The 66,775-nt window shown below is 62.4% G+C and overlaps 4 protein-coding genes across 16 annotated transcripts in view; all 4 read right to left on the reverse strand.

The window, feature by feature from the left end:
- The window catches only part of PIAS3 (protein inhibitor of activated STAT 3), a 10,107-nt gene extending 1,314 nt beyond the window's left edge, over positions 1-8,793 (reverse strand). The window contains exons 1-15 of one of the 3 annotated variants that reach the window (XM_084500626.1): positions 8,723-8,793; positions 7,350-7,409; positions 5,459-5,936; positions 5,106-5,190; positions 4,700-4,750; positions 4,004-4,094; positions 3,545-3,679; positions 3,177-3,282; positions 2,743-2,816; positions 2,163-2,323; positions 1,644-1,780; positions 1,298-1,469; positions 942-1,075; positions 542-579; positions 1-435 (exon numbers count right to left, since the gene is read on the reverse strand). The exon at positions 1-435 is cut by the window's left edge and continues 1,314 nt beyond it. In XM_084500626.1, the coding sequence (XP_084356752.1) occupies positions 169-435; positions 542-579; positions 942-1,075; positions 1,298-1,469; positions 1,644-1,780; positions 2,163-2,323; positions 2,743-2,816; positions 3,177-3,282; positions 3,545-3,679; positions 4,004-4,094; positions 4,700-4,750; positions 5,106-5,190; positions 5,459-5,933 (1,926 nt within the window). In that variant the 5' untranslated portion in view covers positions 5,934-5,936; positions 7,350-7,409; positions 8,723-8,793 and the 3' untranslated portion in view covers positions 1-168. Of the gene's footprint in view, positions 436-541; positions 580-941; positions 1,076-1,297; positions 1,470-1,643; positions 1,781-2,162; positions 2,324-2,742; positions 2,817-3,176; positions 3,283-3,544; positions 3,680-4,003; positions 4,095-4,699; positions 4,751-5,105; positions 5,191-5,458; positions 5,937-7,349; positions 7,616-8,722 lie in introns of those variants that run through there. The other 2 variants (XM_084500625.1, XM_084500627.1) reach the window with 2 other exon arrangements.
- Positions 8,794-14,911: 6,118 nt separating this feature from the next.
- On the reverse strand, positions 14,912-39,564 carry ARHGEF2 (Rho/Rac guanine nucleotide exchange factor 2). 7 transcript variants are annotated; one of them, XM_084500491.1, is made up of 27 exons: positions 39,461-39,564; positions 36,664-36,994; positions 36,293-36,458; positions 35,783-35,888; positions 35,655-35,694; positions 34,821-34,935; positions 23,547-23,697; positions 22,788-22,855; positions 22,635-22,698; positions 22,228-22,357; positions 22,034-22,143; positions 21,802-21,948; positions 21,034-21,284; positions 20,802-20,927; positions 20,406-20,523; positions 20,044-20,301; positions 19,353-19,429; positions 19,063-19,232; positions 18,758-18,825; positions 18,167-18,358; positions 17,941-18,036; positions 17,757-17,824; positions 17,621-17,662; positions 17,462-17,512; positions 16,879-17,331; positions 15,909-16,056; positions 14,912-15,667 (listed from the first exon to the last, which is right to left on the reverse strand). In XM_084500491.1, the coding sequence occupies exons 2-27, from the start codon at positions 36,966-36,968 to the stop codon at positions 15,582-15,584; spliced, it is 3,606 nt and encodes a 1,201-aa protein (XP_084356617.1). In that variant the 5' UTR covers positions 36,969-36,994; positions 39,461-39,564; the 3' UTR covers positions 14,912-15,581. The 7 variants fall into 7 exon arrangements, with proteins under 7 accessions (XP_084356617.1, XP_084356616.1, XP_084356618.1 ...); XM_084500490.1 differs by having other exon boundaries at positions 15,909-16,098; positions 39,461-39,563; XM_084500492.1 differs by lacking the exon at positions 15,909-16,056 and having other exon boundaries at positions 39,461-39,563.
- A 4,525-nt stretch (positions 39,565-44,089) lies between these two features.
- LOC311425047 (uncharacterized protein) lies at positions 44,090-46,734 on the reverse strand (the record flags this gene model as incomplete). The annotated part of the gene is made up of 2 exons (XM_084500527.1): positions 44,090-45,628; positions 45,940-46,734. 2 exons carry the CDS (start codon positions 46,732-46,734, stop codon positions 44,105-44,107), a joined length of 2,319 nt encoding a protein of 772 aa, XP_084356653.1. The 3' UTR covers positions 44,090-44,104.
- Positions 46,735-47,915: 1,181 nt separating this feature from the next.
- On the reverse strand, positions 47,916-59,710 carry LOC311425110 (Fc receptor-like protein 3). 5 transcript variants are annotated; one of them, XM_084500629.1, is made up of 10 exons: positions 59,660-59,710; positions 53,523-59,159; positions 52,689-53,384; positions 52,422-52,533; positions 52,122-52,142; positions 51,500-51,757; positions 50,605-50,874; positions 49,944-50,228; positions 49,019-49,288; positions 47,916-48,264 (listed from the first exon to the last, which is right to left on the reverse strand). In XM_084500629.1, the coding sequence occupies exons 3-10, from the start codon at positions 52,728-52,730 to the stop codon at positions 48,131-48,133; spliced, it is 1,392 nt and encodes a 463-aa protein (XP_084356755.1). In that variant the 5' UTR covers positions 52,731-53,384; positions 53,523-59,159; positions 59,660-59,710; the 3' UTR covers positions 47,916-48,130. The 5 variants fall into 5 exon arrangements, with proteins under 5 accessions (XP_084356755.1, XP_084356756.1, XP_084356757.1 ...); XM_084500630.1 differs by lacking the exon at positions 59,660-59,710 and having other exon boundaries at positions 52,422-52,515; positions 52,601-53,384; positions 53,523-59,615; XM_084500631.1 differs by lacking the exon at positions 59,660-59,710 and having other exon boundaries at positions 51,500-52,254; positions 52,422-53,384; positions 53,523-59,615.
- Positions 59,711-66,775: the final 7,065 nt, after the last annotated feature.

The raw sequence follows: 66,775 nt of genomic DNA on the forward strand, positions 1-66,775 counted from the left end.
CAGCGTCTTAAGGAGTGCACGCAGCCACCCCCGCGGCCCCGGGCACGCTGGCAGCCCCCAGCACGAGAGCCTTGGGGGCACCGGGGAGGAACCGCAGCGAGGTGGGGTCCGTGCCAGCCCCCAAAGCAGCTCCTGGAAGCCTGCCCTCGCCTCTCCCAGGACCCTCGCTCAGTCCAGGGAGATGATGTCCGGCCGGCAGCCCGGCAGCGTGGTGCTGCTGCTCACGGTGCCCCCGTGGCCCTCGCGCAGCGCGCCGGCGGAGACGATGCTGCTGATGCGGCCGGCGGCCGGGCTGACGGCACCGCCGTGCGGCGTCCCCATCACGGGGCCCAAGGGGTTGACGTTGAGGAAGTGGCCGGAGGCGCCCCGGTACTGGAAGAAGTGGCTGAGAGCGTCCTGCTCGTCCAGGGAGGTGATGACGGAGGGGCTGTAGTGCTGCCGAGGGACGGGGGGGGGGAAAAAAAGTCAGGAGGGAGAAGAAGGCAAGGGGGGAAAAGAAAATAAAAAAAAAAAGGGAAAAGGAACCAAAAAAAAAACTGACCTGATTTTCACTTTGAAGGAAGGAAAACAAATCCAGACCTAGAGGAATAAAAAAGGGGGGAATAAATCTCCTGGTGGTGAACAAAACTCTGGCACGAGGGGGAGATGAATGGTGCCAAAAACGGGACGGCAGCAGATGGGTTCGGGCTGCTCCCAGCACCAGGAACCAGCACCAGCTCTGCTCCTCCAACCCCGATATCTGGCAAATTGGCAACCTGGTGAATTGGAATGGCTACCAGGACGGCCCCGTGGCCACCAGGACGGCTGTGGGGCCACATGGACGGCCAAGGGGCCACCAGGACGGCCAAGGGGCCACCAGGATTGCCGTGTGGCCACCATGTTTGCCATGTGGCCACCAGAACCCTCGTGCACGTGCAGGAGCAGCCCGTGGGCCCCGTTACCTTGCAGCTCCGCCGGCGCCGGGTAGGACGCGCGGTACTCGTGGCCGGGGAGGCCGGGCAGGTAGTCGCTGCCGAGCGCGGCCGCGGGGGGGCTGCGGAGCACGGAGGACGGCCGGGGGTCGACGCCGAGCACCCTGCGAGAGAACGAGGAGGTGAGGAGCCCCCCCAGAAGGAGGCCGAGGGCCCCCCGGGGCGCTTTGCCCAGGGAAATAAAAACCCGGCCTCGACGGTGCCTCCAGGACAACCTCTGGGGGGGCACAGGAGGGATGAGCAGGGCTCAGGGCTGCAGGGGGGGGTCCCGGTGGGGTAAAGGGGTCCCAGTGGGGCAGGGTTGGGGTCTGCGGGTGCTGCCTCACCCCTTGGGGCCGGGTGCTGCCGGCAGAGCCCCCCCGGAGGCCGGGCGCTGCTTCTTGGCGGGCGGCTCCTCCTCATCGGACGAGCTGTCCAGGGTGAGGTCGATCACCTCCACCTTCCTCCTGCCTTCGGGGGGGTTTTTGCCCTCGGGGCTCACCGTGTACACGGAGGCGGCTGCGGAGGCAAAGGGCTGAGGCTCAGAAGCGGAGGCCAGCGGCATCCTCACCTCCAGGGCCAGCTCCCTGCAGCGTTTTTGGCACCCCAGGGAGGAGCTGAGGTCCCCAAAGGCTCCCTGAAACCGTGGCTTTGGCAAAAATGAGGTGTCCAAGACGGGCTCGGCGGCCGTACCCTCGATCCCGCTGAAGGCAGCCGGCTGGCACAGCTCCTGGCTCTCCTTCCTGGGCCTCATGGGGCACCAGGAGCCGTCCTCCATGAACTGGATCTCGTCGCAGTCCGTGCAGGAGTTGAGGATTTCCATGAACAACCTGTGATGGGGTGGGGGGGGAAAAAAGAGGGTGAGCTGGGGAGGGCAGAAAGCAGCAGGACCCAGGCGTAAATACGGGGACACGCGGGGCTGGGACGCCCCCCGAGCTGGTGGTCGAAGAGGTGAGACAAATAACGACTGCTCCAAAACCCAGCCCACGGCCCGGGCCCTGCTCCAGCAGCTCCCCCCCCCCTGGGTGTGGAGGCCAAGATTTGGACAAAAGCTCCTTGTTCTTCGGGAAAACCTCTCCAGGTTGGCCCCGGAGCAGTGCGGGGGGGGTGGCAATCAGGATTTTCGGTCGCTCAGGGCTGCAGCCCACGCAGGTGAGCAGCTCTGGGGGGGGAGCAGGAGCTGTGACCCCCCCCCCAACCCCCTTGGCTCACCCGTCGATGATCAGGTTGTCGTAGGGGGCCTTCTTGTCGCACACGGGGCAGGTCCAGGTGGGTTTCTTCTCGTTCATCTGCAGGTACAGCGCCGCGTCGAAGCACTGCAGGTGGGTGCAGGTGGTGGCCCGGCAGGGCACCACCAGCCTCATCTTGCCCAGCTGGAGGGGGGGGGCAGAAGGAGAAAAAATCAGCGAGGTTTTGGCCACGCGGGACCCCCTCCTCACGGCCCCAAGGGTCCTGCCCCCTCTCCTGTCCCCTGCACGGCTGAGAGGTTGAATTAAACATCAGGGGAGAGCTAACACGCAGGGGAAATGAGGCTTTCCGGGGGGGTTTTGGCCATTTCACCCCCCCCCAGCTCACTTCTCCCTCCAATAAATGCAGGAGTCAAGGTGAACGACAAGGTTTGGGCAGCAGGCGGTGTGGTTAGCCTGGCGGTTTGGGCCGATTCTGGCAATTTTAGGGCACGGAGAGACAGCTCTGCTGCCGGGGGGGGCTCAGGGCTGCCTTTCCCACTGGAGGGGGGGCCGCAGCAGCACAAATCGTGGTCTGATAGAGGGGGGGGGACACCGGGACGTACCGGGCACATGAGGGAGACGCGCAGGCTGGTGGTGGCGATCTCGCTGTCGGGGTCGGCCGTCAGCTTTTCCTTGACTGAAAGGAGAGGGGGGGGAAAAAAAAAAAAAAAAGAGCTCTGCTGTCAGCACCTGCCTCCTTTTACACACAAATACACAGGATTTTAACTCAAACCCTGACCCTCGTTAGGCAAAATTGCAGGGTTGACAGCTGGTAACGCCCGCGGCACGGAGACGGGACCTGCCCCATGGGATTCTGTGCGCCCCCCGGCACCGCTCCCATGCTCCTCATGGGGAGGCAAACGTGTACCAGGAGCCCCCCAACGGGCACCAGGAGCCCCCCCTGCCCTGCCCCATGGGCTCCAGAAGCCCCCCCTGCTCTGCCCCACAAGCACCGGGACCCCAACCCTTCCCCAGGGCCCCCCCCCAGGGCACTTACTGAGGGCTCGCGAGTGGTCGGGGTTGCGGATGCCCTTGGCGCGCAGCTTCTGCAGCAGGGTCACCGAGGTCAGCTGCTTCACCAGGTACACCGACAGCGAGTAGTGCTGCAGGAGAGGTGCCACGGCTCAGCTGGACACGTAGGACCCCCCCCCGGAGCCGGCTGTCCCCCTAAATATAGCCCCACGTCCCCCCCCTCCCCAGCGCCAGCACCCCACGGGGAACGTCCACGGCATGCGGCGCGGAGGCAGCGTTGCCACTGCCTGGCCAGGGAAGCGGGGGGGGTGGTGTTTGTCGTTATTTCATTTTAATTTCGTCATTTTGGGGTTCATTTCCTCGCCCTGCCCTCCCCGGGGGCTGCTCACCCACCCGGCCGAACTCCGCGGACCAGTTGACCACGATGGTGTTGGGGACGGTGGCCGAGAGCCGCGCCAGGGGCGTGATGTTGACGGGGCGGCTCGGGCGCTTGGGCTCGGCGCCGTTCTTCGTGGGCGGGAGGTAACCCTGCGGGGAGGGAAAGGATTCCTACAGCGAGGGAAAAAGCCCCTCCCGGGGGAGTGTGGGGGGGTCAGACCCCATAGGAGAACCCCCAGCCCCGTGTCCCCACGGTACGTCGCGCCCCTGGATGCTTCGCGCCGCATCCCAGAGCATCTTGACCCCAAATTTGACCCCAAATCCTCCCCGGGACCCCCGAGCTCAGGTCCCTGAGCGCTGTCACGACCCCGGTATCAAACCCCAACAGCCCCCAACGCCCCCCCCGGGCATCACAGCGAGGGACGGGCAGGATTCAGCCCGCGGGACGCCAACGGGAGACGGGGATTTACTCACGGGCAGGGGGCAGAGCTTGCCGTTGACCTTGACGAACAAATTGGGAGGGAAATAATCCTCCTGGGGACAGCTGGTCTCGCACAGGCAGAACCTGCGGGGCAGGGGGGAGAAAGAGAGGGGAATTTGGGGGAGGGGGAGGCATTTTGGGGAGGCGTTTTGGGGAGGGAGAAGCGTTTTGGGGAGGGGGAGCGGAGCTCTGCCAGGGGGTGAGCGTCGGGTGCGAGCCTCCCCAGCCCCGCTCATTTTTTCCCCTTTTCCCTTTTTTATTTCCCTGCCTGCTCTCCTCACATCTTTAAGAGCAGTTTCTGGGCTGGGGAGTGAAAAAAGTTCACGTTTTCAGCTTTTTTGTGGCCTCTCATTCTGCGTTTTGCAACGGGTCGAAAAAACAGAGAGGGGAGCGGAGGGGGCCGTGCACGAGGGCGCAAAGCTCGGAGCGAAACCCAGCCCGGCTGCACCCAAATTACACAAAAATGACCACGGGCAGGGGCACGGGACAGCAGGAGGGACGAGGACGGGCGCCCTCGGCCTCGTGGGGCTCAGCACCCCCGGATTTGGGGCTCAGAACCCCCGGATTTGGGGCTCCCCAGGTTTGGTGCCCGCCGCGCCGAGCGCCCCAGGCCCCGCAGCGCAAACACCAGCTCGGGGAGCGAGCTGAGGGCACTCGTTAGGGGGACGCGGGCTTAATTAGGGCCTTACCTTAATTGCACCTGCACCGTGTAATCACATTTGGCACCCGGCAGGAGGTCTCTGCAAGGAGGAAGGCGCTCAGCCCGCCAGGGAGCCACAGCCCCAGGCGCCCAGCACCCCACCGCTGCCAGGCAGTGACCCCAGGACCATTTTTTTTCACCCCCCCTAGACCATTTTTCACCCCCCAGAACCATTTTTTTCACCCCCAGGACCATTTTTCACCCCATTTTCCCATTAATCCCCCCCCACAGCCTGTCGGAGCCAGCACCGTGCCTCCCACCTGCCCGACACCCACCCCAGTCCCCCGGTGCCGGAGCCAAAAGGTGGGCACAGCGCGGGACCTGCCCCCTCAGGGACCCCCCCCAGATTCCCCTGCCCCCCCAGGGACCCCCCCAGATTCCCCTGCCCCCCTCACCGTGAGGACAGGATCTGCTGGACCTGCTGCGGGGTGAGCGCGAAGGTGAAGTGCGCCTCCTCGAAGCGCTGGCTGCTCGTGGACGCTGTGGGGAGGGAGGGGGGAAAAAAACGATGGCACTCGGCACCACAACCCCCCCCCGGGGGACAACACCTCGTCATTTTGGGCCAACATCACCCAAATTCTGCCCCTTCAGCCCCAGCACCCTGCCCTATCTCCGATAAACCACCCCCCGGGGGGGCACCAGGAGGGCACAAACCCCCTCGCAGCCACCCTGCACCGCTGCCAAAGGGCTCGGGTGGGTTGGGGGGGGGTAAAACATTCCCAAAACCTCTCCCCCCCCCGGCACCTACCGAGCGTGGTGGGCTTGATCAGCTCGTCGTAGACGTCGTAGAAGGGCAGCCTCCTCATGGTGACGTCGGGGTGCACGGGGTGGGCCGGGGGGGCCAGGTGCTGAGCGTCCCCCTCGCGTTTGGGTCCCAGGGGGGGCAGCGGGGGCAGCAGGGCCGGCGGCAGCGGCGCCGCGGCGGCGGCACCGCCGCGCTCGTAGGGCAGGGGGCAAGCGGCGGCGGCGTTGGGAGGCAAAGCGGGGGCCGCGGGGAGCTGCCCGGGGGGGATTTGAAGGCCGGGGAGGTCGGAGGGGGCCAGGGCTTTCCTGGGGAAGCGGCGGCGATACAGCTCCTTGATCTTCATCTGCACGGCCGGGCTGCAGCCGGAGCGCAGCAGCTGCAGCGCCTTGGCCAGCAGCTCGTGCTTCCTCCCGCTCTTGTTCCTCCCGGCGAAGCCCAGGAGGACTTGGAGCTCCGACACCCTAAAGCTCAGAACCATGTGCTGCAAAAAGACCCAAAAACGGGGGGGCCCCCGTCACCGCCGTGCCCGGCCCCGAGTCGTGGCCAGACCGGCTGGGAGGCAGCAGAGGTGGAAATAGGATTTTTTTGGGGTGCTGAGCGCCACGGCCCCGTACCCTGAGGTCGTTTGGGGTGGACCCCTCCTCCAAATGTTGCTTTTAGGGCCAATTCCGCGCTCAGAGCTCGAGGTTTTGTCCCCCTCCAGCCCCGGCACAGCCTCGGAGGCCACCACGGGCTGGTGGATGGAGGCTGAGCCCGGTGGCACCGCACCGCCGGCACCCACCGCGCCGGCAGGACGCGCGCCCAGACCCCACTAATGCCCACGGGGGGGGCTCAGCTCCTGCTGCCCACAGGGCTCCGGCGACCCCCTGAGGTGTGTGGGGTCCCCGGGGGCACCCAGAGCCGGGGGGGTCGCCTCAGCCCCGATACGAGACGCGTGGGACGGGGACCGGGGGCTGCTGTGGGGCCGATTCAGGAACCGACCCGAGCAGAGCCCAACGAGCTCCAAGGTCCCCCTGTGGGTTCCACGGCTCCCGGACCCGCGTCGGGGTCATTAGAGCACGGGGTCGTTACGGCACTAATTACTTCCAGCCCGCCAGGAGGGGTTCAGGACGGCCACACGGAGAGATCGCGGCGCCCCCCAAATGATAGTGGGGATAAAAAAGCAGGATTTGGGGCTGCCGGAGGCACCCCACGGATGCAGGGCGCGCCGTGCGCCCCCGAAACGGAGCAGCCGAGGAAGAGGGACACCGAGGTCCCACGGGACCGGCCTGTCACCAGCGGGGGACCGCAGCAGGACACCGGTGGCACTGGGTGGCCTCGGAAGAAAGGCGGGGGTCCAAGCCAAGCCGCAGGCTTTTTAAGGAGAAACGAGCCGATTTTTGGCTGGCTCGGCTCGCTCGCAAAACGAGACCCAGATGGGGAACGGCTCGAAGCAGAGCCGGGCCAGGAGGGGGCTCTACGGGGTGGCCGAGGAGCCGAGACGCGGAGTGAGAGCCCCAAAAACACCCAGGAAGGGAGGAAAAACGCAAAAACGGTGCCCGGCCCCGCTTCTGGGGGCATCAAAGGGCAAAAGGGGCTGCCCCCAACCGGCCAGCCCCGTCCCCAAAATGTAGGGACGCCGGTACTTTGGCTGGGGGGGGGTGCTCGCTGCTGACCCCACAAAGCCACGCGGGGTTTTAGGGGAAGGGAGGAAAACCGAGCCACGCAACGGCCCCAAAATTCGGGCAGGGCGCCGAGCGAAAAGACTGCGCCCCCGCTGCTGCTGCCAAAAAAGGACCCTACAGCCCCGACCCCGCAGCGCGGCCTGCGGGAAAACGGCTCAAAAGCCGGCGAGGACCAAAAAAAAAAATGTAATTAAAAAAATTTTTAAAAAATCAGCTTTGGAATTAGTTACCGGGGGCAATTTTTCCTATTCCACGGCCGGGTGGGCGGGGGCGGTTACACGCGCTGAGTCCTAAAAACGAGAAGAAGAAAGTGGCGGGGGCTGGAACCCGGCCGGTGCCGGCGCTGCGGGGTCCCGCGCCGTGCCCGTGGCACCGCTGCTCCTGCTGGCCCCATAGAAATAAATCCCCCCCCCGAAATGGGGTCGGGAGGGGGGGGTGTTGGGGGGCTCAGCACCGCCACCTCCTCGCTCCTCGCCGCCGTCGCCGCGTGCCCGAGCCCCCCAGGGTGCCCCCGCGGAGGGGCTGCGAGGATCCCGCTGCTCCGGGACGGGACCCCCAGCCCCGTCCCCAGCTCCCCCCCCACAGCCCTAAAAAAAACCCTAAGCTGCCCCACGCCTGCTGGCGCTGTCTTGCCCCCCCCTGCACCGCCCCGAGCCCCCCAGCCCCACAGATCCCCCTCGGTACCCTACAGTCACCATCCCCTCGCTGACGGCCCCATAGCCCCCTCTGCTGCCCCACAGCCCCTGCCAGAGCCCCCCACAACCCCACAGCTCCTCTCTGCCTGTCCCCGTCCCTTCAACCCCACACAGCCCCTGGCTGCCTGACCCCATTCCCTTAGCCCCACACGTCCCTACACCCCACAAGTCCCCCCACAGCCTGACCCCACTCCCTCACTGCCTGACCCTATCCCCACAGCCCCCTGCTGCCTGTTCCCAGCCCCATGGACCCCACAGCCCCACACGTCCTGACCCCATACCCCCAGCCCCACAACCCCACAGCCCCTCGCTGCCTGTCCCCAGCCCTACACATCCCTACAGCCCCACATGGCCCCACACTGCCTGACCCTATTCCCTCACTGCCTGACCCCATACTCCCAACCCCACAGCCCCTCTCTGCCTGACCCCAACCCCACACGTCCCTACAGCCCCACACAGCCCCTCGCTGCCTGCCCCCAGCCCCACAGACCCCTCGGCCCCACACATCCCCCCCCCTGCCTGACCCTATTCCCTCACTGCCTGACCCCATACCCCAGCCCCACAACCCCTCGCTGCCTGTCCCCAGCCCCACACGTCCCCCCACTCCCTGACCTTACCCCCCCAGCCCCACACACCCCCTCACTACCCATCCCCAGCCCCACACCCCCCCACAACCCCCCACATCCCCCTGCCTGACCCCATAACCCCCACCCCAACCCCTCTCCACCCGTCCCCGTCCCTCCACCCTCACCCCCCCCTCACTGCCTAACCCCGCACCCCCAGCCCTATAACCCCCCAACCCCATAACCCCCCAACCCCTCTCTGCTCGCCCCCAGCCCCTCGGCCCCACACGCCCCCCCTGGGCCTGACCCCAGCCCCATATCCCCGCGTCCCCCCCCCCCCCGCACCTTCAGCTCCGCCGCCTCCGCCATCTTGGGACATGGCGGCCGCGGCCGGGCCCAGGGAGCGGGGGCAAATTCCGAGCCCGGCCGCGGCCGCAACGGGGCGGGGGGGGGGAAAAAATAGGGTTGGGGGGGGGAATAATGGGGTTTGGGGGGGGGAAATGGGGTTTGGGGGGGGGTAATGGGGTTGGGGTTCTGTGGGGGGGGTGCTATGGGGTGGGGGGTTCTATGGGGTGGGGTTTTGGGGGGGTACTAAGGGGGGGTTTCTAAGTGGGGGGCGCTTTTGGGGGGTGTTTTTTTGGGGGGTTTCTGTAGGGAGGGGTTCTGTGGGGTGGGGTTGCTGTGGGGGTGGGCTCCTATGGGGCTGGGATTTTATAGGGTGGGGCTTCTATGGGGTCGGGTTTCAAGGGGGGGGCTTCTATTGGGGTGGGCTTCTATGGGGGGGGGGCTTTTATGGGGCCGGGTTTCTAGGGGGGGGCTTCTGTGGGGCCAGGTTTCTTGGGGGGGGGGGACTTCTATGGGGGTGGGCTCCTATGGGGCCGGGATTCTATAGGGTGGACTTCTATTGGGGTGGGCTTCTATTGGGGCGGGTTTCTATGGGGCCAGGTTTCTACGGGGCTGGGTTTCTAGGGGGGGGCTTCTATGGGGTGGGCTTCTGTAGGCTGGGCTCCTACGGGGCCAGGGCTCGGGGGGGGGCTTCTATGGGGACAGGTTTCTATGGGGTGGGCTTCTATGGGGGGGCTTCTATGGGGACCAGGTTTCTATGAGGACCGGGCCTCTGTAGGGGCCAGGCTTCTCTGGGGCCGGGTTTTGTAGGGCCGGGACACTGTGGGGCCAGGTTTCTATGGGGCCGGGACACCATGGACCTGACCTCAGTGGGGCCAGGACTATGGGGCCGTGCAGTGTGACCGGTGTTTGTAGGACCACCCTCTGTGGGGTCGCAGCAGCCACCCCGACCCCTCCGCCGCTGTCAGACCCCACAGGGTTCCCCCCCCCATATGTCCCCGTCCCCCCCAAAAGGACGAGGCTCTGTGGGGTCGCGCTGTGGGGCCGCCAGCTCCGTTTTAATGCCGGGCCACGTCCTGGCCCCGCTCCTCCGCCCGCAGGATGCGCAGCAGCCGCCCGTGCACCGCCTCGTCCATGAAGCCCTGCGGGAGGGCCAAAAACCCCTAAAACCTCCCCAAAACCCCCTTCCTTTTTTTTTTTTTTTTTTATTTTTTTTTCCGCCTGCCCCAATTCCGCAGGAATTCCACCCAAAACCTGAGCTCGTGGGCTCCTACCTGGGCTGCGTTGAGCAGGTGGCTGCGGTACACGGCCACCACGTCCCGGTGGGCTTTCTGCTGCACCTGGGGGGCACGGGGACGGGGTGGGCACGGGGACGGGCTGGTTGGGGTCCCCATGGGGTCCCTGTGGGGTTGGGGGGGACGTGGGGACACTTTTGGGGTCCCGGCCCCACCTGGAGCTGCAGCCGCAGCCGGGCGCCCTCGCTGCGCGCCGCCAGCACCGCCGCCGCCAGCGCCTCTGCCTCCACCAGGAGCTGCTTGGTCTGGGGCACGGGGACATTTGGGGGACATTTGGGGGACATGGGGGGGACAAGGGGACAGGGACATGGCCACGGGGACATGGGGATGTGGACACGGCGCTGTGATGCCCGGTAACAGGGGTGGCTCGGTCCCCCCAAGGGTCCCGGCCACGAGGGAGAGTGGGGATGGGGATAGGGATGGGGACAGGGATGGGATGGGAATGGGATGGGAATAGGATGGGATGGGAATAGGACAATGATGGGGATAGGAATGGGGCAGTGATGGGGACAGGAATAGGATGGGATGGGAATGGGATAGGGGCAGCAATGGGATGGTGATGGGGACAGGGATGGGGACAGGAATGGGATTGGGATGGGGCAGTGATGGGGACAGGAAAGGGATGGGATGGGAATGGGATGGGGAGAGGAACAGGATGGTGATGGGGACAGTGATGGGAATGGGACAGCAATGGGGACAGCACGGGGATGGTGATAGGGACGGGAACGGGACCATGACGGGGACAGCAACGGGAGTGAGGGGCTGATGGGGACAGTGCTGGGAAGGGGCCAACGACAGCACAGGGCCAGCGGGAGCAACGGGTGCAGGGACGGGGAGAGGCCAGGGAAGGGCCAGGACCGGGACCGGGGCCGGGGAGGGGGCAGCAGCCCGGCCTCACCTTGGCCTCCCTGTCCCGCAGGGCGGCGCGGAGCCTCCCCAGGGTCCTGTGCAGCCCCCGCACCTTCTCCCGCAGCTCCCTGGCCTCCAGCTCCCGCTCGGCCTCCTTGGCCTCCGCCTCCTCCTTGGCCCTGCGCTCGGCGGCGGCGGCGGCCTCCCAGCGCCCGGCCTCGGCCCTGGCCTCCTCCAGCCTCTCCTGCAGCTCCCGCGTCCCCCCGGGAGCCTCCGGTCCCCCCGGTGGTCCCCCCGGTTCCCCCAGTGGGGGTCCTGGCGCGGGGCTGAGCCCCCCCAACCCTTCTCCCCCCGTCCCCTCTCCGATGTCCCCGTCCTCCTCGCCGGGGCGGCCTCCCCTCCCCGCGGCCTCCTCGGCCTCCATCTCGGCCACCAGCTGCAGGGCCTCGTGCTGGGACCTCGCCAGGGCCTCCAGCCGCCGCCGCAGCTCCCGCGGGACGCGGGCGTCGGGGAGGGGGCCGCCGGCCTCGTCCTCCCCCACCACCCCCTTCCCCAGGCGGTCCCGCAGCCCCTCCAGCTCCCTCCGCTGCCCCTCCAGCCTCCGCCGCAGCCTTGCTGCCTCCTCCCGCTTGGCCTCCAGCGCCCGGCACAGGGCTCCCACCCGGCTGCCCCCTTCCTCCGCCACCCCCGGGTGGGGGTCCCGGTCCCGCAGGGCCCGCAGCTCGTCCCGCAGCCTCCCCCTCTCGAGGCGCAGCAGGGCCAGCTCGCCCGCCAGCCTCCCGTTGCGCTCCTTCAGCTCCTGCACCTCCGCGCCCCGTCCCGCACCCTCCTGGGGGGCGAGGGTCCCCCCCGGCCCCGTGGGCTCTTCCTCAGCCTTCCTCCTCCTCCTCCTCCTCGCCAGCTCGTGCTCGGCCGGTGGGGTGAGGCAGGAGCCTTCCTCATCATCCTCATCCTCATCCTCCTGGGTGCGCTCCTGCTGCAGCGCCGTCACCCCCTGGGTGCCACGCTCTCCCCGCTGCTCCTCTTCCTCCTCTTCCTCCTTTTTATCTTCCTCCTCCTCCTTCTTCTCCTCTTCCTCGCTGCTCTCTCCACAGCCCAGGGGGCCCTGCAGGACAAGGCAGCGGGGTGCAGCCCCCCGCCACACCGCGGTCCCCCAGGGACCCCCACCCCGAGCCCCCTACCTGCAGCTCGGGGTCCCCAGCGCCACCAGATCCGTTCTCTGCGGGCAGAAGGAGAAGAAAAAAAACCCTCTTTTCCCCCTTTTTCTCATAAAAACCACCGAGTGAGGCCGTGGGGGTGCTGCGGGGTGGGGGGCTCACCTCGGTGCACGTGGCCCCCATGGTGCAGGAGCTGCGCGGCCGCCTCCGTGCCGCCGTGCTCGTGGGCCAGGTCCAGGGCTGTCCTGCGGGACGGGGATGGGGACGGGGACAACGGGGTGGCACTGGGGACACGGTGGCACGAGGACACGCGTCCCCTCCCCGTGCCCCCCGGGGCCGCTCACTTCTTGTCCCCGTCGGCGAGGTCGGGGTTGGCACCACTCTGCAGGAGCTGGGCGCAGACGGCGGCGTGGTTCCCCCGTGCCGCCAGCATCAGGGGTGTCTGGCCGTGCTGGGGGGGGGCACAGAGCTTCTGTCAGCCCCTGCCACCCCCCCCAGGTCCTCGTAACCCCCCCACAGGTCCCCGTAACCCCCCCCAGGTCCCTGTCACCCCCCCAGGTCCCCACTCACAGCGTCGGCGACGTCCAGGGGGGCCCCATAGGCGCAGAGCAGCAGCACGCTGGAGGCACAGCCCGAGGAGGCTGCAGAGGGGGGAGCATCAGCACAGGGTCGGCTCCCCCTGGGGGGGGGGCGAGGTGTGAAGCCCCCCACCCGTCCCAGCCCATGGTGGGCCCCCCCCCGGCACTCACCGGCCCAGTGCAGGGGGGTGCGGCGCTGCCCGTCCACGTGGCGCGTGTTGGCACCGTACTGCGGGGGACGGGGGCACGGGAAGGGGGCTGGGGGTCCTGCCCTGCGCCCCCGGCCCCGTTCCCAGCCTTGTCCCCATCCCTCTTGTCCCCATCGTCAGCCCCATTTCTGTCCTGTCCTCGTTCTTATCCCACTTCTCACCCCAATCCCTGTCCCTATGCACATCCCGATCCTACTCCCTGTCCCTGTCCCTGTCCTTGTCCACGTCCTCATCCTCATCCTCATCTTCATCCTCATCCCACTCTCGGGCTCATGTTTATTCCCATCCCATCCCATCCCATCCCCATCCTCACCCCATCCCCATTCCCCACCTCCCTCTCCAGCCCCATTCCTGTCCCCATCCCATCCCTGTCCCTGTCCCCATCCCGTCCCCGTCCCCGTGGGGCCGGTACCTGCAGCAGGACCTTGACGCACTGGGGCTGGCAGCCGATGGTGGCCAGGTGCAGCGCGGTGCTGCCTGCAAGAGCGGCTGGCACCGGGGGCCACGGGGACACCGGGGGGGGGGGACAACACCCCCCCAGCTCCAAACAGGGGCACCCCACACCCCTTGGACCCCGGGGACCCCACACCCCTGGGACCCCGGGGCGCACCCCAACCCCATGGGTCATGCGCTCCCGGCCACCCCGAGGGGACCCCGGGGCCGGACACCAACCGTGTCCCCCCCAAACCGGGGTGCAGTGTGGGGGGGTCCCCACGGTGCCCCCCGCTCACCGTCATCGTTCTGCGCATCGGGGGGGGCCCCGTGGGCCAGCAGCAGCGTCAGGCACTCGGTCAGCCCCTCGGCGGCGGCCAGGTGGAGGCTGCAGGGAGGGGGGTGCGAGGGGCGGCTGCCACCCTGACCCCCTCCTCATCCCCTCCGTGCCCCCCACCCCCCCCCAGGACTGCAGGGTTTTTTTTTGGGGGGGGGGGTCCGTACGTACGCGGATTGCCCGGCGGCGTTGAGCTTGGCGGGCCGGGCGGCTCTGCGGGATGCCAGGGCCCCCACCCTGCCCACGTCGCCCCTCTCCACCGCCTCCAGCAGCTTCTGGTCCCGCTTGCTCCAGCACTGAGCCTGGGCGGGGGGGTGGGGGGACAGCTTTTGGGTTGGGGGGGACCCCCCCACCACGCTCTGACCCCAAAGGTTCAGCTGGGCCCGGCCCCAATTTTGGGGTGCCCCCGCGTCCCCATCCCTTTGCGCAAAACCTTGAGGCTGACCCCGTATTTTGGGGAGGGGGCGCAGGGCCCTGCCTCAGTTTCCCTTCTCGTTCCGCAGCAGCCACCCTGCACCCCCCAAAAAAAAAAGGATGGGGGGGACACCCTAGGGACACGGGGACACCACGGGGACCCCGGTGGCACCCGGGGAGCCGGGCGGTGGCGGGCGAGCGTGTCCCTGCCTGCCCCAGCCCGCCCGGTTTGCCGGGGTGCAGCCGTGCCAGGCGCTGTGGGTGGGCACTGGGACCAGCACCGGGACTGGGACCAGCACCGGGACCGGCACTGGGACCAGTTTGGCACCGAGCATTAAGGTCCAGCCCCCAGGCTGTTGCCATCAGGACCAGGTTTGGGGCCAAGATTTAGGGTGCGACGGGGACCCGTAGTGGGGTGACCCCTCCGTGCGCCGCTGGCAGGGGACCCCTGAACCCCCCCCCGCGCCCCATGGGAGCCCCCCCAGCTCCCCCAAGGCACCCCAGTAACGGGACCCCGACCCCCCCACCTCCTGCTGGGCACCTGGGGGGGGTCCCCAACCCCAGGACACCCCCGGTGCCCCCCAACTCACTGCCGCGGGCGAGCTGGAGCAGGAGAAGACGCGCTTCATGGGGGCTGCACCCCAAAACGGGGGGGGGGGGGTCCCAAAACCGAGGCCGCCGTCCCGCAGCGAGGCCGGGAGGTGCTGGGTGCGGCGTGTGGGTGCACTGGGTGCACTGGGTGCACTGGGCGTGGTGTGGGTGCGTTGGGTGCGTTGGACGCGTTGGGTGCGCACCCTCCGGGCTCAGCCCCCACCGCCTCCCCGCACCCATTTGGGTTTTATTTTGGGGTAGGGGGGCACCGCTGCTCCCCCCCACCCATCCCAGAGCCCCCCCGCACACAGCTTGGCTCCAAACGGGTTTTTTATTTTATTCTTTTTTTAATTATTTTCATTTTTTCTATTTTTTTTTCCTTTTTTTTTCGTTTTTCAGTTACACCGAGGGAGGAGGACCGACGGCGGCCGCTTCTGGCGTTGGGTGCGGGGCTCCCCCCCCCCCCAAACACCGACCCCAAACCTGGAGTTTTGGGGCGGGGGGGGGCTCAGGCTCGCCCCCCCACCCCCCCGGGGACGTCACCGCCGTCCCAGCACCACTCACAGTGGGGATGGATCCTGCCCTGCACTGGGATGTACTGGGACGTACTGGGACCCCCCCCCACTCCCCGACACGGGGTCAATTTGGGAATTGCCGGCCCTGCTTGGGGGAGGGGGCACTGGGGGGCCAGTTTGCAGCCCCCAGCCCCATCCCTGCCCCCCCCCCCGAGCTGCCTCCTCCCACCCCAATAAGACAAAATAAATAAATTAATCACAGAGGGGGGGGGGAAATATCAGCCCCAAAACACTGCCCCCCCCCACTAGCTTGTAGGATGGAGGGGGGGGGGGCGACCCCAAACCCCGTTGACCCATAAGGCTCCTGTAGGATGAGCAGCTCCCCAAAGGGGGGGGGGGGGCTGCTCCAGGAAGGATTTTTTTTTTTTTTTTTTTGGGTGGGGGGGGGCAGGGGGTGCTGGGGGGGGGCATGGGGCCGGTCCCTAACTGTCCGAGGAGCCCCCGTCGCCCTCCTTCAGCTCCTGGCTGCTCTCCACCTCCTCGGGAATGTCTTGCATCCTCAGGAAATCTGGGGGGGGGCAGGGGGGGCACACCGTCAGCACCCCCCCACCATCAGCACCCCCCCACCACCATCACCCCCCAACCCCTCTCATTATGGGACCCCGGAGCCGAACGCCCACCCCGTGGGTCACCCACACCCCCCCCCCAAATTGAATTTCGCCCCCTCCCCACAGCTTTTTTTTTTTTTTTTTTTTTTTTTTTTCTTTCTTTTTTTGGGGTGGGGGGGGTCAGGATTTAGGGGGACCCACCTCGGGGGCTGGCGGGGGGGGAGCGGCGGCTGCCCAAACCCTCGTCCTCCAGCAGCGCCTCCAGCGCGTCCTCGCCCTCCCGCAGCCGGGGGGGCTCTCCCCGATAATCCAGCTCGTCCCGGGGGCACGTGGCGAAAGCGTGGTGGTGCTGGAAGGAGAGGCCGGGGGGGCTGCTGCCGTGGCTCAGGTGCTGCAGGGCATGTGTTTGTGGAGGGGGGGGGACACACAGGGAGAGGGGGGTGTCAGCCGCAAGCCCCCGGACCCTCCCGGTGAGGTGAGGCTGGGCGCACGGGTGGCATGCGTGAGAAGCGACCCCCCCCCCAAAATGAATAGATAAAGTAAAATAAATGAAATGAAATGAAATGAAATGAAATAAAATAAAACAAAATAATAAATGAAATAATAAAATAACAAAAAAGTCCCTTCCCTTACCTCCAGGGGGGTGCGGCTCAGACGGAGCGCACTGCCGGCACACCTGTGCCATGCGTGAGCGCCACCCCCCGAATAAATGAATAAGTAAGTAAATAAATAAAATAATAAGTAAATAAAAAATAAAACAATAAGAAAATAAATAAAATAATAAGTAAAATAATAAAATAATAAATAAATAAAATAATTAAATCCCATCCTGTACCAGCGGGGGGGGTGAAGCCGAGCTAGTGTGTCGCCGGCACACCTGTGCCATGCGTGAGCGCCACCCCCTAAATAAATGAATAAGTAAGTAAATAAATAAAATAATAAGTAAATAAATAAATAAAATAATAAATAAAATAAATAATAAATAAATAAAATAATAAATAAAATAATAAATAAATAAAATAATAAACTCCTATCCTGTACCAGTGGAGGGGGTGAAGCCGAGCTAGTGTGTCGCCGGCACACCCGTGCCATGCGCGAGCGCCACCCCCCCAAATAAATAAAATTAAATAAATATTTTTTTTTTTAAAAAGCAAAACCAATAAAAACCTACCTGCGGGGGGGTGAAGCTGAGATACAGCGCGTCTCCCGCCGGCAAGCTCCTGCGCCGGGGGTCCGTTCCGCGGCGCCCCCGCGTGCCGCCGCCGCCCCCCTCCTGGCGCAGCACCGCCGCCAGCTGCCGCTGCGCCTCGTCCCGCTCGCGCTCCAGCCGCGCCCGCTCCTGCTCGCTGCCCCGCAGCCGCCCCTCCAGCCCCGCCGCCTCCTGCGCCCGCTCGTGGCACAGCTGCCGGCAGCGGGCCAGCTCCTCCTGCAGCAGGGCGTGCTGCCGTTGCAGCAGAGCCAGCTCCGAGCTGGGTCTCTCGCCCGGCCGCCCCGCTTCGCTCGGTGCCGCCGCCGGTGCCACCGGTGCCGCCGGTGCCGGTGCCACCACCGGTGCCTTCTCGCGCCGCTCGGCGCCCTCCTGCAGCCGCAGCTCCAGCAGCGTGTCCTGATGGCTCACCACCGCCTGCGGGAAAGTTGATTGTTTGTTTTTTTTTTTATTTTGGGGGGGTGGAGGGGGTCAGGCGGATGGTCCCCCCCCGTGCCACCCCCGTGCGCCCTTGTTCACCGTGCGCCCCCGTGCCCCGTGCGCCCACCTGGAGGCCGTGCAGCAGGGTGTAGAGGTTCATGAGCCGCTGGTTCACCTCCTGCGGGCAGAGGGAGCGCTCAGCCAACGTGGGAGGGGGCGTTTGGGAGGGGGGGGGAAACTGAGGCACGCTCGCATCGTGGGGTCTCCCCCCCCCTCCCCGTCTTACCTCCTGGGGTGCCCGCTGCAGGAGCTGGTTGCCGTTCCCGTCCTGCGGGGAGGAGCAGAGCGGTCACCCCGGGGTGGTCCCGGCATGGGGAGACCCCCCCCTCCCCTCCCAAAACGTGGCCCCCCCCAGCACTCACCCGCTGCCCTGCGTCCGAGTCCGCCCTGCAGAACTCCGGGGCGCCGTTGAAGCTGCCGGCGTCACCGTCTGCGGGGACAGAGAGGGGTGAGGATGAACGGGGTGGGTGGGGGGGGTCCCAGGGCTGGATCAGCCCCCCCCCAAACACCCCCCCCCAAATCCCAGGCTGCCCCCCCCCCGCTTACTGCTGGCGCCGGGGCTGGGGCAGCTCTCGGCCTCGGCGAGGTGGTTCTGGTCCCGCTCGCGCCCGGCGCCCGCCAACATCTCCTTCAGGCTCTCCACTGCGGGGACATGCGCCGTGAGCACCCCTGGGGACCCCTCCCCGTGCCTCAGTTTCCCCAGACACCGAGGCTGCGAGCTCCCGGGGTGGGCTGCGGGGTTGGGGTGTCCCCCCCGTCCCCCAAAAAGCACCTTCGCGGATGGCGTCCTGCAGCAGGCGCTCCCCCCGCGAGCCCTCGCCGGAGTCGGAGCGGAAAAGGGTGCGCGGGGCCAGGGTGGGCGAGGGCTCCTCGCAGCCCCCCGTCAGCGCCAGCATGTCGGCGAACAGCCCGACCTTCTCCTCCAGCAGCGCCGCGATCTTACGGTCGTGCTGCAGGATGCGGTCTGAGGGGCAAAGGGGAGGGGTGTGAGGAGGGGGCACGGGGATGGGGATGGGGAGATGGGGACACCAGGATGGTGACATGGGGATAGGGAGATGGGGACATGGGGACCTCAGGACATGGGGACATGAGGATGGGGACACAGGGATATGGGGACATAGGGATGGGGACATAGGGATGTGGGGATGGGGATATGGGGACACCAGGACATGGGGACACAGATTTGGGGATATGGGGACATGGGGACACAGGGATGGGGACATGGGGATGGGGATATGGCAATGGGGGGACACGGGGATGGGGACACAAAGACATGGGGCTGGGGATATGGGGATATGGGGACATGAGGATGGGGATATGGGGACGTGGGGACACAGGGAAATGTCACCCCCACCGCCCCCACCTTTCAGCTTGCGCAGGGACGCCTCGATCTCGGTCTCAATCAGCGGGAAGTCCTGGCGGCTGGGGCAGCTGCAAGGGTGATGGGGGGGGGGTCAGAGGGTCAGAGCACCCCCCCCAAACCCACCGCACCCCCCCCATAACCCACCACACCCCCCCCAACCCACCCCCAGGATCCTCATCCTGCCGCAGCCCCCAGCACAATCACCCCATCCCGGCCCCGCCGCGCACCCCACGGTCGTGGAGACCCCCGCGGGGACCCCCCCACCCCCTGGAAGTGTCGGGGCCGGGGGGGGGGGGGGCACTCACAGGCTGACGGCCTGCTGGATGAGCTTCATCCAGTTGTTGCGGTCGTCGCGGGAGGCGGCGTGCACCTCGTACATCTCGGGTGGCGCGGCGCTGATCAGGAACATGCCCTTCTCCTGGTTGGCGATGTCGCGCACGATCAGGTTTTGCAGCGAGATGACGGCCGGCTTGTCCTGGGGGGGGACACGGGGGGGGGGTCAGGGCACGCTGTCACTGTCCCGTGGGGTGCCAGCGGTGCTGCTGCAGGCAGGGAGGGGGGTTTAGGGGGTGTAAAGGGGGCTGCCGCGGCTCACCAGCATGGGGAAGGTGTACTTCTGGTCCTTCTCTTGCAGGAAGATGAGGACGTCGGTCATCAGCAGCACCAGGATGTCTGCGAGGAGGGAGCAGGGAGGGTGAGGGGTGCCCCCCCCAACCCCCCCCAACCCCCCCCGGGCACTGTTACAGCCAGGGTTGGCTTCCAGCATCCTGGCACCCTGCTCCCCAGGACCCCCGCTCCCACGACCCCCTGATCCCCATCCCCTGGTACCCCATTCCCTGACCCCCAGCACCCCCATCCCCTGCTCCCCAGCACCCCCATCCCTCGGCACCCTGCTCCCCCAACACCCCCACCCCCTGGTACCCCATCCCCTAGCCCTTGGCATCCTGCTCCCCAACCTCCAACACCCCCATCCCCTGGCACCCCACGTCCCCCAACAGCTCCATCCCCTTGTACCCTGCCCCCATCCCATCCCATCCCATCCCATCCCCATCCCCACCCCATATCCCCACCCCATCCCCATCCCCATCCCCTCCCCATCCCCATCCCCATCCCACCCTGCTCCCTCACCCCCCCAACCCCCAACCCCACACCTCCCCAACCACCCCCACCCCCTCCACATCCCCCCCACATCCCCAGCACGCCCCCCACACCCCCCCCAGCCCCCCACCCTCCCCCCAGCCCCCCCCACTCCCCCCAACCCCCCCTACTCTCCCCCCCCAGCCCACCTTTGAAGCGCCCGGCCGCCGTTTTCCAGAGCATGCACCCGCTGTGCACCAGCTTGCGCCGCAGGAGCTCGTCCCTGCCGAAGAGGCCGGCGCGGCTCTCCCACTGCAGCGGCGCCTTGGCGCGCCCGTCCACGCGCCGGTAAACGTCCCAGAGCCGGGCGTTCATCTCGCAGGCGTGCACCTCCTCGTTGACCCCCGAAATCAGCTCCTTCACCAGCGTCAGCGCCCGGGACAGGTCCGCCGAGTCGCCCTCGTTGTCTGGGGGTGCGCGCGGGAAGGGGGCGAGGGGGGAAGGTTGGAGACCCCTCTCCCCGTTGCGGGAATGAGGAGATCCCCGCCGTGCCCCCCCCCTCCCCGGTTACCTTTGGAGTTTTTTAGGATGCGCTCAATGAGCACCGGGTACTTGGTGATCCGCTGCGTCACCAGCAGGATGCACTCGGGCACGCCGTGGCGCCGGAGCAGCGGGGACCGTGCCATCCTCTGGGGGGGGGGGGGAGAAAGGCAAAGGGGGGGGCACGCCGTGAGCCGCATCCAGCCCCCCCCAAGGGCTCACCGCCACGGTGCAGGCGCCGGAGAGGGAGGGAAACTGAGGCACGGAGGTGGTGGGGGGATGCTGACCGGGCTCCCCTCCCCGTCCCCATCACCTCTCCGTGGGCACGGAGCCCAGAACTAGCAGGGGGGGTCCCCAAAACCCTGCCCCTAGCGCCCCGGGGGGGGGATCCCTGTGCCAAGGCAGCCGCGTGGGGACGCGCCCTCACCCGGACGAAGTGCTGGAAGCGCTTGTCGCGGGCGAGCAGGTCCTTGTACTCCTTCACCGCCTTGGTGTGCCTGCTGCAGAACTCCGAGTAGGCTTTCTTCAGCTGCTCCGCGCTGCTGCCCGAGAACTGGGGAGGGGGGCGCACGGGGAGGGAACCTCAGCGGGCTGAGCCCCCCCTCCTGGCACCGGCACAGCACCACTTGGCCCAGGGGGACCCCTCCACATCGCCCAACCTGGCCCACGAGGATGTCCCCCAGGCGGTTGATGACGAAGTTCTTGTTGCTGTCCTGGGCCAGCGAGTCGCGGCGGCGCTCCAGGAGCTGGGCCAGGAAGCGCTCGTGGATCTGGCTGAGCTCGTCCACGCAGGGGAAGATTTTCTGCACCGTGCCCGGGTCCAGCTGCAGCTCCTCCAGCATGGCCCTGCGGAACACGCTGCCCATGATCTTCAGCGTGCGCACGTGGTGGATCTCCGTCTGGATCAGCTCTGCCGTGGGGTGGCGGGGGGAGAGGTGAGAAGAGGGCAGAGCCGCAGCGTCCCGGTGCCCCCCCCGGTGCCCCCCGCTCTGTCCCCATCTCCGCAGCCTTGTCCCTGCGTCCCCAGCCTGTCCCCGTGTCCCCAGCCTTGTCCCTGCGCCCCCATCTCCGCGCCCCCCTTCCCAAACCTCTGCCACCCACCTGGGTCCCCTGCCGTGCCCCCGCCGCCCCCAATTTCTGCACCCAACCCTCCTGGCCCTTTCCCTGGCCCTGTCCCCTCATCCCTGCACCTCTGCCCTGTCCCTGTCCCTCACCCTGCCCCTGTGTCCCCCCCCCAGCTCTGTGTCCCCATCCCCACATCCCCAACCCGTCCCCGTGTCCCCATCCCCGTGCCACCCCACAGCCCGCGCTCCCCGCTCTGTCCCCACGTCTCCCACTTCTACCCACACCCAGGGGTCCCGGACTCTGAAACCCCCTTCCCCAACCCCCAGAGCCCCGTTTTGTCCCCGTGCCCTGTCCCCTCTCACCGTAGATGACGTCCTGGCGCTTCATCACATCCATCTTGTGCTGCTGCAGGAAGCTGTTGTCCACGGCCAGGCTCCACGAGTCCGCCTCGAAATCCTTCTCGTCCGTCTCAAAATCGCTCAGCAGCTGGTTGAGGATCACGTCGGGGCCTGCCAGGACCAGGGGGGGGCATTATTTGGGTGTCACCGGGGGGGTCCCGTGTCCTTTTTTTTCCCCTCTTGGGGGGGTCCCCACCTTCGTCGATGAGCGACTCGACGGAGAGCGTGCGGTTGCGCATGTTGAGGGAGTCGGTGGACTGGGACAGGATGCGCCGAATCCCCAGGGGAGACTCATCGTTCAGCGTCCTGGGGGGGGACACAGGAAGGAGGTGACACCCCCGGGGATGCCCCCTTGACCCCCCCCAGGCCCCCCCTTTTCGCCCTGCTTACCCCGCGATGTTGGTGGTGGAGACGCTTTTGGAGAGGGAGAGCGAGGGGCGGCCGCGGCGGGGGCCCAGCAGCGTCTGGCGGAAGCTCTCCGAGGGGTAGATGGCAGAATTGGGGCGCTCCCGGATGGCGGCTTGGGGGGGGGGGGGACACAGGGTTTCAGCACCACCCCCCACCCCCAAGCTGCCCCCACACACCCCACCCCCGCCACCCCGGGGACACCCCCATATCGGGTCCCCCCGCGTGTCCCCACGCCCCCATTGCGCCCTTGGGGGGGGTGTCCCCAGGGCTGGGAGCGGGATCCTCATCGGGGGTGGCCCGGAGCTGGCGGGGAGGGGCTGTCCCCGCGTGTCCCCCCCCCCCCACTAAACTCCTCCGCCCCCAGGACACGTCACGTCCCCCCCACTCACTCTTGTTGCGCAGCGAGACCGACTGCAGCGCCGAGCTGTTCTTCAGCAGTGCCGCTTTCTGTTGCTGCAGGGGGGGGCAGCAGAGGCGTCAGTGGTGTCCCCCATCCGTGTGTCCCCCCCCCCCAAGTGGGTGCCCCCCCGGCGGGTGCTCACCTTCTGCTTGACCTTGGTGCAGTTGGGCAGCGTGTCCTTGCAGCGGTTGTGGATGGTGACGTTGCAAGCTGCGGGACGGGGAGAGATGGAGGGAAAAGATTTGGGGGGGGGGGGGGGCACCCTCCTTGCTCCCCTGATCCCCCCCCCTCTCCCCCAAGGCTATGGGGACCCCTCCCCGGTCTTGAGAGCGATGGGCGCAGCTGCAGCGGGGGCCCGGGGATCCTCTCGGCCCCAAACCAGCTGCTGCTGGGCAGAGGTGGCCGCAGCGAGGAACCGCAGCTGCTGGCAGCAGCTGAGCCCCCGCAGCACCCCCGAGCCACAGCCTGCAGCACCCAGCAGGGTGAGGCACCCCGGGGTGCCGAGGAGTCCCCCTGCACCCCCCCGGAAAGGAAAGGGAACGGTTTGGGTATGCCCAGGAGCGGGATTTTCTCGCCAGGGCTGGCACCCGTTGCCTCTCCGCACCCCGTGCCCGCACCCCAGGGCACCGTGGGGCCGGGATTGGGGTCTGCGGGGGCTCTGCCTGCCCCGGGGAGGACCCCCCCACGCCCCCACACCACGATGGAGCAGCCCCAAAATAGCCACCGAGCCGGCAGCCCGCCCCGTCCTGCGGCACGGAGTGGGCGGCAGCGACCGCGGGGCGCGCAGCCCAACCCGCGGCTCCCAGTACGAGCCCCGACAGCCGGACTGGGGGCAACTGGGAGAGTCCCGCACCCACACCCAAACCCCGCAACCCCAAGCGGGGACACCCGGGGCACTCACTGGGGCAGATGAGAGCCTCCTTGGCCGTGATGCTCTTGTTGCAGGCGAAGCACATGGTCATCCCCGAGACGGTGATGGTGGTGAAGAGGTGGCCGTTGGTGTAGCGCGCGTCCTTCTCCTTGCCCTCCTTCATCTTCTCCTTCTCCTTGCTCTGCCCGGGGAGACGCGGCGGGCGCGTGACGGCGGGGCTGCGGCACGGCGGGCGCCCGGCACCCCCCGGCGCAGCAGCAGCAGCAGCAGCCCCCCGCTCCCTGGGGCCGCTTCTGCTGGCGGTGGCCAGGGTTGGGGACACGCGCGGGACCCCGTTTTCCCCCGTCGCCCCCCGTCCCGGGGGGTCCCCCATCGCCGGGCGCTGCCGCAGCCCCGGCGGGGAGCAGGCGGGTGCCGAAAAGCCACCCCGCTCGCTCGGCTCTCCCGTGCTTCCCATCATCCGATAACCATGACAACCGGGAGGCTGCGGGAGAAATCCCCCCCCCCCCCCGCCCCAGCACACGTCGTCCCGTTCCCCCCCCCCCCAGCCACCACCCCCCCGGCACCGCAGTTGCCAGCCCCAATGGGGATGAGCGGCGGGGGCCGCGGCGGGCGGGGGGCTGCTCCCCTGCGCCCACGGGGTCGTGGAGCATCGCCGGGAGCCGTGGTGGCGCTGGGCAGCCCTGCACGTCCTCACCCGTTAGCCAAAGTGCATGTTTTTCACCATTTAGCCCCAAAATAGGGCTTCGGGGGCCAGTTGTGCCCCTCCTGCTCTGCGGAGGGGGGGGGTCCTGCCTGGGGGACCCCCAGTGCCACCGCGGCCGCCCGCTGCTTGCTGCGGTTTTGGCCTCTCGAAAAAGGGAAGGGAGCTGCGGCTTCCTGAGCAGCTGCTGCAGGCTGCCCCGGCCCCAAACGTGCGGGGGGCCGCAGGGTGCCCCCCACAACACCCCCACTTTGTTCCCCCCCCCCCCCCAGTTAGAAGGCGCTGCCCCCCAGCAGCCCGGCCGTGCCGGCACAGAGCCGGCTTTGTGCGCGCCCAGCCCCGGCCGTGCCTGGCACCGGGGTGCCCGCGACGCACGCCCTGGCTGAGCTGACCCCCCAAAATCTGTGGGGGGGGGGGGGCAGCAGATTTGTGATGCCGAGCTGGCACCGAGGGGGTGATGGGGGGGTGAGAAGCAAGGGGTCTGCACCCCGCTGACACCCCCTCCCCGCATCCAGCGCAGCCATCCCGACGGAGAGGTGCCGGCGGCGGTCGCGGCGCGCACACAGGAGGCTCCCTAGGACTTGGGGGGGGGGTCCAAGAGGCAAAGACCCCCCCGCCCCAGGACAAGGGAGGCTGAGCAAGACGGGAGGGAGGCGAGGAGGACCGGAGGCACGGGCAGAACATCCCCATCCCCTCCCTGGGGACCGTTAGAGGATGCTGGGGGGGGTCCCGTGTGGCACGGGGTGGGGGGGCCGTGGTTAGTCCGGAGGCAGCAAGGGAGCCCGGGGGGGGGCTTCGGCGCTCACCCGCTCCCCGCGGAGGGGTCTCTCCGGGTCCCTTTCCTCCGGGAAGGGGGCGCAGGAGCAGCAGCACATCCCGGCCCCGCAGCCCCCGTGGCCACAACATCTGCCCCGCGCTCTGTGCCGCGATTGTTCCCGTTGTGTTGTTTTATTTTTTGTTGTTTGTTTGGCTTTTCACTTTTTTTTTTTTTTTAATCCTTTTTTTTTTTTTTTTTTTTTCTTTCTTCCTCCTTCTTTAAAGCGAAGGCCGCTCGGCGCAGAGCCGGGGGGGGAGGAAAAGGCCCCGCAGTTCCTGCGTCCCGGCCCCAAGCGCAGGAAACAAAACAGCCGGGAGACAAAGGAGGGAGGCGATTCCTCTTCCTGCCGCCGCCGGCCCCGTGCCCTTACCCCAGCGTGACGCCGGGGGCTGCCCCCAGCACCGGCCCCAACTGCGCCCCCGGCCCCACAGCCGGATCCCGGGACCCCCGTGGGCAGCGGGGTCGTGGCGTGACCCCACAGGGTCCACGTGGCCGGGGCCAAGCCCTAAAACCATCCTCAAGCCGTCGTTCCCGGATGCCCTGGTGATATTTTGGGGGTGGATCGCTGTTTTTTTTTTTTTTGTTTTTTTTTGTTTTTTTTGTTTTTCTTTATGCCAACGGCGCTGGGGTAAAAAAGGGGAGGTTTGGGGGGCAGCGGCCCCAAACCCGCAGCAGGGCAGGGGGTGCGCCTGGTGCTGGCGGCCCCGTGCGGGATGAACGGAGCCTTTGTGCAGGGCACTGCAGGGGAACACAGAGGGTCCCTGTCCCCGTCCCCGGCCCTGTCCCCGTCCCGGGGGGGGCGCTGGCACGGTGGGGACAGGGACAGCAAGAGGCATCCGGCCGGGGGCTCATTTTGGGGTGCTCATTTTGGGGCTGGGGGGCTGCCCAGACGGGATGCCCCGCTGCAGGAGCGGGGTCCCCACCCAGGGGATGTTGGAGGGGGCCGGATGTGAGCTATAAATAACCGGGGATGGGGGGGGACCGGGACAAGAAGCCACCACCCGCCACCGCCCCCGGGCTGAGCATCACGGGCGCATCCCCCAGCCCAATTTCGGATGCCCCCAAACACCCCCAGCTCCCTTCTGCCTGCCCCCAAACACAGTGGGCAGCCGAAATCCCGGACACCGAGGGTGCATTCGGGACGGGCACAGCACCAAAACCCCAGCGGGATGGGGTGGGGGGGTGACAACCCCCCAAAACGGGCAGGGAGGAGCCGGGCGTTGGAACAAAGGGGACGCGCTCGGACGCCTCCGGGCCTGAATTTCGGAGGGTCCCCGGCCACCAAAAACCCCACAGAGCTGGCGGGTGGGAAGTCGCTGTGCCAGGAGGAGAGCTTTGGGGTTTTTTTTTTTAGGGCAGTGCCGGCGGTGCAACGCCCACGGGGGGGTGTTATTTATGCTGGCACGGAGCGGGGCTCGGCCCAAGATAGCTCCAAGATAGCTCGCTGCTCTTCCTGCGCGCCCGCGGCTGCCTCCGTAGCTTGGTAACTCCAACCAGACCGGGGGAGGCTTCAGCGCGCTGACAACCCCAGCTGCCTCCGCCCCTGCCTTTTTGCCCCAAATAAGCCAAAAAAAAAATATATAAAAAAAAAATTCCCCCCCCATCCAGCCATGCGGAGCAGCCCCCGGCCACGTTTCGCGGCTCGGCGCAGCTTCTCCTCCTCCTCCTCCTCCTCCTCCTCTTCCTCCTCATCATCATCACCAGGGGATGGGTGCCGAGAGCCACGCGGGGCCCCCACCCTGAGGACGCGCGTTTGGGGAGCACCGACCTGCCCTAAAATGAAGGGGGACGAGGGAGGGGGGGTCCCCAGCTGCAGCCCCCCCTCCCCAAACCATCCCATGGAGAAGTCCCCGAAAGTCGCCTTCCCGGGGCAGGACGGGACAAAACAGAAGGAGGGGGCTCCGGCTGCCAGGACAGCTCCGACGCCCCCAAATGTGGCTGGGGTCCACATCGGCTGCGTCCCGGGGGGGGCTGGGGGAGCTGTGCCCCCCCCCATGCTCCAAACAAAGCCGGTTTCTTCCCGGCTCCGCAACAAAAGATGCCTCCGAGCCGCACGGGGCCCAAACGGCTCCGACACCCCCGGCTCCACAGAGGGAGGGGTCCCAAGCCCCCCCCCCCAAACCCAGCCATGAGCACAAAAGCCCCGTTATAGCCCCAAATTTGCCCCCCCCAGAGCGCAGCCGTCTCAGGTTTCCTGGCTGGGGGCGAAGCCGTGGGGTTTTATTTTGGGGAGGGGGCTCGGACCTGGTGCCGGACCCCCCCCAGCTCCCTTTTGGGGACTCAGGGCACAGCAGCATGGCGGGGGGGGGGCTGCCCGGCTGGGAGTCACCCCAAAAGTAGGGGTCCTGCCACCTGGGGGGGGGGGAAGCTGGGGTCCCCTCCGGGCTGCGCATCCCACCCAAATCGGAGGGGGGGCCCTTGGGTGGGTGCTGCCCCCCCCTAAACCCCCCCAAACCCTCGGGAGGGCCCCCCCCCGTTGCTGGGGGGGTGACAGCTGCCGGCAGCAGCCCGCGAGCAGCGCCCAGCCGGGGCCGGTGGCTCCTCTCCAAGCGCCTGGGATCCGTCACGGGGGGGTGTGTATGTGGGGGGGGGGCTTTAGGGAAAGGGGGGGGGGTCACCGGAGGCCCTGGGTGGGGCGAGGCGGGCTTTGAAGAAACTGCTTTCAAACAGAAACCGTCCCGTACCCCCCCCCGCCCCCCCCGTGCCTGCGTGCGCAGGAACCCAACAACCACTTCCCCCCGGCACCGGACCCTGGAGAACGCCTTTTTTTTTTTGGGGGGGTGGGGGATGAAACCCCCGGGGATGAGCCCCCCAGGGATGAGCCCTCCTGGAGCTGAGCCCCCCCCTCCTTTCATTGCCGGGACCCCCCCGGGGGTGAACAAAAAGACGCGGCCAAACTCACCCGGTGCCCTCCCCGTCCCCGCCACGCGCCCTGGGGAGCTCCCCAAAAAACCGCTCCCCCCCCCCCCCAATATTTGCATGGGGGTAAACTGAGGCATGGGAGGTGGGGGGGGGGAGCGGAGCCTCGCACGCTCGCTTGGCCCCCCCCCAGCCACACAAAGCCCTGCCAAGCCCAGGCACCAGCTGCCCCCCTCCGGCCCCCCCCCAGCCACCGTTTCGCCACGCCAGCGATTGCCAAATGCGCTCCGGAGCCCTGCTGTCCCTGTGTCCCCCCCCCCAGCGGCCGGGGAAGCGTTCCCTGGGGGGGGGGGGGCCGGCGCCTCGTGCCTCAGTTTCCCCCCCCCCCCCCGGGAACCTTTCTCTCTCCCCCCGCCCCCCCCCCCGCCGGGCTTTGTCTCCGCCGCGGCGCGGACAATGCGGCCGGGGACCGGAGCTTTCCACGCTGCCAAAACGGCGCCCCCGAGGTTTTGGGGGTCGGGGGGGGGCAATTGGAGTTGCCCCCCCACCCCCGTGTCGGTGTAGTCGGGGGGGGTCTCATTGTTCCTCCTGCCCACGCCGCGCACCGGGGCAGGATTTGGGTGCTCCGCGCGCATCCCAACCCCACGCGGGACACGGGGACACAAAGCCCTCCCCCTCTTTAAAAATCCCCCCCCCCCAAAACCACCACCACCAAGGGAACCGCACCCCGGAGCCCCCCCCCCAGCCCCCGACTCACCCGGGCAGGCTCCTGGGCTCCCCCCTCGCAAAGCAGCGGCGCTCGAAACTTCCCCCCCCCCCCCTCACCACGCGCGCAGCTGGGCGGGGAAGGGCAGAGCCAACCTCCGCGAGCCCCCAAAGAGGGAGGGGGCGGGCGGGGGGTGGGGGGGGGACACGACACCGACCACGAGCTGAGAACCCAAATCCCACCCCCGCCCCTTTCCCCAAACCCCTTCCGGACCCCCCCATCCCCCAAAAAAACCCCAAACCTTGGCCGCGCTCTACCTTGCTCCGCTCGCTCCTCGCCCGGGCCAGCGCCTCGATGCGGGACATGGCCGGGACCCTCCCGGTTCCCCCCCCCCCCTGACCCCCCCCGGTGGCCTCCGGCCTCCACCGGGCTCCTCCCTCCCGGGGGGCGGCCCCGCCGCGGGGAGGGCCCCTCCGGTGCCTCCGGTGCCGGCCTCGTGCAGCCCCCGGGGTCTTTGTTAAGAGCCGGGGGTCCCCCCAGGGCGCACGCACGGGGATAAGGGGTGGTGGCGGTGCCAAGCGGAGTCACTCCGGAGTCACTCCGGAGCGGTGCCCCGGGGTTTGGCCGGGCTCGGCTCTCGTGCCTCAGTTTCCCCTGCCCAGCTCTGGCTCTCCGAGCGGGCCCTTGGGCAGTCCCACAGCTCCGGGGGCTGTGGTCGGCGTCCCGCACCCTCGCTGGGTGACACCGGAGCCTCCGGCCCGGCCTCGGAGCCCAAATTGGACAGAAAAAGTCCACGGGGGCACCAAGCACACCGTTTTGGGGCGGTTTTATGGGGATCCAGGCGTCGGACCCAATGGTCCTTGTGGGTCTGTTCCAACTCGGGTACTCAGCAACGAAGCCCCCGGTGCCCCCGGTTCCAGCCAGGCTCGCCGCGTTCTCCCCGAGGGAGAAATGCCCCAAAAGCCGGGGGCGCAGCTCCCACCCCTTCACTCCTGGGGCACACATCTCATCCCCCCCCCCAGTTTTTGGCAGGAGCTGGGTCCCACCAAGCACCGCTGGCACACAGGGCGGTGATGCGCAGCGGTGCCAAGAGCTCAGGAAGTCCGGCTGGGGACGCATTTTGGGAAAATTCTGCTTTTTCCCCTTAAAACACCGACTTCAGAAAGGGCCCCAGCGGGAGAAGCTGACCCAATGCAGCTCTGGGGTGCTGCCGAGCCTGGAGGCATGGGGGGCACGGGGTTCGTTTGGGGCTTTACTGGAGCCCCCCGACCCCAGCTCGCTGCCAGGACCTCGCCACCCGCCAGGGACACTTTATCCCCGTGGAAATCGTCCCCCCCCTCGGAGGGGCGACGCAGGCGCAGAGCTCCCGGTGGCCCCGGCCTGGTTGATCATTAACTCGGGCCGGGATCTGTGCAGCTCCCCGGGGATTTGTGCAGCTCCCCCCCAGGATTTGCACAGCTCTGCCCCAGAGATAACGCGGCCGCGTTTCCTGGGGTGAAGGAGGCACGGGGATGGGAGGCACCGGGATGGGGGCACGGGGATGGGGGGCAAGGGGATGGCTCCGAGGCGCAGACAACCCTGGGGTCTGGTGCCACGCTCCCCATGGGGCCAGAAAAAGCCCGGCTGTGCCAGGCACCGTGGCCCCAAGGGATTAAATTGGGCGAGCGGCGGCACTTTCCACCGGGCACTGCTCGCTCCGGCCAGCCACTTCGTGCACTTTCAGGTTAACTTCGTGAAGTTTTGGGTTCACTTCGTGCCCCTCCGCTTTCCGAAATCCTCCCGGAGGATTTTGGGGCGCTCAGCCCCCCGCTGTCCCCACGCAGCCCTGGGGGCTCACCGTGGAGACAAGCGGCCCCTCGCCGGCGCGTCCCAGCCCGCGGCACTCGACGCTCACCAAGAGGAGCGGAGGCCGTGCCTCGAGCAGCAAGGCAGCGCCAGCAGCTTTGGGCTTAATCAATAACCAAAAAAATAAATAATAAAAAAACAAAACAAAACAAAACACGGGCGCTGGAGCCAGCCGGGGGGGTGCTGCCACCCCCACCGCATCCCATCTGAGCCCCGGGTGGGCGTCGGGGGCGAACGTTTGTGCTGGAGCCGCCGCGCGCTGCCCTCGCTCAGCTCCGGGGGAAAATGTTGGCAACGAGGGAGCAAAGCAAAGCTTTGCTTTCCCCCACGGCGAGGCCATGTAAACAGGGGTTTCCTCCGCGGCACCAACAGAGGGGGATTGTTTCCCGAGGCCGAGGGGCCGCCTGGCCCCGTGCAACGGCCCCGCAGTGGGGAAAAATTCCCTCGGGGCCGCTCCTGCTCCCCAATTCGGGTCCTGGGTTCTGGAGTGATGCCCCTGGGGAGGTGGAAACGGAGCCCAAACTTCAGCGCTCCCGGCCGGCGAGCGACGGCCTCTCTCTTAATTAACCTCTCTGGTAATTAACCGCTCCGTCCTTCAGCGCTTTGGCGAGGCAGCTGCAGACGTTGCCCCCCCCCGGGGTGGGCTCGCTCCCGGCGGCCTCCTGCTGCCGAGGCCGGGCTTGGATGAAATCTCCTGGCCGGGGAGCAGCACGAAACCCGTGCCAGGCGGCGGCGACGCCACCCGAGCCTCGTGCCACCAGAACCCCCCCGGGCGTGGGGAGGCCGCGGGCCTCCCTTAACCCCCAGCCCGGTTCCGAATTTCTCATTTCCTCCTCCTGTGGCCCCAGCCTCCTTCTGCTTCCCCCCCCCGCCTGCACCGGGGGCAGCGTCGGGGCGGCGTTTGGCGTTCGTGGTGGCGTTTGCTGGCAAATTCCCCCAAATCTCAGCCCGCTTTCGCCCCGTTCTGGCAGCACGGAGCCGGCCTCCAGCCGGACCCCGCCTCAGCCCCGCGCCTCCCCTCCGGAGCCCCAAAAACCGACGGAAGGAAACGGCGAAGGGGCGGCCGGCTACCCAGGGGAGCACCGGGTTTCCCCCCGCCGCCCCAACGGGGCAGGATGTGGCCGGTGGGGAGGCTCCAGTGGTGCATGGAGAGGGCTCGGTGCCCCCAAACCGCCCCCCTCCGCCCCGTCCCGGTGCGCTCGGGTCGGATCCGGGTGCTGGAAAGCCCCGCGGCACCGCGAGCATCACGTGGGGGGAGAGGGCCCCGCGTGGCGAGGGGGAAGCGGCGGCCGAGCGGGACGGAGCCGTAAAGAAGCCGGGAAGGGGGGGAGATGGGGTGGCAGAGCGGGGACCCCCCCTCGGAACCAAGGGGTCCCCGGTGAGGCCGCCACCATCCCCTCGCCAAAACCACAGCCGGGCATCGCCGCAGCGGGGACGAAGCCCCCACGGCATCGCGGGCGCGTGGGACTGCGCCAGACGGGGGCCACCCCTTGCCGTGCCCCCCAATAATCACCGTGCCCCCCAACCATCATCATGCACCCCGACCATCACCGTGCCCCCCAAACCATCACCGTGCCCCCCGAACCATCACCGTGCCCCCCAAACCATCACCACGCCCCCCAAACCACCACCACCGGCCGGATCGTGCCCCATGGTGTCGGGGGCTTTCCAAGCGGGGTCCCCGCAGCCTCTCCGAGCCCCCCGCCCGGCCGTGCTCCCCCCTCGCCGTGCCTCACCCTCGCGGCGGGACGGCCGTACATGGCTGCAGCTCCGCGGGAAGAGGCAGAGCCAGGCCCGCGGGCAGCGGCGAGCCCGGCCCCGGCGCCTGATTATTTTTCCTTCCTGAAATAGCTCAGCGCCGTCCCTCCCCTCCGCCGCCTCGCCGCTCTCGACGGCCGCGGCCCGACCCGCGCCCGGCTTCGCCAAACCCCTCGCGGCCCCCTCCAGACGACCCCCGGCTGCCTCACGGGGACCCCTCGGGGTCCCCTCTTTCGGATTTCCCCCCTAACGGTGCCACCGACCTCCTGCGCTCAGCCCCCTCCTCCTGTCCCCGCGGTGTCCCAAGGGACCCCCGTGTCCCCCTGCGACCGCGGCTCCGTCACCGCCACCTGATTTTGTCCCCCCCCTCGGCCACCGGCACCCCCCAGGGGGACACCCCGCAGCGCCCTGTGCCACCAACCCCAGCCCTGGAGGGGGGGGCTGGGACAAAGCCCCCTGTGTGTCCCTTTGTCCCCGTGGGGGCACGCAGGAGGCAGAGGGGCTCTGCAAATGCAACCCTGATACCCGCGGTGTCCCCGCTGTCCCCCCTGGGGGTGGCTCTGCCTCGCACCCCCGCTGCATCCCCATCACCCTGGGTCACTCAAGGGGCTGGTGGGGACGTGTCACCCCCCCAGGCATGGACATGTCACCATGTCACCCCCCCAAAAAAAAGGGACGTGCCCCCAGAGGCATCGGGACCGGTGCCAAAGCGCCACCAAACCCCTTCCCTTTGCCGAGCCTCCCCTTCCCCTTCTGGGAAAGCCAGGACTTCCCATCCACCTGCTGGGAAAGTCCCCGAGGAGCAGGCTTGGGGGGGGGACCAGGGGGGGTGGAAAGGCACCGGCAGCCCTTTTTTTTGGGGGGAGATGCGGGGGGGTGGGAGCTCGGCCCCGCTCCTGGTGCAGCGCCTGATGCAATCCCTGCGCGAAGGGCTCCGGCCCCGTCCCCTCCCCGCTTTCACAACAAAACTCTTGCCAGGCCGGCACGAACGGCCACGGCCTCTTTTCTGCCCTCCCTGCCAAAAAAAAAAATTAAAAAAAAAATAAAAAAAAAATTACAAAAACCACCAACAACAAAAAAAATCCCAAACGCCCGTTTCAAGCCGTTCGTTCGCAGCGTCGCGGCCAGCGGCCGAGCGGGGTGGAACGGGGACGGCTGCGGGGTTTGGGGGGCACGGGGAGCCGAGGATGGGGGGGATTTGGGGGGCTGCCAGCACGGGGGTGGCCGGGCCCTGGGTGATGTTCACAGCTGGCTGCTAATCCTCTGTCTGGGGAAGGCTGGGGGGGCCGGCAGGATTAATGGGCTCACGTCACGGCAAAGCCCCGCGCCGCTGGGGACCGGGTGGGGTTCGGCCCCAGAAGGGTTGGGGAGGAGAGCAAAAAGCTGTCACCCCCCCCAAGCTGCTGGGTGCAGCTCCGTGCCTCAGTTTCCCCCCGAGCTCCCATCCCCGGGGGCTGGGGACGCCTCTCCCAAAAAGCAGCTCCAGCAAAAGGGGCGCGGGGAGGCTCCTGCGTGCTCCCCCCCGGGGCGCCTCGACCACGGGGCTAGGATCCCGTCGCTGGTGCTACGGGTGGGAAGGGGGAAACTGAGGCACGGGAGGGAGGTCCCACAGGGGCCCTGCACCCTCCTGGTTTAATGTTGACGGACGTTTACTGGAAAGCAGCTGGGAGAAAAGCGGCCCAGATGAATGAGCGGCTGCAGGAAACCGCTCGGATGCGGCGGAGGAGCCCGGGGGAGGGCGCGCGGGCGGAGAGCTCAGCGCGCAAACAAGCGCCCGCCGCCAGGAAAAGCCTCATTTCCTCGGCCGCTGCGTGGGCCCGGCCCCACCGCCCGCAGCGTGGCCCCGTCCCCACCCCACAGCACCCGGGGTGCCCGCAGAGCTGCGGCCACGGGTCACCGAAGTGTCCCCGGCACAGCGGGACGAGGCGCAGCCGATGCCACCGGCACCCCCGGGCTGCTGCGAGGGGCGAGCGGCTTCGCACAGTGTCCCCCCCCCCCCAGCACCCACGGGCACACCCACAGCCCTCCATGTCCCCGTCACCATCAGGCCCGTCAGAATTGTGATGGTGCCAGCTGGTCCCTGGGGACATCGGGGGTGGCCGGGACGGGGGCGGTGGCGCAGGCACCGAAACCACATCCCCGGTGCCCGGTACCTGCCCCGTTGGCGCAGCTCCATGAGCGCAGTCCCGCTCCTGTTTCACCTCCTGCTGGGTTTTGGGGAAGGGGAAGTGTCCCAGATGCCCACCTAGAGCTTGGGGGGGGGTTCTGGGGGGGCAGAGTGAGCACCCCAGGACTCGCCCGGGCACCGCGCTGGGCGTACACGGAGCTTTTCCCCTCTCCGGACCCCAAAGACCCAGAAAGCAGCTGAGGATGACCTCAAGCAGAAAGGGGAAACTGAGGCACAGCATCCCCAAAGGGCAGCCGCCAGCGTCGTGGCTGCAGAGCCAGGAGCGAGCCCCCGTCCCACCCCAACCCCCACGCAGCATTTTGGGGACCACCCCACACCCCACCACCGCCCCGCGGCCTCGAGCGCCCGGCTCGAGGGGTCCCGGCCACGGATGCTCCCCCCCGCCCCACCCCAACCCTTCCTCTCCCCTTCATCCCCTTCCCCCTTACCTTCGTCTTCCCCGTCATCCTCCTGATGAAGCTGAGGGTTCGGCCCAGGGGGCTCCCTTCCCGGCTCCCCGGCTCGCCCGAGGCCGCCAGCTGCCCGCAGCTCCCGGCACCGAAGCTGCAGGAGGAGCGGGATCAGGCGCACAAATCCCCCTCTGTCCCCGGGGCGTCCGCGGGCCAGGAAATAGGGAGGAGCGAGCCGAGGCGCCGCGGCCCCCCGGCTTCTCCGGGGTGGCTGCTCCGTCGCAGCTGGACCCGGCACAGAGCCCTTCTGTTCGCTCCCCGCCGAGCCGGCCCCGCACGGGGGGCACGCGGGGACCCCCGGGGTGATGGCACGGGTCGGTGCCTGCGTCCCCTCCTCGGCCACCCCATGGCATCGCCTGCCCCACGAGGTCCAAGACGGGGCAGCCCCATGGTTATGGGTGCGTCCCCGTGGTTGTGGGGTGCCCCCTCCGAAAAAAAGCAGGGGGAGGCTCAGCACCCCCCCTGCTCCCCAGCTGACCTCTCCCCGTCCCTGTCCCCATCCCTGTCCCCGTGTGGCTCCCCGCCAGCCCCGTGTGCTGCCCTAATGAGGACGGGAATGGGCTGTGACAGGCGCTGGGGCCGCGGGGCCCCACGGGCACAAAGCGCCTCGAGGCCGGGTGGGGACAGCGCCGGGGGGGGGGGGGGGGCACCGTCCCCTCCGTCCCAGGGGGGAGGATTCTGCTCCTGGTGCCCCCCATCACGTGTGCCAGGACCCCACCGGCAGGGTGCAGGATTGCACCACTTTGGGGGCACCCCAAAAAGGGGCTGGGTGCTGGGGACACCGCCCGCACCCCCCTGCGCCCCCACACTCACCCGTTGGCCAGGCTCTGCTGGGAGGCGAAGGGGGAAATCTCTGCAAGAGACGGGGCCCGAATTAAAGGAGGGGCCGGGGTCCCGTCGCCCCAACACCCCCACCCGGCCCCGCGGGCGCTGGCACTCACCCACCGCGGGGGGGAAGCTGTCGATGACGCTGAGGGACGCGGATTTGGCGAGGGCGCAGCCGCCGGCGCTCCTGGCCCCGTAGACCTGCAGCCTCCGCGCGTCCTCCTGCCAGCAGGGACGGGGTTGGCATCACCGGGACCACCGGGATCACTGGGATCACTGGGATCACTGGGATCACTGGGATCACCAACCCCAGTCCCTGGGTGCAGGGCGCTGGTTGCCCTTTGTGGGGCCAGCGGGGTCCCCGTGCACCGTGCAGTCCCTGGGCTCACAGTTTAATTTCTCCCTCCCCAAAATGAAGCTCCCCCACCCCAAAAATAACGCAGCCCAGCCCTGGGGTGACGGAGAAGGCACCCGGGGCAGGGGCTCTGCTGGGCCGTCTCCATCCACCAAGGTTCTTGGGGTCCCCTGGCCTCGGCCCTGTGCTGCCACCATGGGGTGGCAAGAGGAGGAAGAAGAGGAGGAGGAAGAGGAGGAGGAAGAGGAGGAGGAAGAGCAGCATCTCCTACCTGCGCCCGCTGCAGATCGGCCTCGTCCTCCTCGTCCAGGGACAGCAGGGACTCGGTGCTGTGGATGAGGGGGGCTCTCCGGGGGTCCCAGCGGCGCCTCCCCAGCCCCTCCAGCTGCTCCGTGCTGGAGTCGATGTCGTCGGGGCTCAGCCCCTTGAGGCTCACGCTGTGGCGGGGAGGGGGGCACCCTGAGCTGCGGCACCCCGGGGTGGGGGGGCACCGGAGCAGGGCAGCCGTGGCATCGGTGCCCCGAGCCCCGTATCCGTGGGGCGAGCCTTGGGGTGCGCCGGGGGTGCTGCACGAAGGATCCTGAGCACCAGCGAGGGGGGCGCGGGGGCTGGTTTGGGGTCACGGGGTGGGGGCGCCGCTACCTGAGCTGGTCGTAGCCGGGGACCCCGCGCAGCTCCTTGCCCGGCTCCCAGCTGTGCCGTCGGAAGGGGTCCCGGCTGCGCATCGAGGTCCGCAGGGCACAGGCTCGCCGCAGCGGCACCCCCCGGAACCGGTCTTCATCCTCTTCATCTTCCTCCTCCTCCTCCTCCTCCTCGCCCCAGCTGGTCTCGGATTTGGGGCTGGGCAAAGTGACGGGCTCCAGGGCCGACATGCAGCGGCGTTTCTGGCCCGGGACCCCGCAGAGGGCTCCCTCGCAGGGGCCCAGGAAGATTTCGGGGCCGTCCATGCCCCGCTCAGGGCCGGGGCCGGGCGCTGCAGGATGGAGGAGCGGAGGTGTCAGGGATGGATGCAGACAGCCCGGCCCCGTTGGGGGGCACGGGGAGAGCTTGGGGTGGTCCCAACTGAGCTCTGCAGACCCCATCGGGCCCCTCCGACCCCACAAGCTCCAAGCAGACCGTGAAGCTGATGGTGGCCATAAAGAGGAGCCGCCCGTCCCAACCCCAAGCAACGTGCGGGGCCCCCGACCCCGCAGAGCGATGGGGAGGGCTCCCGGCCCCCTCCAGCCCCCCTCGACCCCCCCAGCCCTGCACGAACCCAGCCTGGGGGCTGCGCGGGTGCCCCTGGACGGCCCCCGGCTGTGTTTGCCCTGGCTCGCAGGAGCCGCCAGAACCACCCTCGCCTCGCCGCCGGTTACTCATTAAGCGCCCAGGAATTTGGCTGGGACGAGAGCAGCTCCTCTCCACCACGGCTCAGCTCGGGGAGGGGGGCCGACCTGTTGTGTCCCCCCCCCAACACCAGCAGCCACCGCAGGATGCACCCCGCGCACCCTAAGGTGCTTTGCTGCGCCTCAGAACCCCCCCAAATTTCACCCCTGCGGGGCTCAGCGCATCCCCTGGGAGCTGTTTCCCTGTGGGGAGGGCGCTCGGGGGCTTTGCAGGTGTTTGGGGACGGGGATTTGCCACCAGCACCCGGTCCCTGTGTTTGCTGGGGACAGTCCCAGGGCAGCAGCAGGATGGGACCCGCGGTGCCGTTAGGGTCACGGAGCCATCGGCACCCCCCGGGCTCCAAACCCTGCCAGCACCCCAAACCCAGAGCTCCAACCTGTGCCACCCACCCCTGCCCAGGTCCCCAAAACCCCAACAGCAACGGGCACAGAAGGTCTGGGGGGGTCCTGGGCTGCACAGCCACCCCCATCCCCGACTCACCCCGCTGCGCCCCGGCCCCGCAGGCAGCTCTGCCCAGGCCAGGCAGGGAAATGGGATGAGCTCAGGCGCTTTCCTGTTTTTCCATTCCCAGCCCCGTCAGCAGATAACAAAACTTCCCGTTGTCTGCCCGTCACCTGCCCCGCGGGCTGCCCGGGACGGGACCCGACCAAGCGAGGGGCTTTGAGAAATGCAGAAGGATCAAGGAATAAGCCAAGAACTGCTCCTGCCCGGCTCTGCTCCCGGCGCAGCCTCGTGGCGAGAACAGGCAGAGCCGGAGCACCCCCGAGCTGTGCCCTCAGCTGGCAATTAACACGGCAATTAGCAGAGGCTGAGCCTGGGATGGGGCGAGCGTCCCCAGCACCCGTGGCGAGGGCACGTCCCGAAAGGGACCTGGTGAGGCTGGCGCTGCTGGCGCTGCTGCCACCCCTGAGCAGGGCTCGACCCAGAGGCCAGCGGGTGATTTGTGGCCTGGAGGGTTTTGTGAAGGTGTCGGTGCCCGGAAAAGCACCCAGAAAGTCCCAAAACTTCTTGCTTTTGGGAAAAAAAGCGGCCGGGGACCTCGCGGCGCGAGCCCAGCCTCCTGCACAGGGGCTGGCAGGAGCCTGGGGGAAACCTCGCGTCCCCCAAAGCGATGGAAAGGGGGGGAAAACCCAACCCTGAGAGCAACCCTCGGGCATCAGCTGCCACCGCTTGCACCGCCGTGAACCCCACCAGCCCCACGTGCACCCCGTCGGCACGGGGACCCCTTGGGCAGCCTCTCACCGGCACGGCACCGGCACTGCTCGGTGTGCCGGCGAGGGGCCAGCTCCTCCTGAGGTCCCCCTCTATCAGGGACGGGGGTTTCGGGGGGCTGCCCCCGCACCCAGCCCCTCGCCTCGGTGCTCCTCCGTGTCCCCTGGGTGCTGGGGACAATGCTTTTTCCCCGGATGCCCCGAGTGCCAGCAGGGCAGGAGGGAATCCTGCGCCACAGCGCACCCAGCCTGCGCCTCCAGGCATCTCCCCCAGCCCTTTGCACCCAGCCGGGGCCAGGTCGCAGTCACGGCTCGCGGGGGAGGAAGCAAGAAGCAAACTCGCTCCCAACGCCTGCTCCAGCCCCAAATCCTCGCCGTGGGGACACCGAGGGGCTCGTCCTTGGCTTGGGAGCATGCAGCAGGTGAAGGAGCCGCGTGCCAGCACGTTTTGCTCTCCGGGAGGAGCTGCGTTCCCCGGCACCGGTGACCACCGACCACCAGCGCCTTGTCCCGGGGCACCCAAGGGACCCTCGCGCCGGCTGCAGGATGGGGAAACTGAGGACGGGCAGCAGGCTCCAAGGTCCCGACACCGAGCTTGGCATCGAACCCTCCTGGCACCACGGGGGGGGCTCTGGAAGTGGGGATCTGGGGGTCCCGTCCCCGCGCTCCCATGGGTGCAGCCGCGGCACAGGGAGAAGAGGAGGGGAAGGCACCAGCACGGGGCTGGGAGGACAAAGGGGACGGGTGCCACAGGGCCCAGGAGCGGGGTGGGGGTGGCCCCCGTGTCACCCCCAGCTCTGGTTTTCCCCCCTGGAGCACCCCCCGGGGTGCTGGGGACGTACCTGTCGGCGGTGCCGTGGGGTGGCCCCATGGGACCCGGTGGTGGCGGTGGGCGATGCCGGGCGGGTACCAGCCCTGCTCCCAGCTCCCCACCCGGAGCTCCCCTCCCCTGTCCCTGCCTCTTTCGCACACTGAATAAACCAGGAACCACTTGGCAAATCAGCTCCTCGGGCCTGTTAACCCTTTGCCCTGCACCGCTGCCGATACTGCGCCGCCCGGCACCGGAGCACCCCAATTCCCAAGGGGCACCCCCCCCGAGTTCGGCTTCGCCTCCCGTTCCTCCCCTCTCTCCACCACCCGCCCTGGCTCGGCGCGGGGCTGCGGGTGCCCTCGGCACGGAGCTGCCCTCCAGCTCTGTCATTTTTCGGGGGTCAGGAGCAGCCTGGGGGGGCCCTCCGGGGGTCCGGGCTGCTCCTTTGGGGCTCCCAGGGTCCTTCCCGCGGGAGCTGGGGGCGCACGGGGCTGGGAGTTACCGCGGAGGGGTTGCACCACGGGCAGGAGCGGGGCAACCCCGAGGCAGAGCAGCGAGGATTGACGCCCCCTGCCTCAGTTTCCCCATCCTCCAAAGCCTTTTTCCCCCCTCCTGGGCACCGGGGACCACCCTGGGCACCGCGTGGCTCTCCGACCCTACCCACGGTGCTGCCAGCTCCGGGCTGAGCTCGAGGCTCTGGGGTGCAGAGCGGGGCACCCATGGGTGCGAGAAGCGGGTGGGGGCGGCTCGTTTGTGGGGTGACTCAGGCCTGAGCCGCCGCGGCGCTGCCCACGCCACCCTCTGCTCCCCACCACCCCCGTCCTCCACCGGCACCACCGGAGCCCAGGCGATGCCCCCTTGGGGCAAACCCTGCCCCGCCAGACCCAGAAGGGCTGGAATTCCCCCCAAAAAACAGGGAACAAACTGCTCCTGCTCCAAAGGCACCCGTGAGCCACGGACACCCCCCCGGTGCGTTTAATCCCCCATCTGCCAGAAGCAGCCAGGAGGCTCGGGAAGCTCTGCCCGCACCGTCCCGGAGCTGCCGGGGCACGGAGCACCAGCTCAGCAGGAAAAAAAAAAAAAACACAAAACAAACCAAAAAAACCCCCCCTGCGCCTCGGGGTGCGCATGGGAGCGGGGAGGGCGCTCGGTTTCCACCCTCGGGTGGCACCCGGACCTTTGCGCCGTGCGCCGGGGAGCGGTGCCAGGAGGTGGCACGCACCTGGGGGCAGAAAGCGCGGCCGCTGGGCTCCTCCTGAGGCAGCTCTGGGTGCGAGCCCGGGGCTGTAGGGCAGGGACAGCCCCTGCCCAGCTCCTTTGTGGGTTTTGGGGTGCACGGGAGCCCCGCGGCCGTTTGGGCTCCTCGTTTTCCGAGCCCAGCGCCACGCGGAGGCTCCGCAGGCCGGGGGGACCCGGGGCACCAAAACCAGATCGCTGCCAAGATTTCCAGGGGTTTTCTGGATCTGGTTGGCAGGGTGTGGGGTGTCCTCACCCTAGAAGATGCCACGGGGCTGGAATTCGGCTCCAGCTCCGGAGCCCCGCGAGACGCCAGCACCGGGCACGCCTGAGAGCGGCGCTAGGAGGACGCGAGGCTCGGAGAGCGACGCTGGCAGAGATCCGACACGGCCACCAGCACCGTTTCCAGCAGCCTCCCAGTACAACCAGCCCCGTTCTGCCCTCAAAAACCCCGGAGCCGAGCTGCCGAGCCAGGCAGAGAGCATCCCGCAGCAGGAGCAGCCTTACCTCTCGGCCTCAGGACGAAAACCCCGCTGCTGAGCACATCGCCGCGGGCTGCGCCAGCACAGAGCCCCCCCAAAACCCCTCCTCGCTGGCACCTTTCGTGGTTTTTGGGCTCCCCCCCCTGAACCCCGGCACGAAACAAAGGCAGCGGCCGGCGGCGGCGAAGGTTGGGGCGAGGGGGTGAGGAATCCCTCAGCCTGGAAACATTGTTCGGGTAACAAAGGCGCAGTGTTCGCTCCGCCACGGCCCCGGATTGCTCGCCACCAACACCGAATTCTCGGCCGCCACCACCGCCGCCCCCCCCCTTGGGTGTGTGTGTGTGTGGGGGGGGGGATTTGGGGGTCCGATCGGGTCCGACCCCGATGCTGCAGAGCCTGGTGAGGGCACCAAAAACCCTACAAAGCCCCTGCCCGAAACTTGGGGCCAAACCAACCCCGCTCACCTTGTGCGGGACACGGGGCAGAGCCGCCCCCCACGCGTCCCCCCCGTCCCTCTGCCGCTTATTTCACCCAGGGGTTTATTTATAAAGGTATTTTTGAAGGAGTTGAAGGATAAAAAAATATACATATAAATTTGAATTTATATATAAAAAATATAAATTTGAAGGATTTATTGGGGAAGGTGTTTTTCTGCCCGCTCGCCCCGCAGCTGCTTCTTTCTGGAGGTGCCTCCGGGGACCTGTTGGTAAAAAATAAATGAAAAAGGAGGATGCTGAGGGGCGAGCCCCCGGGGGGCTTCACGGCAAGGAGAACAAGAAGGGGGCAGCGGAGCACGAAGAGCTCGGACTTGGCAGCGGTGTCGGCGGGGGGTGTCCGTGAGCAGTGCCCCCGGGACCCCCCAAATAGCGCCCGAGGAGCGCGGCGATGGCCCAGGCAGGGCAGGAAAAAGCAAAGTTTTCCCCCCAGGGGTCCCTCACAGCGCCCCCGAGCCCCCCCCCGACCCCTGCAGACCCCCCCGGGCTCCCCCTCCAGGAGCCTCCTCGACTCCAGAACCCCCTCCCTTGCCCCCCAGACCCCCCAGTGCCCCCCTCCAGTGCCCCCCCCCACCCCCAGGACCCCCCAGTGCCCCCCTCCACAGTTCTCCCCCACCCCCAGCCCCCCCAGCCCCCCCTCCCCAGCCCCCCAGCCCCCCCAGTATCCCCTCCATGGCCCTCCCCCACCCCCAGGACCCCCCAGTGCCCCCCTCCATGGCCCTCCCCTGCCCCCCAGACCCCCCTCCCCAGCCCCCCAGACCCCCCAGTGCCCCCCTCCACTGCCCTCCCCCACCCCCAGACCCCCCAAAGCCCCCCTCCCTTGCCCCCCAGACCCCTCACTGCCCCCCCCAGTGCCCCCCCTTGCACCCAGACCCCCCAGTGCCCCCCTCCACGGCCCTTCCCCACCCCAGAGACCCCCCAAGCCCCCCTCCCCAACCCCCCAGACCCCTCAGTGCCCCCCCTCCATTGCCCCCCCTTGCACCCAGACCCCTCAATTTCCCCTCCCCCACCCCCCACTCCCCCCAACGCCCCCCTCCAGTGCCCCCCCCACCCCCCAAAACCCCCCCAGACCCCCCCCGTGTCCCCTCCGTGCCCCCCCCCCGTCCCCGGGCGCCCCCCAGCGGGCAGCGGGGGCACCGCGCAGCCCCCGGGACGCCCCGGAAACCGGAAGTCGCCGCCGTCGCCCAACCCCATGGAACGCTGGGAAATGTAGTTCCCTCCCCTCCCCGCCATTTCCCACCCTCCGCGCATGCGCAGGGCGCACCCACCGCGTGGCACCTTTCTCTGCGAGGGCTTTCGCTTCGGCCCGCGCTGACGGAAATGTCCCCAAAACGCCGCGTTTTGTCACAATAAAGCTAATAAATAATAATAAAATGGCACACGCAGCCCTGCCCCGCTGCCTGGGGGAGCCTGGCAGTAACGGGAGGAGTGGTGGCTGCAGCGTTGTCCTGCACTGACTGAAATGTCCCCAAAACACCACGTTTTGTCACAATAAAGCTAAAAAAAGAATAATAAAAGGGCACAAAGCCTCTCTGGCTGTTATATATGGAGTGGTAAAGGATAGAAGTGGACCTGTGCACACAACTGCCCCTCGCTGGTCAGCAGCAGCGCGTTATAGGGAATCATGTCCTTAGGAACAAAGACTGTCCTGGTCACCTTACAGCTTATTGTCCTTATTAACAATCGGACAGTTTATGAGCCTGAAATATGGGACCAAACTGAGGTCAAGGTGTGGGACTCTGCACCTAAAAACGACAAGGTTGCAGTGGGATTGCTGCTACAGCCATCGAAGGCTTTTGCTGTTACGCCCCTTGTTGACCTGAACGTGCCTTTTGACCCAGGCACTATTGATTTGACCCAGGTCCTATTCGGGCACTTTTTGGGGTTAGGGTTAGGGTAGGGCTTTGAAAAGGAGATGGATATGCTTTTCTTCCATCCGGGAAGGACGGGATACATAAGGCCTGAAGACCGAGTTGCTTGACAACTTAAAGCGAGACATATCGTTCAAAAGGAATGGAAAATGGAGACTGTTAAGTCATGGAACTTAAAGGATTGTTTGTTACCTTTTCTGATTTTACATATGTGTAGGAGTACTTGAGTTTAGTAAGTTATGGAACTTAAAGGATTGTTTGTTACCTTTCCTGATTGTACGTATGTATAGGCATACTCGGGTTTAGTATGTAAAGCAATGTTCTGTATATTTAGAATGTTTGACGTTCGTGTGTGCGTGTTGGTGGAGCGTAGACTCCCCGCACACCCAGCGCTGTTTACTTGCCTTTTATACCTTTTAGAAATATTTGGTTTATAAATATTACAAAATTCAGATTGAGTTGAGACTTCATTTATAACACTGGCCAACGTGTTCCAGTGTGCAGTGACCTGCAGGGCAAAGAAGTGCTTCTCCATTTCTATAAACCTTCTGGAGAAGAATCACCAAGGCCAGGCTCATTAGTGTTGACAGTTTTATTGACTTTTGGTGCCATTGGCACCCCAACCCTGATCTTTCTCCTCCTCCATCATGAGTGAGAGAAAGAAGGGGTCGCTGGAATCATCCTTTCCTTCCCTGGAGGTTTCTTCGTCCTCTGGTAGCACGTCACGCAGCTCCTCCAGGAAGGCTTCTGCAATGGCCCAATTATCCATCACGTCCGGACAGATTTCTTTGTCCATATCATCCCTGGCTTCCCCAATGCTGCTGCTGCTGCTGCTGCTGTCAGTGGAGCTCTCCCCCTCATCGGTGTCCAGAAGGACATCCTCCAGTTCTGGCAGCACTGGTGTCAAGCTGAGGTCGTCGAAAACTTCTTCCACCAAATTGGAAGGGACGAAGCCTCTACTGCCGTCTGTCCGCTCTCCTATATACCAGCCATCCTCATCCATGTCCCCAATGACATAAACAAACTGCCCCGCCGTGAGGCGAAGCTCTAGCTCCGGATGCTCGTTGGGACTATCAGCAGGGTCATAGCTGTACAGAGCCAGGAATTTCCGAATCCTTCCTGGTCCTTGTTCCAATGAAGCCTGCAGGTCGAAGGGCTGCTGCCAAGTTTCCGCTTCTTGGCTTTCTTCCGCAGCGCCCTCCTCTGCAGGCAGGCAGGGTCCTGGGCTGTCTTCTGCCGGTTGGGATTCGGAGGTGGCTGGGTGGGTAGGCAGAGGGGTAGTGGCAGGGCTGGGTTGCTCGCTTTGCAGCCGCTGCAGCTCCTCAGCGAGCAGCTCGAGTTGTTCGTTTTGATGGTGGCACCGGTCTTCCAGGTCGGCCACCTGGGCTCGTAGCATTTGCGAGGCTTCCTCGTGCTGCCTCTTGCCTTCTGCCTGAGCCCTCTGCAAGCTCTCGAGCTCCTCTTCTTTCTTCTGGAGCGCCAGCTGTGTCTCCAGGTGTTCTCTCTCCAGCTGTGGCCCTCCATCTGCAATTTCCTTGAGCGCCTTCAGCTGGCACTCTGCCTCTCGCAGCTGGGCCTGAAGCTCGCTGACCTGTTGCAGGGCAGAGTTTTGCTCCTCTGCCATCTGCTCGACCTGCTTCTTCAGGTCAGCATTTTCAGCCTGGACTTCCATGGCTGCGTCCAGCTGCCTTCGGAGGCGAGAGTTTTCTTCCTCCAGTCGTTTTTTTTCTTCGCTCAGCTGCGTGAGCTGGGCAAGCAGCACCTCCTCGCTCGGGCTGGGGGCACTCTCACAAGGTGGCAGTGCCTCAGCGGAGCTTTGGCTGGGTGGAGGAGGCCCTGGAGTCTTGCTGGCCTGCTGGATGGTCTTCAGCAGGGATCTGCATTTCTCCTCCAGCTGCTCGGTAAGCAGCACCAGTTTTTCTTTGGCTTCCTGGAGCATCTGGAGCTCCTGGTGCTCTTTCTTGGTTCTCGCCTCTCTCAGGAGGCGTTTCTTTGCCTCCAGGGCCTGGCGTTGCTTCTCCAGGCTGCTCAGGGCTCGCTGGAGGCGGGCGTGCTGCTCCAGCACCCACCTGAGTGTGCCTGGCAGCACCTGGCCTTCGTTGGAAGGTTCTGGAACCTGCAATCACCAAATCAGAGAAAGGGTTGGGTTGGAAGGGAGCTCAACGCCCACCTCATCCCAGCCCCTGCCAGGTTTGGGGCCCCCCCAGCCTGTGCCAGGGCCTCGCCGCCCTCCCGGGGAAGGATTTCTTCCTTATACCTGACCCAAACGTGCCCTCCTCTGCCTGAGGCCGTTACTCTGAGCCCCCCACTGCACTCCCTGACAGAGTCTCTCCCCATCTTGCCCATATCCCCCTCTAGGGACCTTAGGCCAGTCCAAGGTCTCCCCGGAGCCTTCTCCCCCCCAGTTTCCTCAGCCTGTCTCCTCACCTGGACGTGAGCGTCCTTCACAGGGCGGCGGCGGCTGCTGCCCTTGTCGGAGCCACAGCTTTCCTTGGCTCCCTGCTGAGGTGCGTCCTGGGCAGGCTGAGCCCGTGTTGGCGTCTTTGGCTCTGCCTTGCCCAAGGACCCTTCTCGGCCCTTGGTTCCCTGGCCGTCCTCTTGCTCGTCCTCGAAGCCCGCCACGATGTACTTGATGAAAAGCTTCTTCTCCAGCTCCAGCTCATGCTGGAGCTGGCGGATGCGGGCGGGCTGGTCCCCATGCGTCTCCCAGCGCAGTTCCTTGAGGACAGCCTGGAGCTTGGCGCGGGCCGCGCTGCTGCTCCTGCAGGGCCTCCGCAGCTCCTCAGCCAGCTGCCGCTGCAGCTCCCGCGCTTGGTGCGTGGCAGCGTCGCGCTCCTTCTGCAGCAGCTCCTGCGCCGCCTGCAGCTCGGCCGCCTTCCACCGCAGCATCCGCCGGGTCTCGGTGGCGCGCTGCTGCCGCTGCTGCTCCTGCAGCCGCTGCGCGTCGAGGGCCTGCTGCCTCTCCCACTCGCACTGCAGCTGCTGCACCAGCAGCTGCCGCTCCCTCTCCTCCGCCTCCTTCATTTTGGAAATCTCTGCGGTGAAGTGGCGCCGCAGCTCCTGGTTGTGGAGGCGCTCGGCCTCCAGTTTGGCACGCAGTGCCTGCAGCTCCAGCCTGCGCTCCTCCTGCTGCGCGGAGCTGCCAGCGAGCTGCGCCGGGCCCCGTCGGGGCGCGGGGCGGTTGGGCCCCATGGGTCCCCTTCCTGCAACGTCCCGCACCATGGCCACGGGTACAGGAAGAATTGGGTGAACTCTGACTGCTGTGGCCCTTGGCCACTGACGGTCACCTTCACTGGGTCTGCGAGGGCTAGCAGCCCCTGACCCTGTAGCGTCTACTGCCAGTCGCACCAGTCGCACCGGTGTAGAGACAGCGTCTGCTACTGGCCGTGGGGGCCGTGCGCCTGGTATTTATAGGGTGCGCGGCATGACCACACAATGGAGGGCGGGGCAGCATGCCCTTATATGGAGTTGGTGGCATGCCTTATATGGGCAGCATGACCTTATATGGAGTTGGGTGGTGTGCATTATATGGCACATGACCTTATATGGAGTTGAGTGGTGTGCGTTATACGGGCACATGGCCTCAAATGAAGTTGGGCCGTATGCCCAACTGGTTTAGGGTTAGTGTTAGGTCTAGAGTTAGGGCTAGGGTTAGGATTAGCTCTGCGTGCTATTTTAGCTCCGCGGTTTAGGATTAGTGTCATTGGTTGTTTGGGGATTAGGGTTAGAGTTATAATAGGGTTAGGTTTAGGAGTAGTTTTAGGGTTAGAGCCACCGTCAGAGTTAGATAGCGGTTAGGGTTGGGTTTAGGGTTAGAGTTGGGTTTAGGGATTAGGTTAGCTTTAGGGTCAGGTTTGCGTTTAGGGTTATGGTCATTAGGGTGAGGGTTAGCGTTTTGGTTAGGTTTAGGGCTATGATTAGGGTTAGGGTTGGTTTACATTGATTGTTACAGACATGGATACGCTTAGGGTTCTTTTGAAAGAGAGAAGGTGCAGAGTCCTGTGTCCTGTGGGGTCGCATAAAGGCTCCCCAGGGGAGTTGAGGTGTACCCAAAGGCTTCTGTTGGGAGCACTTTTTGATGAGCGAAAGTTGCACCGTACCTGTTGTCTAGGGTCCTACTTTGTGTTCGTCCCAGTGTTCCGGTTAGGGTTACTTGGAGGGTTGTTTGGAAAGGGACAAGTCGCAGAGTGCTGTTGTGTGTGGAGTTGCATCAGGGCTCCCAGATCGGGTTCATTTCTCCTCTGCCCCCCGCCCCACTCCCCCCTGTCCAAAAAACACAGAGCACATCTTTGAGCCAACACTTCCCTGGGCGATGTGATGTGCGTGAGCAGCAATTGCACACACGCATATACACGTGCACACAGGTCGTGCTCCACCAGCAGTCGCACAGGCAAGCATAAATCTTCACGCTCAGAAGTGCTTTATTGGGCAGCACATGCAGGAAACCAGAAGCATCTCTATGAATATACGTTGAAGGACAGTGCAGGCCAGGGAAGGGCCATGGGGACGCTCATTTGGCTGATTTCCATGGTGCCCTTGTGGGTTTGAGGTGCCCCACAAGCATTCTTTCCTGGTGTGCATCTGATACATACGCAGGTGGTCTCTTGGGGAGTCCCACTCACTGCTTCACTCCTTTCGGGTCTTTGCTTCCTGCAGTGAGGATGTGGACAGCAACCAGCCCGGACAGCAGGGACCCCAAGGCTGCTAGCAGCAGTGGTGCTCTGATATGGCAGTAGAAGAGTGAGGAGACACCTGGGAAACAAACACACCCTGAGGACTCAGGTAAACTTGGAAACACCACGTGGGCCTGAGGCTGGAATTCATGGACTTCGGAGAATTACCCAGCCAAAAACAGGGAGCCTCTGTTAGCCATGCTACAGCACTAAGCCCTCAGCTCTACCACCAGCACCACAAATACACTCATATCTCCATCTGGACCTCAGCCAGTCCTGTGCACCCAATGCAAGGACTCAGGAATGAAGAAAAGCCATTAGGTGACGTCAGCACTGCTAGATATCAATTAGACCATCTTCCTTTTCATACGGAGAGGACCAGCACGGGGCTGGAAGACTCTCTGGGGGCTGAGCCACTCGCTGGCCACGTGCTGGTAATGTTCTGCGCAGCCCAGCTCCTTGGGCTCAGTGTACAGGACTGGCCTTACAGGTGGGGCTGGGACCAGCTCTGCTCCTGCCCCTTGTGCAGCCACGTGAAGGTCGTGCCAACCTGTGTGGAAAAGCTCAGGTTGAAGCTTTCTCCAACCATTACCACCAGCTCTGACCATGACAGGAGACGGTGCATGGCTACGGGCCATAAAATGTTCTACAAATGCTCTTCCATCAGCTCTGGTGCCCAACCTACTTTAGGAGGCCCCCACAAAATCCCTGTTTCTGTAGCCATCCCCTTTCGTGGTGCCCTCTGGGGAGCAGTCCTGGGTCTCCTCCTCCCAGCAATGTCCCCTTGATGCCAGCCCTGTGGTGCCCAGCTCAGCCTGCACGATGCCACTCACCCACAACCGTGACCTGCAGCCGCGGGCTCTGGGCTGGGACATCCCCGTTGGAGGCCACGCAGTAATACTGCCCATCGTCGTCTCGCTGGGCTGACAGGATCTCGTAACGGGTGCCCTTTCCCAAAACCTCTGCAGAGCCCTCTCGGTGCCAGGAAAAGGAGATGGATCCCGTGCCTGCAGCCACCGAGCAGCTCAGCACCAGGCGCTGCCCCTCCATCACCTGCCCCTCATGGGGCTGCACGTCCAGGGACACCCCTGAGATGGGGACTCCTGTGAGATGGGGGGGAGAGAGGAAACATACTGGTTTCCAGTATAGACATTCCCAATGAAACTGGGCTTTTTTTTTTTTTTTTTTTTTTTCCAAACAGTGAATGACTGGGAATGCTGGGTGGCAGGAAGCAGAAGGAAGAAACGCTGCTAGGGAAGCAGGTGTTGAAAGAACCAAAGCCAGCGGGACAGCAAAATCCCAGCCCCAATAACTGAGGTTTTTCAGGATATTGGAAGTGGGGGAGGACGAACAGTTGATGGCCCAACCCAGTGGATGGCCTGGAGCAGGACAGGCTGCCTCCACACCGAAAGGGAGACTTCTGCCAAAGGAAATGACAGGACTGAGCCCTCAACACGTCATGAGGTGAGAAAGTCCCGGGGTCCAGAGAGATGAGACAGGATGGAGACGCAGCGTGAGAGAGAACAGAAGTCATACCCAAAGGGAAACTGAAAACAAAACCCCGAAACCACACTGTGCCAGCAGCAGGACCAGTGGACAGCTGAGCGTGTAGCTGCAGGCATGAGAAGTCTGGGGTTTTGTAAAGTGGCATGGCTTTATGCCAAACCCCACAACCTCCACACGTCTCTGGGACCCCCTCAGGGGGGCTGCCCTTCCCTGCCTGCACCCCCACCGGTCCCCAGCCCCCCAAACACTCACTTCTGACAGCAATGGGGACCTGGGCGCTCTGCTTCCATATGCTGGAGTTCTCTGCCCGCACCTCACAGAAGTAGGAGCCCGCGTCCGCCAGCCCCACCATCGGCACGTGGTACTTGGAGGAGGTTTTGGGGCCTTGAAGGACCGTGCCGTTTCGGTAGAAGAGGTACCAGAGGATGGTGTGGGGGCTGTGGGGGCTGAGGTGCGTGACACAGCTCAGGTTGAGGGGGCTTCCCTCAAGGGTCTCCGCTGAGCTGGCCACTCTCAGCACCGGGGAGGAGAAGAGCTCTGGGGAAAGGAAAGAGGGTTTTTGTTCTTTCTTTTGAATTGGAAGGTATATACAAACCCTCCCTGGGAGCTGTCAGGGGGCATCTCCTTGGAGGGAGCTTCTGGGGCTGCATCGCTGCTCAAGATGCCAGAGGGAAGGGACAGTCATCCCACCCCACCAGAACAAGGCTGCACAGGACCAAGACCCCAATTCGGGTGCAGGGAGCATCCCAGAGCCAGGGTTGGATGTAACTGGCCAGGTCTCTGTGGTTGTGGGCACCGGGTTCGAGTTAATTCCTGCACTGGTAGCATGGACCTAGCTCAGCCATCATACAGAGCTCCACACCCTCTGACCCTGGGAAGATGGAAGGCCCAAGGACTCCCAGGAATTTCTTACCTCTGATACAAACATGTAACTCTTGAGATTCCCTTTTTATTACTGACAAGAAGGAGTTCATCTGTCCCGTGCAGCGATACCTGCCGCTCTGGTGGGTCTCAGCCCGGGGGATGCAGAGCTGCTTGTCCGAGGCGTAGCGGGTGGTGATGTCTGCTCCGTCCCTGAAATACTGCACTGAAGTCATGCTCCCCGGCTCCCATCCCCGGCACTGCATGCACAGCAGCTCGCCCTCGAACACCGCATGAGACGGGACCTGGAGGATCAGCCAATCTGCACGAGACCCCAAGAGCAGTTGCTGAAGGTCCTGCACCCGGACTGGGGTAGTCCCAGACATCAGCATGGAGCAGGTGATGAATGCAGTGAGAACAGCCCTGCAAAAGAGGACTTGGGGGTACCGGTGGATGAAACACTTGACATCAGCCAGCAAAGTGCACTCACAGCCCAGAAAGCCAACCTGATGCTGGGCTGAACCAAAAGCAGCGTGGGCAGCAGGGCAGGGAGGGGACTGTGCCCTCTGCTCTGCAATCCTGAGACCCCACCTGGAGCACCAGAAGGACATGGAGCTATTAGGGCCAGTCCAGAGGAGGCCACAGGGATGGCCAAAGGGCTGGAACACCTCTCCTGTGGAGGCAGTCTGAGGGAGCTGTGGCTCTTGAGCATGGAGAAGAGAATTCCACGATTCTACGATTCTAGAGATTCTACGATATAGAATCTCTACGATTCTATAAAAGAGATGCATCGTGCAGAGATAGGGAGGCCAAAAGTCCCCAAACCCCAGCTCGTGGTGCCCCAACACCAACAGTAGTCTTCCTTATGCTTAGAGGAGCTGCGTTTGTCCCAGAGCGAAGCCGTGGAGCACGGGCGAGCAGGGCTCACACCAGGTCATGTCACTCACCGTAGGAGACGATCAAGGTGATGGGGTTGCTGGACACGGAGCCGGGGCTCTGGCACTTGTATCTGCCCGTCTGTTTCTGCCTGGCGTTTGTGATCCTGTACGTGTCTGTGTCCGTGCGTGCCAGGATCTTGTCGTTGTGGTACCAGGTTGTGGGCTGCTGCCTGGAGGGCTGGGAGCCCCGGCACCGCAGGGTAACGCTCTCTCCTCGAAATATCGTGCTCCAGGGGGGGTCCATGGTTAGCAGAGCCATCTCTGTGGCTGCGAAGGTCCAGGCAGGAGGGGACGTGAGGGCAGGACAGAGATCAGCACATCGCTGTGTGCGGCAGGGAGCCCCCAGCCCTGAGCACAGAGGTTGGGATGGGGGAAGAAGGCAGGACCTTGCTGCTGACTAGGGTTTCTAGGGTGTTGGTGGGGTTTTGGGGGGCTTTGTCTTTCAGAGGGTCGGCTGAGCTGGTGGCTGGTGCTGCTCAGGGCCCCTCAAGATAGGCAGCATGAGGAGGCACAGCAAAACCATGCCGTGCCCTGCTGCTGTGTGTGGGGACGTCCCTGCCACCTTCTTCAGCAAGAACTGCCCAGGGCCCCATGGGCTCTCACCAGAAACCTGCCAGCAAACAGGACTCACCAGCAAGGCCGAGGACTTGAGCTGAAAGGAGGAAAAGAAGGGATGAGCACCCCTGGGAAGCATCTGCCAGGCATTCTGCAGCACCCCTGTACAGAGAGGAGTGAGCCTGCCCTTGGACGTCCTAAAAGCCATCCTAAAAGAAAAGTCTTGGCAAGATCTGCCAGGTCGCCGAGACGCCCACCAGCACCTCCACATCACCCCACATCACCTTTGCCCTTGCTGATGCTCACTGGGTCCCTGTGGCTTTTTTGGGGACACACGTCCATGCCAGCAGCCCCCAGCCCCTGCGGTCGCACTCACCCAGGAGGAGCAGGGCTCTGCTCCCCGCCATCCCAGACTGGGGGTCCAGAGCTTGGTGACTTCTTCCCCTTGCAGAGGGCAACTGTGATGTCCCCTGCGTGGAGATGCTTTTCTGAGAAAAAAGGAAGGAAATAGTGTTTGGTTTTTTCACACCTATGCAAATAACCAACCCCACTCACCGGAAGCCTTTGTGTTGCTATAATGTCCAGTCCTGAATGACATTTTTTTTCCCTCCACGCCCCACTTAATAGCAGAATCAGGGCTCACTCTGTCCCTTGAAACCACAGCCTCATCCAGCCCTTGCTTCATGCAGCCCCTCTGAGATGCCTCCTCTGCTCCCTAGGGAGACTCCAGTCCTCCTGGGTGACTGTCTGCATTTGCTGGTTTGTTGTTGTTGTTTTTTGTTTGTTTGTTTGCCCGTTTCTTTATTTCTTTTTCCCCCAGAGAAAATGAGCCGCAATGGATCCTCTTCACATAAGGCTTTTTGCTTCAGTCCTTCCCCAGTGTCTCGGAGTCCATCCGTCACCCAGTGGCAGGATTCTCAAGCTCTTCTGAGGTTGTATTTGCAATTTCTTTGACTCTTTCTCTGTGCTGGAGGTCAGCCACCAATGGGAAAGAAACAGGCAGGTTTCTGCTGCTTGCCCCCTGGATGGATCATGTTGAATGGGTTGTGAGAGGCACGGGACAGTTTTGGGACCCATGGTACCACTCAGCTTCTTGTGGAAGCCACATTTCAGCACAGCTGCCCCGAAACATGCGAGAGCAAGGTGCAGACCAAGCTAGCCCTGCAGTCTTTGCCTGGATTTTATGATTTTATCATTTGAGCACCATTGGCTTTGGGACACGCAGACTCAACACACAACCCAAAGCACCAACACAACCCCTGACCTTGAAGCTCATCTTCATTAATGACGCCATGAGGTAAGGTGTGATGCAGGGAGCCCCTCAGCACCTCCCAGAGCCCTGCAGAGGACAGACACAGAAGGACAGACAACAAAATAAAAGCTAATTCCGATTTTTGGCACCGGCTGACTTGCTATGAGGAATTTGTAAGCTTGGAAGGAAGGGAAGAAGTCAGAAGGACCTTTCCCTGCCACTCACACAGACGGGATCCGACATCTCCGACAGCCCCGTGGGAACTACTCTCTGAAGCTTTCGGGTCAATGGCTGGGGGCTGGCACGAGGTGATCTGTAGAGGACCCTTCTAACCCAACCATTCTCTGGTCCCTCCTTCAACCTTCAGCACGTTGTCACCTCAAAAAAAATGCTGCGGTAGCCTGGAAAAGTCCGGTATCAGCTCCCGTTGAAACCCAGTCAACTACGAGCCCCAGCTACAACCGCACGCAGCTCCGTTTTCTTTCTCAATGCTTATAGCGATTATTTATTTATTATTTATTTACGTGAGATTATATACTCATGGCTTCGAACACCTGTGAAAGAAGAAGTCAATTTGCTATGTAGGATGATAAATTTCCATGGGGCTATGGAGGTGGCTGCCAGTAAACACAAATCTTCTGTATAAGAATATGAAAGTCAAGAGCACTTCCAAAGGATTTCTATGAGGTGGGAACTCAGAACACGGACCTACATTTTTGTTGACCTACATTTGAAACAAATGACCGTGTCTATCAAAGGAAGTCTCAACGCGAGGCTCTAAACCGCTTCCTGACCACCCGATTTCTACTGGAAAGCACAGTAGTTTTCTTAACAAGGCATCAAAGATAGGGCCCATGAGCAGTTTGGGGGGAAACAAATGGGGTAAAAAGATCAAGGCATTCAGGAACTACCAAAAGGAATGAGGAAAGGGGAATATGGTGCAAGAAACACACCTTAGATGGGGGGTGCCTGTACACCAGTGCTCCTAGCATGGGGAATTAGTAGGAGTAGTAGTGAGGTGGGCTGTGAACTGGCCGAAGGGAAGAAACCAGAGGGTTGTGGTCAATGGGACGGAGTCGAGCTGGAGTCCTGTATCTGGTGGAGTCCCTCAAGGGTTGGTACTGGGACCAGCGTTGTTCAATGAACTTTCCAGATACCTGTATCAGAAGGGGGGTGGTTAGTAGGTCGAGAGAGGTTCTCCTCCCCTTCTACTCTGCCCTGGTGAGACCACATCTGGAATATTGCATCCAGTTCTGGGCCCCTCGGTTCCAGAAGGACAGGGAACTGCTTGGGAGGGTCCAGCACAGAGGCACGAGAACGATTAAGGGAGTGGAGCATCTTCCTTATGGGGAAAGGCTGAGGGAGCTGGGTCTCTTTGGCTTGCAGAAGACGAGACTTGGGGGCAACCTTATTAATATTTATAAATATGTAAAGAGGGAATGTCAGGAGGATGGAGACAGGCTCTGCTCGCTGACATCCAATGATACGATGAGTTCCTGCGTGACCTGATCTAGGTGTTCCTGCTCTGGCAGGGGGATTGGACTAGATGATCTTCCAAGGTCCCTTCCAATCCCTACCACTCTGTGATTCTGTGACACACAACCGTTATGAGCATCTGCAGTAGAGACGGTGCCGTGAAAAGTCATTATCTCCCCTCTCAAGCCTTCAGGGGTGTTATAAACGTGACGGATTGGTATCTATGATGGAACATGCATAAAATAAAAGAGACACCTGCCTGGAGATCATCTCTGCCGGGACTCGAACCCGGAACCTCTGGATTAGAAGTCCAGCGCGCTCGTCCATTGCGCCACAGAGACCTCACCATGAGAGCAGCATCGGCACCAGAACTGAAAAATCCCGCACCCCCTGCATCACCGGGGCGTCTTGACACCGCCGCATGGCACCGAGGCGGCACAAAAACCTGGTGCCCAGATCCATCTCCCTTGCAAATCGACATCTCTCAGCATCCCCTCCTTTCCCAGGGACAGGCAATAATTCTGGTTATGATCCATATCTCCCTCAGCAGCAGCAGGGATGCAGCAAAAACCTGGATGTAGGATCGTATCTGCATCTCTGGCAACCTTTCCGCAGCATCTCTCGCTCAACCGAGGGCAGAGCTAAATCCTGGAGTAGAGTTAATTGCTGCATCTCCCAGCGCATCATCACAGCATTCTCATCGCAGAAGCCAAGAGATAAAGATGAAAGCGGATTTAGCTTGTGGCACTGAATGCTGGCGGTAATGAAGAAAGCTCCGTTTGTCACGATGAAAAATGGAGAAACCTGTGGTTTAAGCAGAGAAGTAAAAGAAAAAGCAGCCATCGTATTTTAAGCAAGCTGTCGATCAAGGCTTTAATATTTTTCTAAGTGTATCTTCCACTGGAAAAAATTTAGAAGGAGACAAAACAAGAGGAAACATTCTTTTACATCCTTTTACATCCTCTGAGTTACTACACAATTGATCAAACAGTGCACACGATTCCTTGCTGTGACAACCCACGTTCTGCATTTCTAAACTGCGTGATTTCTAGAGTATCATTTACTCCCAAACACACTCTTAATTAGGGAAAAATTGGGCCATGAAGTCATGCGGTGCTATAGAAAAGAGGCACGGCAGTAACTACCTCAGCACATCCCAGGTGAAACCAAAGCATTTGTTTTTCCCATTACTGGAAATGGGAATTACTGGATGTTCTGGGGCTTTGAGAGGGTTTTCGGTTACTTTGATGAGTATTTTTTCAGTTGGCAAAAGGGCAACTGAGGCTCTGAAGGGCAGCAATGCAAAATGTTGGTGGAACGGGTGGGAAATTAGTAGCACCATTTTTCCCTTTTTGCTCTGATTTTCCCTGGAAGAAGCCGAAATCTTGCTCCAAGCATTGGGAAGGAAGACAGGGGTTTAACCTCTATCAGACAAAGCCCCACCTGCTGCAAGAGATACCCGGTAAATCAATAATCCTTGAAATAAATTACTCTGTAAACCAACTGCAGTGCCAGCGTAGTGCTGTAACCCCACGTGTACCTTGAGAAAGCATTAAGTCTAGAAAACACCGATCTGCAGGGTGAGTAAAGGCAGAGCTTAAAAAATGCCGGATAATAAATCTTCGACAAAGTAATAACGTGCTGATATAAAGCAGCAAAGAGGAAACAAATCTCACACAGCCCGTGGCTGCACCGTGTGTGTTCCTCATGGGAGGACAGGACACCAACCAACTCTTTTAATGCAGTTTTGGGAGGCTACATCCCCCAAATTGGAGGATGAATGAGGTTCAAAAGCCTTCAGCGCTCAAGGCCACTTTCCACCATCCTTGCATCTTCACCATTCTGACCAGTCTTCGCCAAGGTGCTGCCAGTCCCTCCGTCACCTCCACATTCAACAAACTTGGAAAGAAGAAACCGGAGCGAGCAGCCCAGAGGCCGGTTACTTTTGGTGCCGGGGGATGCCGATCCCCCTTTCTGTGGGAGATGACGATGAAATTCAGTTTGCTGGGCAGCATGTTTTGAGACCAGAGCAATACTCCCGTTTAGATACAGAGACAAAGATGTTTACAATGTTGGTTATAATGCTACGCGGTGTTCATAAATGTCCCCAGCACGTAAGGGTTATGGGAGGCCAAAAGCTGCAGGGGGTCCAAGCAAAGCACAACTCAGCCCCCAGCTCATCCCCAGCTGCCTCCTAGCATCAATTTGCTGTAGATGAGAAAAACAGGAGCCACAAACAAAGATGCAAGGGCCCAGGGTGAACCAAGATAATTTACCACCTGATAAACAGCCGGGAAAAACCTTTTGGAAGACAAAGCCTCAAGGCCGCTGAAGCACGTCTCACCCGCGCAGCGACAGCACCTTCCATCAAAGTGCTCCAGGGCAGCATCGTCAGTGCTGGGAGATTCAAAAATCTCTTTGCACACCTCAGTAAACAGCACAGAAAATCCAGTTCACCCCCCCATTATTTTTTTCCAGCCATACCAGCAATACCCCAGCATGCCCAAAATGCAGCCAGGCACCTGGTGCTTGATTTGGCCACCACCTCCCCCATGTCTTCAACCCTCTGCAGTGTCTTTCTGCGCAGGACTGGGTCTGGGACCACTTAAAAGGCGTCCATCAGCATTTTGCTCCCTCTGATAATAAACATCTCATCACAAGACATCAAAACTTTTGCCTTCAGTGCTACAGGCTGGTGTTGGTGGCCGTACTGATACTCGTGGACGTGGCCACAACTCAGCAAGCGGCTGATTTTCCACAAGCTTACAGTAAAATTACAGCAGATGCTCTTTAAGGGCAGCTCAACTGTAATCTTTTATGACCAGGATGTGCACAACCATTTGATTTGCATTTTGCAGGAGTTAATCCCAGCAGGAGTTATTTTCACATCCCAGATAAGACAGATGAAACAAGAGGGCATGACCGGCTCCTGTCAGGATGCTGAAGCAATAAGCGCCAGGGCGAAACGAAGCACCTGAGCAGCAGACGACAAGAGAAGATATTTCTGGGGAGCAGGCTGGGTCCCATCCCCAAAGCAGAGAAGTAAAATTGAGATTGGCTCAAATGAGGGCCCAAGCAAAGATACCTACAGACTAGTCTTGTGTTTGCCATTGTGAAAATCATGGTGGCACTGAGACTCTAATGGCACACAGCAAAAACTGAGCATAGACACAGACTAAAAACCACCAAGGTAGTAATAGGAAAAGCAGATCCTAGCAGAACCCCCAAATCCAATACCCTTTGCCTAAGGAGCATTTACTTAAAGTCTGTGGCTCTCCAGTCCCGCTTTGAGCCTATTTTTCAGATGGAGCAGAGCAAAATGGCCAAGACCAGATAGAGACAACCGTGAGAATTACCTGGGTGTCCCTCATCATGCCACCACCCACAGCAGTGCATCCTCAACAGGGATCCTGGACGTGCAGCCAAGAAAAACTTGGAGCAACACAGGTGCCCAGCACGAGCAGATTTTACCCAGCACATCCTCAGCTGAGATCCCCAAAATGTCTGCAGGAGGGAGGGCCCTCGTGGGCTGGGTGTCCAAGATAGAGCGTACTCCCGTAGGGTAAGCGCTGCCCCCTGTCTTGCACCACCAAATCGTTTGGCCCCAGCTGGGGTACCCCAGCTCTGCTCTGCTCTGCTGCCAAGTTAGCTGGGGCTGGAGGTTTTACTGAGCCCTCCTGGTCACCTACTCCACCAGCTGTCCTAGGACAACGAGGTCTGGTTGGCACCCCATCCCTACTGGCTTGGCATACCTGTGAAAAGCGGATTTTCATTCTCTCTTGGGCACTGGGAATGAAGCAAATGCTGCACTTGGGAGCGAAGCCACCCAGGAAGCAGCAAGCAGCCTGTGCAGAGCTCAGCAGCTGCTGGAGATGCTCCCCCACGTTAGCAGCAGGAGATCAAGTCAGGCAACAAAAAGTTTCCTCCCATGGCCTGGTGCTGCGCAGTTGGTGGCACCACAAGCCTACAAGCAGAGGAGCTGGGAACTTGCAGACCTCAGGACTGGAAACACAAACAGCAAGGATAAAACCCTTCCTTTTGCCTCCCTCAAAGGACTTTCTAAAGCTTGGTATTGCACCACGAGCAACAATATCAGCTTGCGCACGTGCTGTGGGAGGATGCTCTGATCCTCGCATCCCTCACCCTGCGCTACTGATCTTCACAAGGTACCCAGGCCAGCAGAGCCGTGACAGAGTGCCTGCAGAAACACTCAAAGAATCCGCTAGGAAGCACATTAAGGTGTGATCCCACCGTTACCCATCAAGAAATGCCATCTTGGTTATAGACACGTGCCTGTGTTTCATGTGCAAATTCCATCAGCAGGATGCTGCTCCTGAGAAATCTCTGCCCCACAGTCTGCAGTATCAATACTTTGTTCTGAAGCACCTGGAAGGAGAAAACAGTCCCTCTGTCCTATGCCTTACAGAAAAAAGGGGATCAGCAAGCTCTGCATACCACTAGCACCTCCAGACCAAGAAAACTTCCAGCTGTGGTGGAGATTAATGCCTCCAAGAGGACACAGTTGTGCCCCATGCCTATGTTCAGGGCCCATTTTAGGGCTGGTGCAGGGCACTGGAGTCTCTCCCTGTCCCGGAGAACACCGCTCTCTAAGCACCACGCTCTTTTTACTTGACCAAAGCAAATTTTTCCCCCTAAAACGACTCCTTCGGCAGCACATCGCCATCCTCCTGCAGCACGGCCAGGGTTCGTGCCTCAGTTTCTCCTGAGAGCTGGCTGCGCCGGGATGGCGTGGGGACGACCCCCCGCGACCCCCAAACTCCCAAAGGGGGGGGAGCACGGCGGGGGCCACCCCCCGGGCTCCGAAGCAGCCCCAGGACTCCCCAAACCTTGCCCATCGCTTACCCAGGCCCTTGCCCATCACTTACCAGCCCAGCCCGCGGCTCCCCGGCTCTGTGCATCCCCCAGCTCGCTGCTTTGCCTTCGTCCCTCTGCAGCCCCCTCCCCATCTCCGGCCGTGCTCCGAGTCCCGTCCCCCCCCTCCCCGTTTCTCTGCGGGGACCCCCAGCGCTCCCCAAGCCCCGGCCCCATCCCTTTTCTTTCAGCCTCCAACTTTTGCCACGTTGCTCTCCCCGCTTTTCTGCCTTTTTTTTTTTTTTCTCCGCTTTTCTCCTTTTTTTTTCTCCGCTTTTCTGCCCTTTCCTCCGCTTTTCTGCCTTTTTTCTCCGCTTTTCTGCCCTTTCCTCCGCTTTTCTGCCTTTTTTTCTCCGCTTTTCTGCCCTTTCCTCCGCTTTTCTGCCCTTTTTCTCCGCTTTTCTGCCTTTTTTCTCCTCTTTTCTGCCTTTTTCTCCGCCGCCCCAGCCCGGCTTTCCGGCCGCCCACTTTCCCCCCCTGTCCCTTTGTCCCCTCTCCGCCTGCCCTTTCCGCCTGGGCGGGTGGCCCCCGGCGGCCCGGAGTTTCCATGGGGATGGAGGCGGCCTCCGGGGGCTCTCCGGTTGCAGGAAAAAAGCACAAAGAGAGGGGGGGGGACAGCGTAAGGATGGGGGGGTAGCGAGGGGGACCCGGCAGAAGGGGCCGGTGGAGGAGCGGCCGCAGCCGGGTGGGCGCAAAGAGCATCACTGCCCGGCTTTTTGGCTCGGATTCACGCTTCTGGCATTGTTCTCTTCCCCTTCCCGAGGAATAAAAAATGGTCCCGGAGAAAGGAGAGGGAGAAAATTGCCGAAAGGAAGCAGAAAAGTGCAGCTGCTTCTGCTCGGCACCCGTGTGCTTATGCCAGGGGCTGGTGAGGCTGAGGAAGGGGGGCTTTGGCCACCTCCAGCAAAGAGGGTGCAGAAAATCAGTTTGGCCTCGGGGGCAGCAGCAGCAGCACATCCAGGTCACCACATCCCATATTAAGCATCCGTCCCCATGGAGGGGATTCAAGTGTCACTGATTCGTTGCAAAGCAAAGAGGAAAGTTTGGACGATGCCAACGTTTCTGGAGGCTGGACAGGATTCACAGGCACAAGCCCATCCGTATCACACCTCTCCCGTGCAAATTAATTACGTTATCTCTTACTCAAGGGGGATATTTTTTTATCAGGTTGTGAGTTTGGCTATAAAGGTAATTAACACCAGCTTCCCTTACAGTCTGCTCCTCTCAGCTGCATTCCATCCCTGCCTGCAATAGTTTTGTTCTCTGCCCTCTTCCTTTGGCTCTCCACTCACACGATCCTTGCTGGCAGGCACTGATATGGAGGTGAATCTGAATTACACCCTGTGAGGCTGCAGACCTGTAACAAGGACGGCTTTTAATCTGGAAAGGCACAAAATTCACGTCAAGACACCAGAATGCATTAAAACCACATAAAAAAAATGAAGCAAATTGTAATTATAAAAGGACAATCATTGATTTTGCACTTAATTCTAACAACATTTCACAGTGGTTAATTTTAATCTTTTAGGATTTAACTTTTTCATTAATTATTCAAACACAAAAACAGGCTGACTGCTTATAAGGCCCAAGGAGAGGATGAAGGCTGGAGGGGGGGGTACTGGAAAGGATGGATCCCCAGGTCGCTCTGCACTGACAAATTCAAACCAGGTTGTTTTAACATGAGCAAACACCAGGACTACTGCACAGGGTCAAAGCAAGGTGTGCTCAGCCCAGTGTCTCACCACCACCCACAGATGTTGAAAAGAGGCTGTGAATCCCAGCAAGAACAGAGGGGCATTTCTCCAACGCACTCCAATACTGGTTTTTAGGGACCTTCTGAGTCAAAAATTGCAGAGAGGGTCTTGCATTTTTTCTGAGGATGGATGGTGACACACTGCAAACCCTTCATAGAGGTCTCACCTGTGAAACTCATTGCTGCAGCGTGGGGTCCAAAGACCTTCAAGAGGTTGGTACAAGCCCTGGGCATTTATCTGGCTAACAGCAAGTATTTGCCTTTCCTGGTACACCCAAGCCATGTTGGAGGAAGAGTCCTCAGAGTTCCTCAACTCAGCCTCCCATTCAGGGCTGGATTTCTGCCAGCTCTAGGTGCATTATTAATCCTGACCATATTGTGGATCCCTGACCATAAAAAAATTTCATGGGGAGTCTTAGTCCCTTGTACTCCTGCTCTAACATCCCCTACGCCATGCCTTAGCTGTCCTGTTCCTCTGCGTGCCCACTCGGTGCCACTGTTGCTCCACGTTTCTCCTCAGGAGCAAAGCATCAGGTATGAGAGTAGCAGGGCAGGAGGAAAAGGCCATGGCAAGGCAAACACCAGGAAGTTTAGGAAAGCAGAGTAGGGTTGGAGACAATTACTGCAGAGATTTCCTACAGCAATGCCCGTTCCTCATGCAACGGAGAGGTGGAGGGGTGCACCATCTCCTAACAGCATGGAAAGCAGAACTTGCAATCATATCATTGTCATAATTAGATGCTGAATATTAGCAGATGCTTTTCTGGCACCTTGCCTGGTTAATGTTACAATTGAACAAATAGAAACATCATAATGGGATGAATAAACATGAGCGATGTCTGCAGAAGTGGGAAGGAACTGGGATGAAGCAGCTCGTCTCTGCACTGAGGTCTCAGGCCCTGGTCCAGGTTTGACATCACAGCTCCAGCTGTGGCCAGTGCCATCAGGCACCTGTGAGCAGAGACAAGAAGAAATCTGAATCCTCAGAGGGCGTTTTCCTGATCAGCAGCTCCTAACAGGCTGGACCGTTACTTGCCAGCCCCAGTTAGATGGACAATGCAATGATCTCCTCACAGCCCACCCAAACTGCAGCCTGGGCTTCATACAATTCCTATTTTGCAGTGAATGTAAGATGACATTAACTGCTTCTTCCTAAATAGACAGTTTCAGTACCCCAAAGATTTTCTACATCTTTAGCAACAGTTTTAGCATCCGCAACCAGTGAGATATGCAATGCCACTGCAAGGATTCCTTTTCTTTTTGATATATGTCTCTGTATAAAAACCATTCGCACTGCTAGTGCTGCTTGGCTATATAGCTTTTCATTGATATTTGAGCTTCCTGAACAGCAACCCATCTTTCATAGCTTATTAATAGCCACTGCTGCCAACTTCTACTCCCATTTTGAAAAAATCCATGAATTTTCCTTTTCTTACAAGCCAATTGTATGGTTTGTGACTGGAGCTCTCCCGGACCATGGTCATAAAATGTTGTGATAATTTGTATCATCTATGCACAGCTTATAAATCTGGTTTTAATTGTTATGAGCTGTCTCTGTGAGTTACAGAGAGCTGTGAAAGAGCAGGACGAGCAAGGCATTGACCGCGCAGCAAGGATTCAGCCACGCACAGAGCATCCAACCCAACTGTGCTGACAAAGGACCTCCAAGCTGGGCTAGGACAAAGCTACAGCCTTTATTAACGGTGATTTCTAAAGGCACCAGTGGTGATTGCAAGCAGTTGCACCTGCTGACCTCGAAGGTCTGTGCCAGCCCAATATATGCTCCTTGTCTGCAAACTCAAGGAGTTTGGGGAGAGACTGGGGGAAGGCATGCTCTGGATGTGATAATCAAGCCCCGGTGACAGCTCAATTTATCACCAGGCAAGTTTCAGCATTTTGACTCGGGAGAACATTCCCCCTTGTCATTGCTCGCTTTTTACTCCCTATGAAAAATCTCCGATGAGATTCCCGGTGACTGCTCTCTTTGCATTCCTGGCGCACGCTCAGCTAGCCAAGCAAGTCTGTAAATAATTGAGCACCCGGCGTTCCCTTTGCAGTCCCCACCAGAACCAGCTTAGTTTGCTCTCCACAGCAAATATTTAGTGAGGTAATCAATCCCCCAAAAAATCTTAATTTGGATAAGAAAATGAAATGCTTCTCCCTGATCTGGTATCTGATTATCTCTGGCATCCATCCTGCCTTTCTTAGACAGCCTTTCTCAGGGTGCTGTACCAGGAGATAATTATGGAGGATCATAGAAGCAGTTCAATTAACTGCAGCTAATGCCGCTTATTAGCATTTTGCTGGAGCTTTTGGAGTTTTTCAGCTGAAACAGATAAACAAGCTCAAACATTCACATATGAAAACTCAGACAAACAGAAACAAAGGAACGGGGGGGATGTCAGGAAAAGCACAGAGCAGCGCCCCAGCAGTGGGGGCTGCCTGTAAATATGGGCAATGCTGTGGCTCAGTTCTTGAGCTGTGGGTGCAATGCCTGGGCTTCAGCAGCCTGAGCATCCCACCACAAAGGAGCACGTTTGGGTCACAGAGCACAGCTGGAAGTCCTCTGAGGACAGCACACAGGTCCTCTGAGTACGTTTTAGGGTCCTTGGAGCAGTAGGTAGTGCCAGCCAAGGTGTGCCTATGTTCAGACACCCGAAGTTGACCCCTTGCTGCTTTGAACAAGGTTAGTGCCTCTTTTGGAGCCATGAGCTTGGAGGAGGATGCTTCATTTTAGATACCCATCTCCCACCCACTGGGTTGAGCCCTTGGCGGCTGCAGACTCTACAGCAAATAATGCAATTCAAAACTTGTCAGCCTTTGCTTTCACATCAGCCGTGTCCCCTCTGTCCACTTTGCCTGCTAGAAGCCACTTTGGAGGATCCTACTTTTCATACTAGGAAAGTAAATTCAATTTTCAGCGTCAACGAACCCTGACTGCTTTGTGCTATGTCCATGTCTGTGAGCATAGTCCTTTCACTTAAGCACTTTCGTCCGGTGCACCCCATTCCAACTGAATTTTAGGAAGTGATCAGATGCTGTTGTGCCCTCCAGTTTGTGAGACCAAACACGCCGAATGCTTTTACACTTTTTCTCTAGATCTGGCTGCCTCTATGCAGCTTCTTGTCTTAATAATCACTGTAGTCATCGCACACTTAGGCTCTCTTGGATCACATTCTCAGCTCCCTTCCTTTCTTCATCGTCTTCCTCACCCAAATTCTCTGCCAGCCAGTTCCTTCTCTCCTTTTTTCCCCTCCTAAAGGCCTTTTTCTCCCTTCCTTCAAAAAAAAGTGTTTAAATTGACTTTATGAAATAAACCAGCTGTTTTGTCAACTTAGAGTTGAAAGTCAACAGTTATTAACCATCTGCAAACATCTGAGGTGAAGTCATGAGCTGCAGGGGAGCTGCAGTCTTGATTAAAGACAATGTTTTCCAAAGAGAGAGAAGAAAAGCAGACACATCTGAGTGCTCCTGAAGATGAGCAGTAGGGACAAGGGTGGCCTTACTGTCACCTCCATATGGAAGATGGAGCTGCCTGACCTGAGCTGAGCACCCAAAATCCAGGTGCTCTCAGGCCTTGCTGGATTCCTCCCAGAGGCTGCCTGGCTTTGTTCGTGGCAGGCGAAGCAAAGACCCAGTGGTCACCTGCAATTGCTAATGCAGCAGTGAGGAGAGAGAACATCACTCAAAGAAAAGTGTAGGCTTTCAAGGCAGGGCCTCAGAGCGGGACTGTAGGTGAACACTGCCTGAAAGACATCACATTTAAAAGCAAATAACCACGGCTTTTGTCTGCGGAGAGACCTCCATTTATGCTTTCAAGCTGTGTCCCGCCCCACAGGACAAACCCGTGACTTCTCCCACCATTTGGAGATTGGTGCAGCATGAAGATTCGTGGCTTAGAAACCTCTTCCCCAGCAAGCCCTGCAGCATGCTCAGTGCTGGCATCCACTCCTCTGCCCAGGGACATTGGCTCACTACAGAGGGCAGCTCCCTGCTACCATCCAAATCCTTCACGGGCCGTGCCCTCAGCTTCCCTATTTGCCTTCCTTCCTTCTTCTGCTGGCTTGCTTGTCCCATTTCTAACAGCCACATTTTTCTGATATTTTTCTATGGCTTTGCTCCCTAGCACTGGTATTACAGGGAAGGAGAGGCAATGCTTGCAGCCCAAACTATTGATGAAGGAGTCATACGATTGCAAGTGAGAAATTCGTTGTTTAAACAGCAGTGCCCTGACTTCCTAAGGTGGTCTTGTTCTGAAAACTGAAGCTTTCCAACCATTCTGTCCTCATGATTTAATGAATTATCCAGTCTTTGAAATGAAGTAACTTCATAGCTTTGGCAGCAGCACGGTTGGACTAACCTTGACCGAACTCCAGCAGAAAACAGTCCTGCACTGCAGCAGGAAAGAAAGCACAGCTTTGGTTTGAGACTGCAGCACTTCTATCACAGCTCAACATCTGCTACTGGCGGCTGATCACAAGGGCAGCACCGCTTTGCTGTCCTCAGTCGTGTGGGTTTTGGTGCTGATTAGAGAACTAGTTGGTTTTTGCGACGTCTTGAGGCAGGATATCAAAGTGGTGCAGAAACAGGAACTGCCTGGTGGGGAGCACGCAGCTCTCCCAGCACCTCTGTGGTGCATTCTGGTTTGATTGCCCAGGATTTTATTTGGTTTGATTCTCTCTGTGCCACATCTGTCATTGTTTCGGTTGCATGCGGAGCTGGGGTTTGCCATCCTGAAGCAGCTGGGCTGGGTTGTTTCGGATACTGATCACCACCTTTCCAAGAGGAGATGCTGCTCCACCTGCACGGCGTGGGTAGGGATCTCACAGTCAGCTCCTCCTCTCCAGTCGAAATATCTGAGCATCTTCTAGGAAGCAGGCTCCCAGTCTGCTCTGGCCTCCTGGACAGCCCGGCATCATATTTTTCCTTGGTAGTGCATGACTGAGCACCTTTGCCAAGCCCTTAATGATGGCATTAAGACAAAATAATGTCCTGCTGCCACTTAGAAGGACTTTGCTCAGTAAATGAGGGAGCAGCTGTGAGGGAAAGCGCTAAGGCAGAATGAGATACCGCATACCATCTGTGAGCTGCATGGTGAAAGCCCGTCCTGCCCTTGGAGATGGGGGCAAGAGGAAGCAACTTGGGCTGAAGAGCTGAGAAGAAACCCAGCCTTTTGCGGGGCTGACACTGATGCTGAACATCAGAGGTTTGTGCTGGTGCTGCCAGGATGCTACCGTCTCCTGTACGGGCAAGCAATGGGTGAGGAAGGGAGGTGGATACGTGTGGCTATCGCTAGCAGCAGCTGACTCTGCAGAGGGAGCCTCGCCTGGAGCACACACATCCGACACAGGTTCCTGCCTTATTAAAAATAATAACC

Source organism: Aythya ferina, assembly GCF_964211825.1.
Source record: "Aythya ferina genome assembly, chromosome: 29".
NCBI lineage: Eukaryota > Metazoa > Chordata > Aves > Anseriformes > Anatidae > Aythya > Aythya ferina.

Excerpts from the sequence above, each read along its gene's own strand:
- ARHGEF2 (XM_084500490.1), bottom strand. The coding sequence starts at position 36,968 with ATGGACGGCCCCGAAATCTTCCTGGGCCCCTGCGAGGGAGCCCTCTGC. Across the intron at positions 20,302-20,405 it reads CATCCTAAAAAACTCCAAAG|ACAACGAGGGCGACTCGGCG; the intron begins GTAACCGGGGAG and ends GCGCACCCCCAG. Across the intron at positions 17,663-17,756 it reads ACTCGGACGCAGGGCAGCGG|GACGGGAACGGCAACCAGCT; the intron begins GTGAGTGCTGGG and ends TCCTCCCCGCAG.
- LOC311425110 (XM_084500628.1), bottom strand. The coding sequence starts at position 51,343 with ATGCATCTCTTTTATAGAATCGTAGAGATTCTATATCGTAGAATCTCT. Across the intron at positions 50,229-50,604 it reads GTTACATGTTTGTATCAGAG|AGCTCTTCTCCTCCCCGGTG; the intron begins GTAAGAAATTCC and ends TCCTTTCCCCAG. Across the intron at positions 49,289-49,943 it reads GGTCCCCATTGCTGTCAGAA|GAGTCCCCATCTCAGGGGTG; the intron begins GTGAGTGTTTGG and ends CCCATCTCACAG.